The sequence below is a fragment of the Pelobates fuscus genome, chromosome 4 (assembly GCF_036172605.1).
Source record: "Pelobates fuscus isolate aPelFus1 chromosome 4, aPelFus1.pri, whole genome shotgun sequence".
Classification (NCBI taxonomy): Eukaryota; Metazoa; Chordata; class Amphibia; order Anura; family Pelobatidae; genus Pelobates; species Pelobates fuscus.
The window spans coordinates 143,099,888-143,171,976 of record NC_086320.1 but is presented as its reverse complement, the minus strand read 5'-3'; positions in this window follow the sequence as shown (position 1 = coordinate 143,171,976).

Sequence of the window (72,089 nt, the reverse complement as noted above, 5' to 3'; positions counted from 1 at the left end):
ACCCTTAGCTATGTTATGGTGTCTAAGATTATGGAACAAAGTTTATGGTGTCTAACATTCTTTATTCTCCTTGAAAGACTATTTTTTAGGACTATGCTGGACTATGCTGGACTATTGAACTATTTTGTTATTTTTATTTTTGTAGAGTTAGCCGGAGAGAGAGGAAGTGTTAACTTACTCAGGCATGGATGTACTATGTGTGTCATTGATGTATGTTGAGTGTACCAAGGATGGATTCCCATTTATTAAGTGTGGATATGACTGGACCATCGAAATAGGGATGTAATTAGGAGACATAGGATGCAAGGTCATGATTGGGATTATTGTTAGAATTACAAACTGATTATAAGTTATCTCATGATTTAATATGTAAATGGGCCTTTTGAAACTAATCAAGAAATGTTTCCCAATCCCGATACCCAGCTATTTACTTACAAATGCAGGGTTTTATAAGTCACTAATGCTGTCAACGTGAGGGGATGGCCCTCACTCAGAGTTTCCCCAGATGTGCTTTTTTCCTCAAATATGAGTTTTTGCCACTGGGTTTTTTGACCTGGCCCCAGATCACCGGGTGGAATGGTAATCCAGGACCCTGGTCCAAAGAGGGGATGGATCTTATTCCCGTTTTGACTATACGAGCTTACATTTTGAATTGTAATAATAATAATATTCCCGTTGTTGGGAATAACACTTTGCCTTCACAAATACACTTTGCCTATATTGACCCAAGACTCAAGATACAGATAACATGATGTACACTTAAAAGATCAGCAGATAATTGAAAAAGCTGAAATCAACAGCTTGAACTCCTCTTTAAGGGAAAACCTATGGCACAGAGCAAATGGGGGAAATCGAGGTGAAGAAATAATGAAAGTCCCGCAGACGTGATTAGCACGTATGAATATACCTCCTCTTGTTTCTCTGCCGCAGGCCTCCCATGGATATTTACCGTAAGATAGATCATGATATGATCTAAGAGGGGAATTGTAGGTGCAAATATCCATTTTGATATCTATCCTAGCTGTTCATATAAGGGTTAATTTGAACCAAGATTAAGTTTGGCATTTTATCTCATATTCTCGGAAATAGGATTTATATAAAATCCTAGTTACGGGAAAAGTACTGATTTCGAAATGTTCTTGTTAATTGTCCAAGATATCGGTATTTTGTAAATATCTGGTTTTAATCAAATATGTATTGCGTTATATTGCGAAAGATTATAACTAGAAACAGCTGTTTATAATCTGTGAAAAACAAATTATGTCACTAATGCTCATGGCCCCCACCGACATGAGAGTGGGGTATAAATGCATATGACTGTATAATAAACTTTGAATTGGTTATTGAACAAGTCTCTGCTATTCATTTCCAATTTCCAGAGCTCTGAATGAGTTGGCAAATATCCATCATCCACAAAGGGTCCGGGCTGATTTTATCCCCAACACTGTGTGTAACAGCCTCTTTTTATATATTTTGCTTTGATACATTACTATACGGGTTAACCAGGTAAAACAGTTTAGTACGTGTTCATAAGAGTAAACAAGCCTTAAGTAGCATATATGGTAAGCAGTATTTTACCCACTAGATCTATAGAACATTCCACTTAGAGAACAAGGGAGGCAAAGTCATGCTGGGGAAGCTTAAATGCGTCAGTATCTTGTGGTCTGTGCTTGAGTGTATGTTTGCTGTGTTAGTTTTAAGCTACATAAGATGTTAGTCTTCCCTTGGCATTGGGCATAATATGAGAACCAGAGTAAAATTAAACATGTTTAGTCAAACAGCTAGTACCAGTCCGATCTATCCCTGCAAACTGTGGTTATTTAGGTGTCAGGCAGACAAGACATGACTAGATATGTGTTGTATTGGATTTGCGATATCTTTGAGGAGTCCACAGAAAAGGAGGTGGGCAGTATGTCCACACAAGACATAAAGATAAGTCTTTGATGCTTGGCAATGTCCCTTAAACTCAGCCTCTCGGGTTAACGGCTTGCAGGAGGGGACTGACTGTGAGACAGTTTCGGCACCCGCCTATCCCTGCTGGCTTATTAGTGAGCCGTGCCGTAGAAGTGTAGAAATGTAAATATTTTGCTCCTCCTTGCACATGTCTAATGTCCATCATTTTAACATTATTTGCGGTGTGAGTTGTGTTCTACAAAAAAATCCATGATATTTCCTACTATACCCCACATAAATTTACTTATATCTTTTGTCTCTCTACTCGGAATGATAAATGTGTCCAATCTATTTCTCATTTAAGCCAGATATTATAAAATCCTTTGTAAAGAATAGTCCAAGCACCATAACATCTACAGTTTGTTATAGTGGGTATGTTGCCAGGAGTGCCCTTGTGCTCTGAAAGCGTAACCATTTAAGAGTTTGACAACTTACCTGAGGTCCCCAGGTGCCCATATTACATCACGCTTCTCCTGCAGGGGAACCAAATGTCTCCCCTGCGCAACGCATGGCTCAATACAGGGCCATGCTCATTGGGAAAGAGCAGCCCTGCACAACCCTGCTTAACTAAGTACAGATAACTACAGAATCTGGATTCCCTGCTGAATCTGGAAGCAGGGTTTTGGCAGCTGTGTCCAGCAATACCAAGCTGAGTTGACAAACCATTGATAGAGACTCCTGGCATTATGGCTCTTGGAATATTCATTTAACATTTAACATCCCTTACATGGGATCATAGCTTTCACTTGTACATATAGGATATATGTACAATATAAAATCTGCATGAAATACTAATATTGTCTGTGTTGTAATTTCTCTGAAATTCTAACCTGTTCAAGAGATATACTGAGACAAAGTAGGGACTCTGTGTTTATTTTCCACTCCTGACACTTCTACACACTGGACGGAGCTACCACGGTCTAGAAGTGTCAATCCTCAAAGCTGTGGATTACAGTATCCTCCATTGAACTTAATGCTGTACACTTGCTTATGCACAAATGTTCACCAGTGATGTCGGCTCCTGGCACTTGAAAAGGACCCACAAGGTGAAGATTGCATCACCCGTGAAAGACAGGTATGGGTAAGTAAATTTCACCTTTATCTGCCTCCGGCCACCTGACTCCCAGTGGCCATGTCACAATTGGGGTCTTTGCAAATCCCGAAAAGTCCCCAGACGTGACAGTGCTGCTTTAAGGCCAAAGTGGCTGAACTGGAAAAATTCTCCAAGTCAGCTTTATTTTCAGTTGGACTTCTTTTGGGTTCAATTTGAAATTCACTTTGAATTTACTTTGAATTCTATATAATTAGCATTTTAGTGAATAATCCTGTTTGTGGAATAAATTACTAAATAAATAATAAATATTATTCCACAAATTCCTTAAACTTTAAAAAAAAAAATATTTTTACAAGTTTCCAAAGTGTGAAAGTAATGTTTATTTATTTTGCTTTGATAATTATTATTATTATTATTATTATTATTATTATTATTATTATTATTATTATTATTATTATGTTATTATACATATATCGCCAACAAATTCTGCAGTGCTTTACAGTGGGTGGATGAACAAACATATAGTTATAACCAGACAAGTTGGACACACAGGAACAGAGGGGTTGAGGGCCCTGCTCAATGAGCTTACATGCTAGAGGGAGTGGGGTAAAGTGACACAAAAGGTAAGGATAGTATTAGACTAATGACAGTTGCAAGAGAGGAATCAGTCGGGAGCTATTAACTGTTTAAATGATACGCTTTTTTGATGACCTGCAAGATTTCTTTACAAAAGGTAAATACTTAGTCCATGTTCTTGAAGGAATGGAACGACTAAAAAAACATTAAAAATAGTCAGTTACAGTGGAGGACGGGTTGACGGGAATCCCCTCCCATTTGGCAATACGAGAGTGTTGTACTTTGTACAATTGTTAATTTGTTAATCATTTTTCATTATTTATTTTTGGTTTCTTTGTTCTGTTTCTTTCTTTTTCTATCTGTCCACTGCTATGTGGAGTGAGCAGAAAAGGGGCCTAGTTTCCGGGGGGGGGGGGAGGGCTTGTGGTTTAAGCACCAAATACATTTGCTCCCTATTTTGAGGATCCTGTCCCATAAAGTAGTCTCACTAAATGTCCAAGGCTTAAAGAGCCTTGAAAACAGAGTCATTTATTGCAGAAACATAAACCTTATCCAGAAAACCCATGTTCTCAGAGAGTAATGTAAGACTCACAGATCATATTTATACCCAAGTGTATAGCTCTTGCTTGCTTTGTAAGGTTAATGGGTTGGCAATTCACCTTCGAAAGGGTTATCCCCTGCAAATGACTAGACATGTGCAATTCGTTTCGTTCAGAATATACATTCGTATGAATTTCATGCCATTCGGACATTAAATGCTTACGAATGTCAGAAGTGCCTAAGTTCCAAAGTGATGAAGTTCGGTAGTTTGGAAATGCCGAAACTCCAAAGCGTCGAAGCTCCGAAGTGCCGAAGTGATTCCGATTTCTGAAAAGTGTCAAAACAAGAGAGAAGGAGGGAAAATTACGTGAATGATGACAGGAATCTTGACCAATAAACGAATTCCTTTTGTGCAATGTAATGCTTGCTTGCCCAATCTGGTTTCACTATTTCCTGTCCAATGAAATTAGCAATTTGTTTCATTCCGAATGTACATTATTTGTATGAATTTCATGACATTCGGATGCTTACGAATGTCCGAAGTTCTGAAGTTCCAAAGTGCCGACATTCGGCAGTTCCGAAGTGCCGTGCCGAACCAAATTCCATTGGTCTGAATTGCCGAAGTAGACATATTATTTTACTTACCCGAGTTTCCGAATCAAACCGAATTGTTTGCCCATGCACATCCCCACAATTGACTACGGTGACAGTAGATGAGCAAGGTAGATATATTCTCTTACATTCGGACAATGAAAACATTTGGGACAAGTTGTCTGCATTACAGCAGCCTTGTTGGATTAATTTTATCTTCTTGGGGAGTATGTTTAAGCTATACTGTGTCCTGCAGCTAAAAAGATGTGTTAAAAGGAGGTGCTAAACTCACATCACTGCAGGTCCCTAAGTTGTCTGCAGTTCAAGTCTACTCTTTACAGGCAAATATTACACAGGAGAAAATTTATTTGGCCCTTAAAGGAAACAGAGACCCGGAGCTGGATGGAGTTTCTGGTGTTTTTTTTTTTTTACAAACATTTAAGGACATGTTACTACTTACCCTGACTGTACCTTTTCATTCCTTAAATGACTAAAATAAAAGAGAATGATCCAAACCTATATTACTTATTCATTTTGCCAACAGATTGAATCATATCTTGACCCACCTTTTTGTCACCCAGACCAAGTGAAGTGTATGCCCACTAGACAGTTGTATGAAAATATCCATAGGAATGCAGACTTCAACTGGTGAGACACTGTGACTCAAAGTCTTTTCTGGACATTTCCTCAAACTAGAAGAGGCATTTAACAGTGTCTTCTGTGGTGTTCACTTACCCTCTTAATACCATATATTCAGGCCCTTGGACTTAAATAATAATCCCATGTTTGGTTTGTGAAAATGGAACTAAGGAGGGTTGAAACTTTTATCCTCTGCTGTTTGTCTTGTCCCTTGATCTCTTTCAACACTCATTCGGAAGTCTACAGATATAGCTGGTGTGACAATACTAGGATATACATTTCTGGTGTCAACATATGCTGATCCTTTTAACTCTAATGGAATCCATATCCTCTTCATCACTCCTTTGTAAACTCTTATCTTAATTTGGGCCCCCTTTCATCAATTTCACCATTTAATTTTCTGACCACCGACTGTCTTTGATTTTAGATTGGTGGGGCTTGCACCCCTTGTGGTGAATTTTCGTTCTCTTTTCTTTTTATGTTTCTCATTATTTCATGTTAGACAAACATGTTATTATATAAAAGAAGTGCAGTTCTGTATGTTCTACAATTTAGTCAGCAATCTTTATTGCTGATATAGTTTTGCACTCGGCATCTTGGCATTTATTTCTAAAAATGATCAGTTGCATGTCCTGCACTATTGCCTTTGTAATCAGTTACACCTGTTTTTTTTTTTAAATAGTTTAGTCTGACATGGTTTTTAAATAGTTAAATTGTATCCTAATGCATCTTGTGAAACAAATTAAAATTCTGCCCTATTCCTCCAACAGCATCCTGGTTTCAAATATTTTAAAAAATAAAAATTAAGCAGAGCTCTACTTCCCTTAGGTCTTCTTGTTGTGTGTTCTGTAAAGGGCTGGGTTGCTGTATGATTTGCATAGGCACCGACTGGATTGCCCTCTGTTTAGAGTACTTTTTTCATCTATCCTGCCGCTTGCCTGTCAAAAGCAGCAGGAAGAAAGTTAATAATGATTTAACTTGCTCCCTGCTGGCAATTGATTGAACCTGTTTCTCGTTGATGATCATCAGGTAGAAGATTAATGCTGATATATAGCAAGAGCGAGGAGCAAGCTGGTAAATAAATATATGCTGTACAGGAGCTCAGGTCGGCAATTAAGACAATAGACCCCATATGGATTGACACATTTTAGAACTGTAAAACTTCATCTTTCTACAAAATGCTTTTATATTTCTGATAGATTTTAATTTATATCATTGTTTAATTTTATTACGCATGTTGTGCCATTTTTTTAATTAACTTGTTCACTAGTAAATTCTTATCTAAACCACAAATTTAATCTGAATTTACGCTAAACATCAAATACATAGTAAACTCAGAAACATGGTGTTTTTTTAATGGTTTGGTTTATCCTTTGCAGTAATACAAAGATTTTAGAGATCATATTATATTGCACATGGTTCTCACATTTTAGCTAAGGAGCACAATAAGGAAAATGTATTCATACAGTAATACAGTAATTTTCTTTTAATGGCTTTCATCCGTGGCTGCATATACAGATGTGTTTGCTCTACCTTGTGCAGCAGGAGAGGAAGAAGAACAACATTCAATCTGTTTTCGAAAAACTCTTAAAAGTATAAGACTTACTAGATAAAGAGAACTATATAGTGTCATGTATAATAGATAGTAAAATAAAATTACGTAAGAAAACTACTAAGTAAAGACAACTTTGTTTCATTTTTAGTCACCATGGCAGCATATACAAATAGGTTATTGATATCCAAGTTCCAAGCATCATGATAGAACCAGAAAGGAAGATACAGCCACCCAGAGATATCATGAACTAAAGGCATTCAATTAAAGTAACTGGGCTACTGGATTGTAATGGTAATTTTCCAAGATGAAAAGTACAGATCAGAACATTGGTGTGGATGTACTGAAAAAAGCAAGAACATAATGCAAAGTACAAAAACAACTGTATGCTCGAGAGACTTAGTTGACTAAAATGTACTGGAGATTTAGTTGACTAAAACTAGACTAAATCTAACACAATTCAGATGACTGAAATACGACTATAACTCAAATGGCTTTTTAGTCAAAAGACTATGACTAATACGTAATTGAATTTTGCTGCCAAAATTAACATTGATGGGCTGCTTATAGCCTATATATATTGTACACACTTTTATAGAATCCCATCATAGGGCATTTAGCACTTATGTCGATTCTCACTAGCTTAAGGCCAGGGTAGCAAAGCTGAAAGTATAGCTGTCGTGGAAAATTATTCCAATTTGGCTATTTTGACCATACATCTGAAATTCACTTTGAATTTCCACTTTGGTGAATAACCCTGATAGTGTTTATGGACCTCACAGAATGACGGTGCATGTTACTTTACAGCAAACATCTCATACATGACTTGAGTCCTGAAAGTGGAAGAAACAGTTAAACAACAGCATTACAAAGATGACAAACATGAAACTACAAATGAATGTCAGAAAATATGTGTTTACTTGAATAAAGCTGGCACAAATAACTTTGGCCTTGTTCAAACCAAGTGAGGCTAAAATTAGAAACTGTTTTCAATTTGATAGACTCTGAGAAATATTAATATATGACAGTTGCAATGGGATTCATTTGTGATTGGGAATCAAGAAGTAGGTACATCTGCAAAGACTTATAGTACTTAAGAGATGATTGTACAAGACATATGGTTTAATCATGATGTTTTAAGCCTTTTTTATCTGCTTACGATTTCAATGTTTCTTTCTTCAATTTAAGTTTTCCATTACTAAAAAACAAACATCAGTAATATTGCCATCCACATAGATGACAGACTAAAGGAAATTAAGGATAGAAAGAAACCAAAGGCCTTAAACTGTGGTATTGTACTTTCCACTAACATTGTCAAGCTGTTTTCAATGCTAATTGCCACATTTTTTGATATGCATAATTGGGTTTGTAATAAATTTTTTATATTATTCCTTGCTATATTAAAATGAACAAAAAAAAAACATTTATCCAAATCAAGTCAACAATTTAGCTAAAATATCTAATGAATGCATACCAGGATAATGACATATTCAAATGTATATGTAAAATACTTTCACGTTCAGCAATACCGTGCAAGTCAAAAAAGTTTTAGCAAACAAATAAAAATAGAGCTTATCCTACATAACAGGGTTTATTTATTAAACAGTGAGTTGGTGCGATAAGAATGGACCTGCACTATGCAGGCAAAAACAACTTTTTTGGAGTAGGATAGAATCTACATTTAAGTCGGGTAACATTTTTTTTTACATGTCTACTGTTATCAAAGTTTTAGAAGTCCATTCTCAAGTAAGTACAACTTTACTATTTTTAGTGAATGGACCTAAACATAAAATGCAGCAATATGTATGTTTCAACACGTGTGTGTTTTTTTTTTTTTTTTAACAATAATAATAGCATAGTGTTTTCGGAAATAAAAAACATTATTCAATAAGCACATTTTGTAAGATTTTTTATATTTTTTATTTTTTTATTAAAACATTTATGCTTGCAAATGAATATGCATATTTATCTTGTTATAAAGTTGCCATTTCTACCCCCCACCCCTGGACATTGGAAAAAGTGCGTGTATATATATTCCAGCCTGCTAAAATATTCATTCTTTTTTAATGTGATCAATGTTTTTAACAAAAACTCTTTTTTTTTTTAACATCATAACGGCCTGCAAGCTCCCCTTGACTAAATTGTGTTGAGTGCTTTGTGTTCTGAGAAAAGATTGTTTTTACCTTACAACATAAAACACCCCTTTTTATTCACATTTTAACAACTGGCTATGTGCATTAATACCCAATGGTTAATTAGATGTACTATTATACTCTTTTTTCCCACACAGTAGCACAGTAGGCACATGTATATTTTAAGTGAATTTGCTGACAAGAAAATATAAGCTTATTGGTAAAGGAATTTTTAATTTGAAGATATCTGAGTGTTCTATTCATCGAAGACCATAGGTAGCTATTACACATTTGAAAACCACCAAAGTCTGGGTCACAAAATTTTATTTACTGCCGAGCTATTAAGACAAAATGAAGCAGTGATTTCTAAACAGATTTGGACAATTATATGAGAAAGCCAAACAATACATATTTTTAGTATTTGTGATTAAGTAGATATACAGCATATTATATGTATCTTTTCATTAAGTAATGGATACATTTAAAGTATGCTAAATTTCATATATTTAAAATGGTCTCTCATTTCATAGAATTAAAAAAGAAAGACATTTATAGAGAATTGTCAGAAATCATTGCATCTGTTAACGTGGTGATTTGCATTGAATAACCTTGCATGCACTAAATAATACTTTTCATTCCACCTTAACATTTTAAATATATGATTCCAGAATTGCTATGCTGTTTCAAAACAGGGTGTTGACTATTTGCAGTACATTCATTCAAATAGGCTTGCTTTATAGGATATATATTTATAGCAACCAATAAAAGCTCATATGTGTTTATAAAAAAAACATGTTGTTGCAAATCTGGTAAATTTCTTATATTTCTTCTACTATTTTCTTTACATGTACTTGTTCATGTGTGAGAACACACTTGGACTAGCACCAAGAAGTCTCCAACGCCACCTCTACAATCTAAGCTTGTTTGACCAGAGCCCTCAACAGCCTCTGTTCCTGTGCATCCAACTCGTCTTGTTTCAAATACTAATTTGTTAGTCCAACTATTGTTGGACAGCTCTGTGGAATTTGTTGGTGCTTTATAAATAATTATAATTGTAACTAGAAAAGCTACAATTTCTGGGGAAATTGTGTGAAGTGTTCTTGCCTCCACCAGTAGTCTACAACTGGAGTGGGCGGAGTAACTGGGTGGAGTGGCTTGAGTAACTGTTGTGTGGTTGGAGTGGCTGAAGTAACTGTGGAAAGGTTGGACTGGGCAGAGTAACTTTAAGAGCCCATAGGTGTCCACAGTGCTACCTGCAGTCCCCCTGCTGGTTGCAGTCCCCCTGCTGGTTGAAAAGTAAAAGTAAAGTTAATAAAAGTTAAATAAATAAATAAATAAAAGATAATAAATAATATATCTATATATATGTATATATGATATATATATATATATATATATATATATATATACATACATATATATAATGTCACACTGTGTGTATATACTTATATATAATGTCACACTGTGTGTATTTTTTATTAATAGATACATATATTAATAGAAAAATGCACTTAGAGTAAAATTACACACGTATATATAAATAACATATATACTAACTGTATATATATATATATATATATATATATATATATATATATATATATATTATAAAAAATGAATAATAATAATAAAAAATAAATAAACTGTAAATATATATATATTTTTAATTATATATATATATATATATATATATATATATACACTAAATTTTATTCTAACTGTATCAAAATACACTTAGAATGAAATTATATATGTATATATATATATATATATATATATATATATATATATATATATCTACAAGTATGAAACAAAAATAGTAATGCACTCCACCTTCCTTAATGTACTTGCCCAGTGCTCATCAGCAAACAGATACAGCCAAAAGTACAAGATAGCATAAAAATCAACGTTTCAGTCTGTATCACAGACTTTCATCCGGATCCTGATGAAAGTCTGTGTTACAGACTGAAACGCTGATTTTTATTTTGAGCTAACAAGAGTGCTATCTTGTACTTTTGGCTGTATCTACAAGTATGTATATACAACAAAATGGTCATTAAGGACTGCGGAAGAACTTAGTACGACTGCAGCAAATAGGAGCCCTGGCCTTACCTGGTCCGGCAAACCACAGCGATCAAGGTCAGAGGGGACTTCCGGAGACCCCAGCAGTCCCCTGCAGCAGCTCCAGCCACCCCGGCTCTCCAGGGCCATGTGATCACCATGATCACATCGCCGCAATAGGACTCTAGGAGCTGCCAGCAGGGGGACTATCTGAGCTGTCAGACAGTTCCCCCAGGCTGCTAAAAAGTTAAAAAGATATATATATTAGACATATATATGTATAATAAATTATAATATAATATATATAATGCATATATATAATTTCATTATAAGTGTACTTTGAGATATATACACATGTGCTGACGGGGTCAAGAAGGGCAGACTGTTGGTTGGGACATATGAATAGCAGTGAATACCAGTGGGGAGTGTGACAAGGCCAGTGTGGAAATCGTCAGTGAACCTCTTTACCAAGAAGTCGACTAGGTGATAGGAAGGGTGTGCCTGGAGGTAAAACGCCAGCTTGTCAATGCTAACTTCGGTTAGTCATTGTTTTAGGTACAGACGATTAGGACACATAGATTTTGTGTGTGCCTTGAAACAAATTGAGCAGACGTGCAACAATCTGCACAAGCTAAATCCACAGCTGCCAGAATTAAAGTTGTTGCAGATTTGAGCTTTCCCCAGGTATACTATGGGTCTACCCAACTTGTCTTTCAGTCCTCTGTGTTCCGCAGTGGAAGAACTGAAGGAAGCATGACTAGTGGTAGGAAGACTAGGATCAACTGGGCACAAGTTGGTTTAGTGTGAGATGGAGGTACACAAGACACAAGACGGTGGTTTTTGACCAGCAAAATGCCGACAGAAAAGTTCGGTGTCAAGCTTACTCCAGTTGGTATGGGTATTAAACTGGGTGAAAGATGCCGCTGCTTTAGCCGAAAAAGATTTGTGCCCTAGGTCCACCAACTTGTGCATGTACAAATCCAACTCCTCCCTACGGTGAGGGGAAGAGGAACAGATCATGTCACGATAAAAGCAGAAAGCAAGGACAAATTCGGGTATGGTAAGCCTTCAGTTGAGTCTGGGGTCTCTGCCTTATAATACAACCGGAAGATCGCCGTAGCAGTATGCCTTGTTCTAAACCACATCCTGAGAAGCAATCAGCAAAGAGACTAGGTTTATGTCCTTGCCTTCCAGGATGTCTTTACAAATGGTCGGGGATAAGAAGTGGGCGGGCATGATGATGTGAGTGGAAGTGCTTGGGATTGGGTTTATGGTGGTGTCATTACCGTGGGAGGGAGCTGGAGTGGGGGTCAGTATGGATGGGATGACTGACGATGTCTGAGGGGATTCCAGTTTGTCCAGCCTAACGCTGATCATATTGATAGAGGCCAGGAGAGATGGCATCAAACCCTTGATCTCGTATAGTTGTCGGGTTGTAGGACAACTCCTGGCTGGGGAGTACACGTGTTGAAAATAAATATTTTATAGAGTTCCGCCTTGCAAGCTGTAGCTGGGAAAGGGACCCCCATGCAATATAATTCAGCCGCAAGCTTAGGGATAGTCCATGACCGCAGGGAGTACGGGCTGGATGGTTCCAGATTCTCAGTAGGGGTGCTTGAACTGGCCGGGATGGAAGGCCTGGCTGGGGTTTCGGTTATAGCCAGTTCCTCTTCTTCTTCAGGAATTTGAGACATACTAAGAATGAAAACATGGGTAAGGATTTGGCCTTTAGTTGTGAGCAAAGATGGCTCTAGCTAAGCCTAAAGCGAAACATCTACATGAAGATGGAGCCCTACTACTGCCAAGTGGTGAGAGAGGCTCTATCTATGAGAAGGGCTGAGTGGGCGGGGATCACTGAATGATGTGGTGGGATTGTTGGCCTTTCGGTGACTGTAACAAGACATAATATAATTGGATGTGACTGGTGAGGCCCTAACTAGTAACCAACAGTGGTTAATGTAAGGCTCCAGCTATGCGTTGGACCGAGGAGCGTATACCTCCGATAAGGATGGGTGTTGGCCTCACAGGAGTAGTTTAATTACAGTAAGCTAAGGGCGAATGCTATTAATAACTGCCAGTTGACCAACCCTAGTTTGTTGGGACATTGGGAGTAGGATGTAAAATGGAGACATACCTAGTTTTTTGAAATCATAAGGGTTCTCTATGGAGAATGATAAATACTTGAGAACCTGAAAAAAAAATGTGGATGGTTAAGTCTGGGTTGGGCCTAACTTTTTTTTTCGGTGGAAATTATGTCAGTGTTTCTGTCAAGAATTGCTAGTAGTGGTTATCTGAGGATAAAACTAGAGTTATCCTCTGTAAAATATGGTAAGGCATAAAGACAAGAGATGAGGTGAGCTATATTATACCTGTAGATTGCTGGGGTTACAAATCCAATGATTCACCAAAGTTCTAGGGAAGTGTAGTGATGGTAACAAAGGCCTGAAAAATAGAATATGGGCGAGAACGTGAGGGAACATGTGGTCACTCTCCTGCGTGCCAAGTAAATACAAAGGAGGAAATTGGACATTATGGTGAGGGATAAGCTTGAGTATGCTAGAGTTGTTAATCGGTTTACTTCGAAATTGCAAAACATTGGAGGAAAGGGTAAGGGAGTTTGCAATTTACTTAGGATAGTGGCAAATGAATTGGATGCTGTTGACCAGTAGTGGCCATGTTGTTGAACTGAAATTGAAAAACGTATTTAGGGAATATTATGGGACTGATGAGACATGGGGTTTGCATAAAATAATAAAACAAAATTAAAATAATTGCACAAAAATATACATACCGTATGAAAGGAAACAGAAATACATCTTTAATGGGTATATGGTGAACTGAGGCAGTCAAGTGCGACCGCGAGGAGTAATATGGTTCTGGAAAATATCTAGCATGGGGGACAGGCAATTAGAGAGTTTAGTAACTGTGAGACATACATTTTATTTGTATAAGTAACAGAGCAGATGAATACTTTTTTACTAAACATAGTGCAATTACTCTCTTTGTCGGACATGACTACTACTGTATTGGGAAGCTAACTGGTTCCTGATTGCAAAAATAACATGAGTGACATATGTATTAATGAGAACAAGAGAATTGGTACAATACCATTTACATGAAGAGTAGTAATATTTTTTTTTTATGCTGTCATAATGTAATTTTGCCGCTAGGGGTCATAGTGAGCGACACGCGTATAGAGTGTTTGTTTGGAATGACTTGTTCATTTCTCGAATGACTGGCTTGCCGACCAGCGTTCGAAGGTTAGTACCAGAACGATGAGTACACATGCATGGTGTAAGGTCCCGAATGGACACTTTCATGTGGGTGAAATCTGTGTGTTTGGCACAAATGGCGTGTGAATGGGTACCGTTTCTGGCAAATTTACAGTTCGTGTAAACGAACGGGACCCAGAGCTGTGCCCTGGAAGTCGTGGGGAGGTGAGAGATTGGCGGTTTGGATCTGCTTGTCGGGTTACCGGAACTAGTGGAACTGGTGGTCAGGCCATGTCGGAGTCAGGTAAGACGGGTAACTGGACCAGCGTGGAGCGAAGTCGAGGTGAGTGGACCAGAACCAGAAGTCAAAGGTTCTTAATGAACCCAGTGGTGATGGTTCTGATAAGAAGGGGGCCGGAGCTTATATAGCCGGGTAACCGCTCCCACAATTGCAGGCTACGCCTTTTTATATATATGTGTGTGTGTGCATATATATAAATATATATACACACACATACACACGTATTATATGTGTGTGTGTGTGCCTATATAAGTATGTGTATATATATATATATATATATACATATATATACACACACACATTATATATATATATATATATATATATATATATAGAAAAGACCGGTGAATAGCTACTATTTGGCATTTCTCTCTCTCTATATCTATCTATCTCTCTCTCTCTCTCTCTCTCTCTCTCTCTCTCTCTCTCTATATATATATATATATATATATATACATAAAAAATACAAATGTCCCCTGCACTCACGCTTAAAGATAATCCAATGCCGGGCGCACCACCAGAGCTCCAAATAATGTAGAAAAATATGAGGGAAGGCTGCTCTCCGGACTTTAAAACATCAAACTTTTATTGAGAAATAGTTAAAAAACGACCAACGTTTCGGTCCCCGCTCGGGACCTTCCTCAGGGTCAAATAGAACAGCAAAACAATACAGTACTATTGGTGTATATATTCGTCACTGTTACACTGTACTGTATTGTTTTGCTGTTCTATTTGACCCTGAGGAAGGTCCCGAGCGGGGACCGAAACGTTGGTCGTTTTTTAACTATTTCTCAATAAAAGTTTGATGTTTTAAAGTCCGGAGAGCAGCCTTCCCTCATATTTTTCTATATATATACATATATATATATATATATATATATATATACAAATTTAAATTATTTTATTTATAAAAGAAAAATGCTAACTTTGGCCAGTGTTTGTGACTACATGGCTACTACAAAAGACTGGAAATACCCCATTTGGAATGCCCTGGGTTATCTACTTTTGAAAATGGTATGCCATGATGCGGTTATTTCAAATTCCTGGGCTACCATATGGTCTCAAAAGGAAACACATACCCAGCAAACCGATCTGGCTAACTGAATTGGGCAAGCCCTATATTGACCCTGTACCTTTTCAAACCTGTACACAATATGAGTCTGGATGCTGTCAACCACTTCCGTGCTGTACACAAATATGAGTCTGGATGCTGTCAACCACTTCCGCATTCCGATCACGTGACGTGTTTCGCCCCGCCTCTTGGGGCTTCCTCAAACGTGCAACTGGGGCTTCCTCAAACGTGCACGTTTGAGGAAGCCCCAAGAGGCAGGGTGAAACGCATCACGTGATCGGACCAAGGAAGTGGTTGACAGCATCCAGACCGGTGAAACCAGTGAGCTGGAGAGGGAAAGAGGTGATTTATTTTCCGAACACCCTGTATACTCAGAGGACTGGTGAGCGGACTCTGGACGTTTTTACATTTCTGCAAATGTTTTTATGGATTTGGAATAAAGCTCTTTTACTTACCTGCTGTTTGTGCCACAAGAGTGTGATTGGGATCCCACGAGCTCCAGGGGCTGATCCTCCCAGGGCACTTTGGCTTGGAGTGGGGCTCTGACCACTCGTGACTTGTGAGTGTTACATCCAAAAGAATTATTCTTTATTTACTTTTATTTTTTTAGGTCTTAATGATATTGCACTAGCAGTGTGGTGCATGTTTTTTATGTCTCCCTTTTAGAGTCTCTTTATGGACTTGTATTGATTTGCAAGTATCTATCTTTGTAGTATATATTATTATAACATTTCAGTTTGTGGTATTGCCCAATTTGCTTGTTTATACACCCTTTATGCACTGGAGTGATAAGATTTACAATATCACTTTGAGAGATAGTGGTTTTCACACCAAGGGTGATTTTTTAAAGCTTGCGCACCAGCACTTTCCGTAATATATATATATATATATATTCCAATATTGTAATAAGGTGCACTCACAGGACTTTTTCAATAACTTACTTTTATTCTGAGAAGTGAATTACATGTGAAGAAAATATCGTAAATCGACGTTTCGACCCCTATAGGGTCTTTTTCAAGATCAATCTTACAGTGTACAACAATGCATATATATATAGGTAACTGCTAATAGTCACTTACCTAAACGGTGTGTGAGAAAAAAGCTGCCGCTCGAAAATCCGAAACCCGGAAGTGATTCAGTGTAACCACGTGACTATGCGTGATGACGCGTGTACGTGCGTCGTTGCCCAGCAACGAACCTGAAACAAAACATAGCCTCCGATGGAATGTATATTCCGCAAGCTGCGAACAGCTCTAGGGGGGATCATAAGTGATCATAAGTGCCCAGTGACTAGGTGATAAGCGCCAATAATAATTGGCAAAACCAATCCCTATTACCCCATGGAGGAATAAGAAAAAACATAATCTAGACTGTCAGAGAGGAGAAAGAGGACTATAAAAACTGAACCTAGTGATGTCACCCGTGAAAAATTATTAAAGTGAAAGTGCTGATGAAACATTCACAAAATAAGAAAAATAAAAAGTCCTACCGGATCCTCCTCAGACAGTTGTACTAAATCTAACTCTAAGAATACTCTAGTGCCTATTCTGTAATATGTGTTGCTATGTGCATGTATAATGCAACTTTCTTATCCATGTTTTTTCGTTTACTAGTAAATAACTGGAGCATATATTACGTGCCAATATATAATACCAACTTAATACACGTATTTTTACAGATAGTAAATAACTAAAACATATGATATTACCCATACAACTTTATGAAATAAATATCAACCTGTCGTACTGCAGAGTACATAATCATAAACAATATTAAGCCCCAATTCAATTCTATTGTGTGCCTGCTAAATATATGATCATAGACACAATTAAGCCATACTTCAATTCTATAATATACATGATAAATACCTCACTCATTACATAATTTTGTTACTTGAGGTATCGAATCAATTATTAAATCAATTAATAAATTATAGTACTGGGGACTAGGATATTGGACCCACTACGTCCTTGTACTTGTGATCTCTTAGATATATAAATCATAATACTTCATCCCACATAATAATCAAGCAAATCGCTATAGTTACGATACTGTCAAATGTTATTACTGGACTATGTTTTGTTTCAGGTTCGTTGCTGGGCAACGACGCACGTACACGCGTCATCACGCATAGTCACGTGGTTACACTGAATCACTTCCGGGTTTCGGATTTTCGAGCGGCAGCTTTTTTCTCACACACCGTTTAGGTAAGTGACTATTAGCAGTTACCTATTTATATATGCATTGTTGTACACTGTAAGATTGATCTTGAAAAAGACCCTATAGGGGTCGAAACGTCGATTTACGATATTTTCTTCACATGTAATTCACTTCTCAGAATAAAAGTAAGTTATTGAAAAAGTCCTGTGAGTGCACCTTATTACAATATTGGAATATTCATACCTACGCTGAGGTCTGCACCCAGGCAAGAATATTGCTAAGATTTTTTTGAAAAGGGTGAGTGCCAAGTTTATCTCTTTATATATATATATATATATATATATATATATATATACACACACATTATATATGTAGTAAATGCATCATATTTAAGGGGACACTATCGTCACCAGAACAAGTACAGTTTAATGTAGTTGTTCTGGTGAGTATCCTAGCTCCCTTCAGGCATTTTCATGCAAACACTGTCTTTTCAGAGAAAAGGCAGTGTTTACATTTCCCCTAGGGACTGTAGCAGTACTTACCCTTTCCAAGGGCCGGCCGGGGTCCTCTCTTCTTGCCTTCTCGCGCGCGGCTCATCCGACGGCGAAATCAGGAAGGCTGGCAGTGACCGCGAGAAGTGGTCATGTGTCCCGCCTGACTTTAAGAGCGCGCCGCGTGTCTCGGGCGCGCTCTTAAAGGGACAGTGGGAGCCAAAATTTGAAACGGTCTCCCATTGGCCCCTGTCATGCCACATTCCCCATACACTCACGTTTTGGGGGCGTGGATATGACAGGGGCCAATCAAAGTGAACTCTAGGATATTTATACTCACCTGTTCCTTAGTACCTTGCCCTATCGTGGTTTCTGTTCAGTTCCCTTTAGTGCTTGTATCGTTCAGTTGGTTTTTTTGGTGCTTGACCTTGGCTTTGTTCCTGACTCCGCTTTCTCTTTATCCTTGCTTGTCTAATCCGCCGGTTTGCTCTCCTGTGTACCAGTCCTTGGCTTGTTCTACTTTACGCTGTCTCTCTGTTCCCTTGACCTCGGCTTGTTCTGGACGCTGTCTTTTCTTGTACTCGTCTAAGTCCGGCCATTCTAAGGTCCGGTAAGACGTATCTTGTTTTCTTGCCTCTAGTCTATCTGGACTATTCTTGCGTGTTGGGGTATATTACCGTGACAGGGACACCTCCAAGTGGCCACTACTTAGATGGCCACTGGAGGGGCTTCCTGGCTCAGGGCTGCACAGTAAGCAGCCCTGCCGTTCAGCATCCCCATGGTGGATTTCTTAAAAACTGCATTAATTACCTTTGCAGGGCTAAGGGACCTGGGACAGTGCACCATACCACTTCAATGAGCTGAAGTGGTCGGGGTGCCTATAGTGTCCCTTAATTGTGTATATATTTTGCAGTGCACTGACTGACTCATTGCAATGCGCATTTGGTTCATCTGATTCATTTTACTGAATCTTCCTCAGATTTTGGAGAACCAGATTATTTTTATTTTTGGCAGAAGTGATGCAAGAAAAACAACATTTTCCACTGTGCACAAGTCTAGTACATATTGAATAGAAACCACTATGAATGCACATGGTGAATAGGTAGGATTTTCAAGTTGATTGTGAAGTAATTTCATTGTGGCAATCACTATTTAATTTTAATTTATACACCTACACCTGTCATTACTTTCTGCTTTATATACAAATCCAGTAAACTTTGTTATTTTTGTTAGGACTGGAAAAAGAGAAAATGTAACAGAATGTTACCCACTCTTTTTGGGGTACATAAAAAAGGTTAATTATGGAACCATATTAAGAACATCTTGAAAGTGAAAAATATACTTTAGGAATAAAAGAAATTAACAATATCATTATTTTTCATTTTATAATTCACAAAGACTTTGCAGCACAGATAATATCCATTAATTTCCAGACTGCTGCCTTGAATTAAGATCAAGTCGTTTTTTTATAGAGCCACATAGCCAAACATTTCAATTTTCCATGAATCCTATAATTGCTTTGTTTATTATTATTAAATTAAATCTTAATTCAATTTTTTTAAAGCACCTGTGAAGTGGTCCTCTTTTTTTACGCTGATGAGCCTTTAGAATTAAATTGGCAACCAGGGAGCAAAGAAGCAGCATGATCCATTTCTTAAGCTGGGTTTTATAAGCTGCATATTTTCAGACACTTAACAACATTTTACATAATAAAAAAAATCTCCAGAGCCATATTAACAGTAATAGGTTCATACTTCACAGCAGTGTTGCTAACCATGGCCATATGATGCACTTCACTTCGCCTATGAAATTGGCCAATCGCAACACATTTTTAAATTGTAAACTTTATTTTTTTGGTAACTGGTCATCATGTATCTTAAAAGAAAATGTTTCTTTTAATATGACAGAGATGTAGATAGACCCAAACTACACATAAAATGTAATTTAATGCTGCCATTCAGTTTTTGTACACACATTTTCCAATTGACTTATCTTATTTATTTATTTTTTATTTCTTCTTTTCATACTTTTGTTTTCTGCTTATCTAACAATGTTTCATGCAAAATAAAAACTGTGCTTGTGAAAGTGTCAATTAAAAATATAAAACATCAATGAACATGTCTTGTTATGCAATGTGCTATTTTATACAAATGGCATGGCTGTAATATATAATGCATGCTATGTATACAAAATGTGTCATCGGCATGGGATAATATTTTGTTACCAAACTACTCCTAACAATTTAACTGCTAGTTAGGATTTTCTTTTGTAAGTTTATTTTACTTCAGTGCTGTTTACTGCGCTTGTATGTAGGACAAGGTTAAAATGCAGGATCCAAAAGTGAAACCCTATTGTCTGTTCCGATCTCTATTTGTAGCCAAAAAACATGAAAATAGCATTTAGATGAGCACGTAAAGCATATCCGCTTTAGCTCATTCTGCAAACGCATGAAATACACCCACCTATATTTTCCTCTTTTCCAGAAACTGCCAGTTTAGAGCTGACCACATTTATAAATGTACAATGACGGTCATGCTACAAACACAGAAATAAGGAATATGTTTCTAACTTGCTTATGTCACAAGGTGGGACCATTTGCTTCTGTGATTATGCTTGAGCAGACGGTTTGCAGGGTTCCAATAGTGTACATTCTAACCTTTGGTTTTAAAACCAAGGGTTAAATGTGAAGAACTGCATAATCTAGCATTCCGATAAGTGTAAATATTTGTAAATAGCTCCATATGTCATTTTCTTTCTGTCCTTTTTCTGCCTTTCTTCTGTTGGACTCTTGGATGCCTTGGCACTGTTACCAAGAATGCACGCCACATTTCTCTTAATACTTGTATATTAGATAAGTGTCCAAAGCTAAGTTTCAAAGCTAAGTGTCTGAGGGACTTATAGTTGAAAGACAAACCCTGAGGAGCAATCACCAAACCCAGAACATCTTCAGTTACTTGTGTGATGCTCATATGAAGGCCGAGCAGCAGTGGGTAGCAGTGATAGGCTGACAGCACCATATGAATATCCTCAGCTTGAAACAGCAGTTTATCCCTTATATGGATTAGTATAACTAATCCACAGTTACATTCTGCCTTAGGAATTCTTCCAGCTTGGGGCAGAACCACAGGTGCTTGGGGACCTTCATTCAGTGTTAAACTGATGAATTTTTTTTAATAACAGTAAAAAAGATATATATGTATATATATTAAAGGACCAATATAGGCACCCAGACCACTTCAGCTCAATGAAGTGGTCTGGGTGCCAGTTCCCCCTAGTTTTAACCCTGCAGCTGTAAACATAGCAGTTTCAGAGAAACTGCTATGTTTACATTGAGGGTTAATCCAGCCTACAGTGGCTGTCTCCCTGACAGCCACTAGAGGCCGCTTCTGCGATCATCAATGCGAAAATCGCATTGGGGACACTCTGACGTCAATAGGAAAGCATTGAGTAATGCTTTCCTATGGGCGGTTTGAATGCGCGCGGTTATTGCCACGCATGTGCATTCTGAGCTGACATCGGCATGGGGAGGAGAGGTCAACAGAACCAAGGGAGCCCGGTGCTGGATTAAGGTAAGTGGCTGAAGGGGTTTTAACCCCTTCAGCCCAGCTAGAGTGGGGTCCTGAGGGAGGAGGGGGGGGCGGACCTAATAACCTTATAGTGCCAGGAAAATTAGTTTGTTTTCCTGGCACTATAGTGCTCCTTTAAATATTTAATATAAAAATATTTTATTGTTTTACTGCTTCTTATTTTCTCCCTCTATTGGTGACTCCCACTTGATCTGTGAATAAAATGAACATATTATGACCATCCAATAACTATCACTAATCTTTTTTTACATCAGTCAACTTTTTTTTTTGGTGCCACAGACAGAAGTACAAATTATGAATCAAACAAAATGGTTTGTGCATTGTGTGTTTTGTTTGTTGCGTGATTCGTGATTCGAACGTTGGGATTTCAGACGAACCAGCAATTTCAGACGAACCAACAAAAATTTAGACTTATTGCGATTTGGGAGAAAGCAAATGCACAAGTCTAATATCTAATACACTCAATTCTGTACTTTATATCCTACTGAAATGAAATTGATATTGTATAACACACTGAATTTTATATATAAATACCTAAATTAATGACAGATATATTATATTATGGTAGTAATTGCAGAACAAAAGTGGCTTAGTGATGTACATATTTATTTCAATTTAAACATGACAATATTTTTTTTCAGGTTTCTAAGATATGGGATAAACAAAATCCATAACATTGTTACTGACGCTTAACTACAACAGCTTTCAATCATGAACTGTCAGTTTACAATAAATTGCAGGCTTCAAAAATAATATGTAATAGGAAAAACATACAAATAACAACTGTCAAACATGTATGTCATGACAATTTCCATGGTTTTGTCAGTATAACTGATATAACTATTAGGAGAATGTCTGCTGCAAACCTATTGAAGCATTGCAACCTCAAGTGAGACAAGAATGACAGGCAGACAACATGACAACATGACAATATGCAAAATTGTGTGTGTGTGTGTGTGTGTGTGTATATCATCCTCTATAGTATAGATAACATGTATATGCAGGTAATAGGAGACAAAAAAGGCAATTTTCCAATTGTCCTAATCTAAGTATAACAGTAATCATTTGGGTCCCAACTTCACTTGTTCCACATTTCAAAGAAAAACAAATGGAAAGATATTGCGAAGACAAATATATTTGGCCATTGTATGTATATTATTATCCTTGCAATGCCTACTACAGCAGGGTCCTGAAGCCTCGGGAGTCAATCAGTTAAAGGAACACTGTGGGCACCATGACAACCAAAATCTCAATAAAATTGTTATGGTGCCAGGAGATCCTGGGCATCATCTTACCTTAAGCGGTTTAAACATTTATGAACAGTTTAATCCTAGTGAAGGGAAGACTGAGCTCGTTCTTTCTGCCCAGCTCTTTCTAGCAATGGTCCAAGGCTTCATTCAGGAAACATACGACAGGCTCTTAGCCTATATTTAGATCCCCATTCATTAGCTTATATTTAGATCCCCATTCATGAACTGTGCGAAAAAAAGGAACATTCCTTACTGAAATTTGTTAACCCCTTAAGGTAAGACACCTCCATGCACCATAGCAACTTTATTTAAAAAAAGTTATTAATGCGGCCCCCAATGTTTTGAGACAAAGGAGCCAAGGTTCATACTTGTGAAGGATTCTGATCCTAGTAATGAACCACAGGGTAAGTCATATCATAATGCACTGTGTATAATTAATACAGCTCTTATATGGCAAGGCTGATATTGCAGCACATATAATATTTAATAGTAGTGCGCTTAATGCAGTGTGACCTTGTTGTGTGACTAAATTGTCATCTGTTTTACTTGATATGTGTAATTTTAAAGTTGTCTTCAAAGATAAGATACACCATATTTTTTGTTGTGATGTATCTTTATGCATTTTGGATGTACGTTGAGGTCACTGCAGCTGCACCATTATTACATCATTCACGGTCAGTGTTTTTTTAGCTCACACCAAGTCTTGAACACAGGTGGTAAGAAATTCCCAGGTAATCATAAACATTTTAAGTAAGTTGTTTGAAGCATATAAAGCATCAATGTAAGTAAGTTATGTAGCCAAAGATTGAGTTATCTTCCATGGTAAAATTAGTTGGACCCACAGATTTTGAAGTACTTAGACATAGTGGTGGGCTTTACTTGTTATAGTGATATAGAGTGACTTTATCCCTACATTTTGTACTAGAGATATGCAATCATATGACACACGATATAAAGTGTATGTGTTGAGCTTCTTTTGTGCACTTTTCCCTTAACGCTGTTACGGTGTTCTATGTGGTTCCCATTATAATGGGCTTCAAAGCCGTTGCGGCAGCATAGAACGCCGTAAGGGCTTAAGCCCCCAGGAGGTCCGCGGTACTTACTTCCACCGCGATCCTCTTCGGGAGGACTGCCTGACAGCCCAGGCAGCCCTCCCCAGCAAATCAGGCCCCCGGGGGCCATGAGAATGCTCTCATAGAGTGATCACCTGACCCCCTAGAGCTGGCTCTGGATCTGCCAGCAGGGAGACGGTCTGTGCTGTCAGACAGTCCCCCTGCTGGTGGGTAGTGTAAAAAAAAATAATATTATTAAACATGTAAAATAAATTAAATGTACATAATATATATACATCATATATATGTAATGTCATACATAGTGTATTTTAATATTAATATAAGTACATATATTAGCATTAAAATACACTTAGAATGAAGTTACATATATGTAACAAAATACACTTAGAATGACATTCTATATATATATATCTATATTTATATAAAATACAAATAACTGCAAATATATGTATATAGATGAATATATATATAATTATATTAATGATTACATAAGTATATATTTAGATTTTAAATACATACATATGAATATTTATATTAAAATTCTACGTGTATATTTAAGTAATCTTTTAGCATAATTATGTGATTTTATTAATTAAAATTTGATTGACATGCATGACAACCCAGGCAAAAAATGCAGAGAATTTAATTCGCAAGCACTATATTTAACCTTGTAACTTTCCAAGACACCATAAAACATGAACATGGGGGTTACTGTTTTACTCAGGAGACTTCGCTGAACACAAATATTAGTGTATCAAAATGGTAATTTCTATTACAACGATATTTTTAGTAAAATTTACGTTTTTTGCATTTTTCACACATGAACAGTACTTTTACAGACGATATTATTGCTGTAAGTCGTTTTACTCTTTTGAAACACTAATGTTTGTGTTCAGTGAAGTCCACCATGTATAACAGTACCCCCCATGTACAGGTTTTATGGTGTTTTGGAAACTTAGAGAGTTTGAGTTTTAATTTTTTTCACATTGAAATTTGCCAGTTTGGTAATGTTGCCTTTGAGAGCGTATGGTAGCCCAGGAATGAGAATTATCCCCATGATGGCATACCATTTGCAAAAGTAGGGAACCCAGGGTATTGCAAATGGGATATGTTCAGTCTTTTTTTTAGTAGCCACTTAGTCACAAACACTGGCCAAATATTTGTTTTTTGCTTTTTTCACACAAAAACAAATATGAACACTAACTTTGGCCAGTGTTTGTGACTAAGTGGCTACTAAAAACGACTGGACATACCCCACTTGCAATACCTTGGGTTGTCTACTTATACAAATGGTATGCCATCATAGGGGCAATTCTCATTCCTGGGCTACCACACTGTCTCAAAAGTAACATTACTAATCTGGCAAATTGCCTCTTTTTTTCTTATAATATTTTAAGACCCTCATTTTTTGGGATATGGGGGCTATTGAATAATATTTGTTTATGCTATTCAAATATCTGGATTGTGAAACCTCCTTGATGGATGAACCTCAACCCTAGCGAAATGTTTATGTGATGCCTCCATTTACATTCATGGAATGTTGCTAACTCCCTAGTAAAACATAAATTAGCTCTAACATATCTTCCTAGATGATAACCCATTGTAACCTTCCCATAAGACAGCCTTTGGAAAAGCAAACAATCTTTCACTTCAAAGGCCATATTGATTTCAAATTTTATATTGGACCCATATAAATGTATGCTACATGTGTATTGTATTGATAAAGATAGCAGATAGATCATTCTTTATATTACCTTAGGACATGAATGTTGCATCCTGGGTAACTTACATGCCCCTAACCATGTCCAAACTATCTTTTTCACTCATATTTACAAACATATTGCCTCCTTTTTAGCTTCTCATAAATTTTAGGTGGGAATTGGAATGATGTTTTGGACAGTTCCATCGATAGAGATAACCCCCCCTCCAGCACCCCCCTGGGTAGGAGATCAACTGCTATAAAAGGTTAATATCAGAGCCATATCACAAAAAGACTTTGGAACCCTTCTTGACTCTCCTATTCTATTAGGTGATTATACAGTTGTTTTGAATTAGCTCATTCTATGTTAACTGTGTTCACATACCATCAATGATATTATCACTGTGACAAACAAGCTATTTCAGCTTCTTCCAGTACCTTTATACTAAGAAATATATTAATTGACTGCATTTAGATTCTGACTCCCAAACTTACTAAACCTGATGGGTTCCTCTAAATGCTTGAAATGTGAGGAATATTAGGCCAACTTGTTTGGATTGTCCTAAAATAAGGGGATTTTTGAAATAAATACAATTGTATAGTGAATCTCTCTTGTATTTCTCAGTGCCCTTTGACCATTCTAATATGTTTTCTGGCATTACTCCTACAAATTCTAGACTTATTCAAAGGGTTCTGCTGCCAGAAAAGCTATCTTTTGGGTTTGGGTTTCACCTTTTTATTATGCCAATCCAAACTATCTTACATGTTTAAATTGGACTGGACTCCCAATATGGGGAGCATTGAGTCTCCCTGCTTTTTAAATATCTGGAACCTTAATTTCAGGCACTCAACCTCCAACAATCTATCTCCTGGACTATTAAACCTTGTTTATTTGTTAATTGTGTTTTACCTTCTGAACTTTAAAGCTAACTGAGGTGGTCAGAATTGCAACCCTATCATCCTTTGTATCTATCTGCTGTGCTTTAAAAAAAAAAAAGTGAAACAAATAGATAATTTAGAGCCCCCTGGGCTACAGAAAATAGGCTTTCTTGAAATGTATGTGTTGTGCATCTATTTGGGCTTTCCTCAGTATATTCCTCAGAAATGCAAAGTGTATGATTTTGCAGACTCAAATGCTATGTTTGGTTATAGTGCTTTTAGTGTTGCTTGGGTCCTACTGCTAACTTGGATGGCCAAGAGAGAGTGTAATTTACCACCAGCTCATTGTGCATTAATTTTGCTGGAGAGAGTGCTTGTCGGCATTTTCTATTGTCTCTTTAGTCATGAAAGAAACACTGTAGGCACTGTAAATGCTTTTTCTCATTGAAGTGGGTATAGTGCCTAGTATCCCTTGGCATTGTCCTCATATTAGTGTTAAACCATTTGTGAATGATTTAACACTAAACAAAATATCTCAGCAGGTTCTCCCCTTTGTGCTGTACGAGCGAATATCTCAAGTAGCAAAGGATGGCAGTGACCACTTTCAGCCTCTCACAGCTGCCCATTGCTGGTATGATTTGACATGGCTATAGAAAACTGAAATCACTAGACTTGTGCTCAAATGTGTTTCATATGGTAATAATGAATCAAAAGACTTTTAAAAAATAATGTAACTACATTTTTCATACATTTTCTAAAATAATGTTAAAAAGGTTATTTAATTGAGCTACATATGAGAGTATTTTAAATGTTATTGCCACTTTGCATGAACACCATGGAAACACAAACAGAATTCTAAAATTGTTAAATATCTTTACTTATGTGGGCACCTTTATTACAGACATCAAACTGTCATATTTTGTAGACCAGTGTTTCTCAGCCTTTCATGGAGAAGTACCCCTGCATGTCTAAATAAAATCCTGCCTCAAGAAAGAAATTTCTATTTATTTAAATTCCAAATGAACTGTGGAGACACTGATATTTAAGTTAATCCCATATTGGAGAAAAGGCCTGATTGAAGGTAATAAATATGACAAACTCCCCTGTCCTTGTGAGTTTGACATGAGCTCCTTGAGGAGCCTGCTTGCCACCAACTATGCCAGGTCAGCGACTCTAAAGACCCACATTTTATTCCCCCTGCTTCCCCTGGTTCGGCACTTTTGCATTAGTGCGCATAGAACTGAACACTAGCTCCCTGGCGGCCGTTCGCATGGACCAAAACCGAGAATAAACTTCAGGGAGACTTAGCCGTGAAAGCCCTGCAACTATTTTCGGCATGAAGACTTCGCGGTTCCCAGTTGGTCCCCAGTGGTACTTAGCCGCGATTCTATGGAACTATTTTTGGTTAGGGGACCATGCGTGTGGTCGGTCAAATGATGTCTTCCAGGAAGTTCCTGAACCGATCTGGGTGATTTTTGGATATGTTGGTCACCCTGATCGGGCTAACAGGGGATGTCATTTTTGTGGGGTTTTATGTATTTTTAAGGTACTTTTGGGGTGTTTGGGAAATGTGTGTTTTTTGTGCTTGGAGATAATAGAGTTTAATACAGTGCTTGACTCAATTATCTCCCAGGCACAAGGGAGGGATTATCTTGTTTTGTATGGGAGTGTCCTGAACCTGAGAACCAATGTAATCGTGTGTATGTTTTTACTGTAGTCTTTTCTCAGGTCCAGGGATATAAGGCCAGTTGTGGCTGCCAATAAACGTATTCCAGCTTGTACTCCCAGAACTATGGGTCGTCTGGTTACTGGGAGGGGAAAAGGCTATTCTTTAATCACTGTTTCAGTGTGGAGGATTCAAGAGGACTTGTAAGGACTAGAGCTCCCAGGACTGAGTGTTGTCCAGTGCCTGGGGGTGTCTAGAGCGAATTCCCCCTTTGGCTCAAGGAGGGAGCGGTTCCAGGACTAGAGCTCTCAGGAATGAGTGTCGTTCAGTGCCCGGGGGTTGCTAGAGTGAGTTCCGAATTCGACTCCAGGAGGGAGCGGTACCAGGGCCCCAGTCAAGTCACGGCGACTGAGGGCAAGAGTGCTGAGGTTTGTGCCCTGTTCCAGCTAGGAAGCAGTCCTTTGGCGGAGGTACCCAGTTGGGGTACAGGGAGCTCTGTTACAGTAAATAATATTTTTTTAAATAAATATGACATAATGTGAATATTGCATATGTACGAATGACTGTATGAACTAATAATCTGAAGTATAAAAGTCACAAAATAAAAATATAATACACGCATAATACTTACGCATAAAGGATACTGACACATACACATATACACACAGAGGACACTGACACACAGTTACACACGGAGAATACTGACACATACAGATTTCCACACAGAGGACACTGACACCTTTGGAAGAGCTGGAGTGGATATTTTCACTTGGTCTAGTGTGGCTGCTGTCATCTTCATCTCTTCCCCCTGGGCACTGTATTTGGGTAGCGTACCCACTGCTTTCGGTGCACATATCCCTGGGAAACACATACCATAGGTTGAGAAGCCAAGTTCTAGACTAAACATTGTATTAATATTAGATTACATGTATTTGTGTACCATAGTATATTTAAAATCTTCAACTAATAAACTTTAAATATAGTAATATTTGCTACACTCTAAAATTATATGAGAGGGCACTTTTTGGCATAATGATGATGATCATAATAATATTAATAATAATAATAATGCAAAAATGGATATAATGGATTGTATACAATTATTTTTATAAAGTAAGTTACTGAGAATGACACTTTATACATGGTAGATAGCATTAATAACTTTGTTTTGTTTATTTTCAGAAGTGACTTTGACTCAAAGTCTATAAATTTAGAACTATGGGATTTGATGCTCCAACAGCTAAAGGGCATATGTATATGCAATAAATAGTGATATGATAATTAGTGTATTTATGATAAATAGTTAATGATTCCCTTGTTGAAGAACATATGTTCTATGATTGCTGGAACAGACATGCTTGAACTATCTCTTCAGCAAAAAATCCTCTCTAATAATGCCAGCATCACATGCTCCCTTGCACTTAAACACAGCTGTTAACACTTGTACTCTCTTTAGCAGTGGAGGGTAAGCAAGATTTGAAATGAATGGGTATTTGCACATTGTACCATGTAGTGCTAAATCATCATTCAGTGATAGGCTGGTGGCAGATCTGGAAAAATCAAGCACATACTTTATTTCTCTGAAAAGACTTGGAAGCTCACAATATTTGTAAAAAGAGAGATAACCAACAATCTAACAGACGCTGAGTTGAAGAAATGGAAACAGACCCTTGCCAAGTCTCAGTAGGGATATATGCTGCTTTCGTTTCAGATTAGATTGGGTTAATTTATCTCCCTTTTATTGATAATAAATTATAATAAATATATAAGTGAATTTGATGTTACCAAATAAATAGATCTCACTCTGTATAGAACATACAACAGTAAAATATGTATTATAGATAAATCATTCTTTAAAAAGTTCTGGAGAGTTCATAAATCCAAATGTCAAATTTACTGATATCTCAAGGATACTATTATATTTACTTAAGGCACTTTTTAATGTCATGCATGTGTTATTTTATATGACTTTTCAATTTTTGTATACTTTTATTTAAGCTTTGCTCCTCAGCTGTAGTAAATTTTTTGATGATCCATTTATCTATTACCCGTGAACTATTAAATCTTGAAACTGACCTACCTGAACATTATGTGAATTTTGTGATGGAAATACTTGAATTCATTTTGACTCGTAATATCTTTCTGTTCAATGGCAAAATCTTCCACCAGACCACTGGTACAGCTATGGGGACGTCTTGTGCGCCCACATATGCCAATCTCCATCTAGGCTGGTGGGAGAGGTGTATTAGGGCAGATCCCAAGCTGAAATCATATACTAATCAGATCTTCTATTGGAAAAGATACATCGATGATGTGTTTTTGATTTGGCTTGATACATCAAAGAGATTCAAAGAATTTGTATGTCTGCTGAACAGCAACCATTTTAACTTACGATTCACTAGTGAAGTAGGGGGTCAAAACATTTGCTTTCTAGATCTAGCACTACAGGTATCTAAAGAAGGCAAAATGGAAACAACCTTGTACAGAAAGAAGACAGCCTCAAATAACCTGCTATGCTGGTCTAGTCATCACCCCATATCACTCAAATCCGGTATCCCAATAGGCCAATATTTGAGACTTCGACGAAACTGCTCTACGATGGAGGAGTTCAAATTAAAAGCAAATGAGCTGCGTCACATGTTTAAGGCCAAAGGTTACCCAAATAGGGTTCTGAAAAGAGCCTATCTGAGGGCAATCCACTCACTCCCTTCAATTACAGCACGGAGGGGCAAAAACTTGAGAGATATCCTAGCACCTAGTCACCTCTCAACTACGTCCCCGTCAGGTTATTTTTAAAAATACCTACCAATGGGTTCTTTCCAATGTGGTCACTGCAGTGCATGCCCGTTTATTACCAAGAGGGCCTCTGACAGCAAGGGCTTAATGAATTTCAAACCACGTTCCTTCTTTAATTGTAACACAACAGGAGTAGTTTACCTACTGTCTTGCTCCTGTGGCCTAAAATATGTAGGCAAGACTTTTCGCCACTTTAGGCTAAGGATACGTGAACATGTAAATTCTGTCAAGAGACGTTTGGAAACACCCGTCTCAAGGCATTTACATCTACATCACAATAACTCCTCGGCAGGCATCCGGTTCATGGGTCTTGAACATGTACCACAGCCTCCTAGGAAAGGAAACTGGGACCTAAGACTAAGACAAAGAGAGGCGTTTTGGATTTACCATCTCAAAACGCTATCTCCCCTGGGGTTAAATGAAGGGTTTTCATATTCCCCGTTTATTTAAAGTACTGCAATAATTCTGATAATAAATGGTATCTTAAGTTATGCCTGTATATATGTATATATTCTTTATTTATTTCTATATTTGGTGTTCATATGTCCATTCACTTTACTTGTATTATAGGTCTAAGAGTTTAGGGGTCTGTTTTGTGTTTGCAAAACTAATGGATTACTATTTACAGTGGCAATAAAATAATTGTCGGCTTCTGTGTATGATTGCCCATATAGCCATTGTACTTATCCCTTACTGGTTTACAACGGTTATACGTTGTTTCTTTAATTGTACTAAAGCTACACAATACAGCCATAAGAATCAATCCACATACTTGACCTATATGACACAATTTGGACATTCCAAGGGTTAACTGTTAAGCTATGGATACTGCCCTTTAGACATAGTAAGTATCCATTTATATCTGTTCCGGGCGGGGCACTCAAAGGGTTAATTCCCTTCCACCTGATTATGTTCAGCTTTCTGTTCTGGCCACCTCTGACATAGAAATGTGGGCTGACACTATGGTGTGTTACACCACACCCCCACAGCCCCATTCGCAGGAGGACCAGAGCAGCTTAGACACAATCACAGGTGATTACAATAAAGCTTATGAGCTTAAGGTATAAATTTACCACCCGGACAGTTTCTGCTCACTGCTGATACCCCTGAGGACGGCGTGTGGTCACGCCGAAACGTACGTCGGGTTCTTCTGTATTTTTAATACTCTTTGAGCACTTTGCTCTGAGCACCTTTTTCATTTATGTTTTTCTAGCATGTGTGTGTAACCTGGGGCTTCAGATATTATGACAGCATTTAGATTAGAACACCCACGAAGGTGTTTTATAGGAGATAGGGTATTAGCATAGCACTACTGTTTGGTTGGGAGTGTGTGTTTCTCCCTTTCCCTGTTCTCTCCTACTGCTTTGTTACCTGAGTTATGTATTGGGGTACATATTGCCTTCTACCCCCTCTCCGTTTTTTGTGAGGGTTCCTTTTGGCTATTAGGCTCTTGACTAGCCCTGTTCCTACCATACATATTTCTCCCTATATTATTCTGTCCATCACTGATAACCCAGGTTTTTAATAGATTTCAATAAAGGCTTTTTTATTTTTTGGCAACTACACTACTGTTGAGATTGGACTGGGTATTTACCCTCTGGGCGGTCTTTATATAAGACATCCCTTTTTGGGTTTTTTTCTTCCTTTTTTCTATTTCACAAAATAATTTACTGTATCACAGCATTCTTATTAAACATTGGACTCTAGAATGTCGAAATCCAAGGACGTCTGCCATTTCTGAAAGATGCTGAAACCAACACATCAATCACCAAAAAAAACACATCATATTCAAATTGAATTAGAGGGTACATCTACCCTGTTAATAATATTTATTTGGAAATGTAAACGTATTGACTATGTCAAAATGCTCTAAACACTAAATTGCCAACCCAAGTAGTTTTCTCATTCATGATTAATTAATAAATATTGTACCTAGTATAGTGATAACTATAGAGAGGGATTGAGAGGTAAAATATAGTCATTTATTGGTTAAACCGTTTCTTTTTTTTTATGACATTAAAGATTCATGTTGTTTTTGACAATTCTGAATACAAATATGTATTTAAAGGGATACTGTAGGCACCCATACCACTTCAGCTCATTGAAATGATCTAGATGCCATGTCCCTTAACCCTACAATAGTAATTATTTTTTTTCCCATAGGAAAGCCATAGAATAATGCTTTCCTATGGGAAAATCCTAACGTGAGTGTGGCCATTGCCGTGCATGCGAATAAGGTCTCCCCTGTCAGCTGACGTCAGCATGGGAGGAGCGTGGGCAGAACCTGACGCAGCACGAGGGACATTGTTGCTGGATTCAGGTAAGTGACTGGATGGGTTTTAACCCCTTCGACCCCGCGGGAGGGGGACGCAAGTGAGAGTGGCACTGTAGGATTCTATAGTGCCAGGAAAACGGCTTTGTTTTCCAGGTACTATAGAATCCCTTTAATTTCAAAAAGGGAACACAACATAAACTAGAGAGTGCTTGAATGGATGTGTAATTTATAATATGGATTTTACTCAAATTATGTTGATATAAGCAAATATCTAATAATATAGATTTAACATTACATTATACCAGTGGTGTGTTTTGAATTTGTGCTGCCCTTGGCATGACGGAACTCGGGCACCTCTTAATTTAAATTTGCCACACCGTTTCCTGTCAAGGCCACTGCTCTTAATGTTAAAGACTAACACACACTTTGACTGACATACACACAGACACACCCACTTGCTGACCGACACACACTCTCAGATACAGTGACTTACACTCACTGGCAGACACACATACTCATACACTCACTGATTTGACACAATCTGACAGACACACACAATTACTGACACACACTGAAAGAAAAGATCACACTCACTGATAGACACACATTCACTGATAAACACACATTGACAGACATACACACACTCACAGGCACACACTGATACACATAAATACACATTCACTGACAGACACACATTGACCGACGTACACATACATTTACTGACAGACACACACACACACATACTCACTCACTCATTCACTCACAGAAACACACATTCACTGACAAATTCACTGTCAGACACACAGTGTCTGTCAGACACACAGAGAGTATGTTATATAAAAAAAACAATTTATTGGGAAAGTAAGGTGTCAGATTCTTCATAATATATTTTGCTGGAGATTTGCATTAAATTGCAATGTGTACATAGTGTACTGAAAGGAAAGAATTTTTTTTCTTAATCAATTTTATAATTGTTTAATAATGGATAGGAAAGCACATCTAGCTGTCTATAATTTAAGAATTAATCAGCACATGCTGAATATTGCCTAAGGGTAATATACTTCCTATAAGATGTTTATTCAGATGATAAATAAATATTTTTATTAAAATAATTATTTTGATAAATGATTCATATATTTGTTGTGTGTTTATAATAAATTGTAATTAATCTATTTAATTTACCAAGCAAAAAAATATTTTACCTAAAAAACAATGTGCACCATTTTACATGCTTTATACAGGGTTTGTTTAAATAAATATTTTTTTTGCATCCCCATTACTTTTTTATGACATAGGGCTAAAAATACAAGCACCACTAGCGTCGCAACATATGCCTACGACTTATACCTGAGAAGGTGGACAGAGAAGATTCATTGACATTTATTCAGAGGTTAACTACCTTTATGTGTCCTACAAATTATGTGAATATCCCCTCATACTGCAAGCTTTCATCTTCCTGTCGGCCCACACTTCCCACGCCTCACCCCTCTGGAAGTTCCTGCATTGGCTTCCCATAAGATATAGGGCTCAATTTAAAATTCTGGTTCTTGCTTTCAAATCCTTCCTAATACACAAGTATGCCCCGTCTAGGCCTCTATGCTCTGCCGAAGAGCTACGCCTAGCCTCTGTTCGTACTCCCACTTCTGATGCTCCCCTTCAAGACTTCTCTAGGGCTGAACCATTCCTATGGAACTCCCTTCCCTCTCCCTTAGACGCTCACAGACTCTTCCAAAAGATCATTAAAAACTTACTTCTTCACAAAAGATTATCAGTAAATGGCTCCCAACTGATTTCTCTCCTGCAACAGTCATTTAAAAACACACACACTAAGTCTTCAGTGAATACTATTCTACCAATCGACTTCTCTAATACTATCCTTACCTTTTGTGTCATTTTATCCCACACCCTCTAGCATGTAAGCTCATTGAGCAGGGTCCTCAACCCCTCTGTTCCTGTGCGTCCAACTTGTCTGCTTACAATTACATGTTTGTTAGTCCACCCATTGTATAGCACTGCAGAATTTGTTGGCGCTATATAAAAATAATAATATAGATAATTAAACCCTAAGTTCAGTTAAAGGGTCATCTTAATACTACAGGATAGAAAACCATTTTAGACAATTGAGTGCTTCCAACATTGGGGCAACAATTCACTATCCTGTTCCAGTACCCTATGCAAAAAGTGAGGTGTGGATGAGTGGTCTGCAGCTCATTGAACACCCTTTGGATGAATTGAAATGTTATTGCAAACCAGATCTTTTTGTCCGATATTAGTGCCTAACCTCACAAATGCTCTTTTAACTGAATGGGAAAAGAAAATCTCACAAGCACAATGAATACTCGTATGGATATCCTTTGCTGAAGAGTGGTGGCTTTCACAGTCACAAGAGAGAGTGAGGCATTTCCATATTAATGTATACTATGTTTGAATGGGATATCCAATAGATAGACAGACAGACAGACAGATTTTGCCATCACAGTTAGGATACAAAAATATAAATTAAAAAAATGAAATGGAATAAAAAACTGTTTTGTTTTATTCACAATGCATGCTTGTATCAGTACATTCTTGCATGTGCACCCTGCTGTGATTTTGAACTCAAGACTTTGGTTTTCATTTCTTGTAGTTTGAACTACATTACACCTCCACACATGACCAAACAACCAGAACATTTATGAAATATTTAAAAGGGATATAAACATCAAGATGCCTACGGACTGAGAACTCAATTGAAAAACCTATAAGAACCAAAATATCTTATTAATTCATTAAGTCAAACTGCTTGTATCTACACTTGTATGACTAGAATTATGGTTCATTAACTTCATTTCTTTATATGAGTTAATTAGCTCAGAGGAGGCCACAAATTAATTACTAGCTTATATAGTTTGTGCAGAAAGGCGCTCTGTTTATTTAGTTTCTCCTATTAACGTTTAATCTCTTCAAACAATAAAAGAAGTAATTAGTATTTAATAAACAAAAATGAATGCAACGATGGCAAATTATTGGCCAAAATGTGTAAAAGTTAGAGGTTTTTTTTTTCCATTATACTTCACTAGAGTAAAAAAAAAAAGTCCCTTGTCTCTAACTTTTCAGCAAATTTCTCAGTTAGGATAAGTTATCTATAGAAATGCTACCTAATAACCAAAATAATAACAGCTTTGTCACAGATGTCTAAGCAGATGCATTTATTTGTAGAACAACTCAATTCATACATAGCTTTAATTATGGGGAAAACATGATAAGGTACTATGTAGTCTGACAGATGTTAATTATACATTATATTTATAAATGCTTTGCGTTATTATTTTAAACTATCTTGGGAATAAATACCAAGAAGCCACAATTCCTCCTTTTTTTCAACTATTGGATATATATATATATATATATATATATATTTTTTTTTTTTTAAACAGTGTAGTGCTACAATACAGGATCCCAACTGCAGATTTAATTCAGAAGAATGTTTTCAGATTTATATAGTTAAATCATTATATATATAATTAGTAGGTATACTTATCTAAACCACATCTAAATATCTATTAAATAGAATGTAAAAATGTAAATAATATAATTTAAAATATTGTTAATATTTATTTTTTTATTTGAACTATATATTTTTCAGCTTGTTCATTATAGTTACAGTATATTTCCACCAGACATTAAAAAATAAATTTGTATATACGATTTATAGCTCTCGGATGTTTTAAAGTAAACATCGCTAACTGTTGGATATATCATTCTCATTATTTAATGAATTGTAAATTTAAAGAACCAAAAGACAATGCAAAACAAAGACATTTAACTGGTCAATAAGGCTACAATATACTGTAAATTCATATTTACAAATAAAAGTTATATGACTAGGCTGAACTTGATGGACGCAAGTCTCTTTTCAGATATGTAACTATGTAATGACTTGCCTTTAATGTTAGTACCTGGAGAAGCAGGTACTAAGAATGACAAGTAGGGATAGAAAGGAAAATAATAATGGATTATTCAGAAATGCAAAAATGTATGTGGGATTAACGGGGGAGTTAGAAGCAAACATTATCATGGCTAGTTCTGAACAATTCCCTTTTTAGTAAATAATCCCATTTCCAAAGCATTTTTACATCACAAATGTAATTTAATTGAAGGCTTAGTATATTCAGTCTAGATTTATCTAGAATTCTAATACAATAAAATTGTTCTATAACATCTCAAACTGATTTTTCATATATTTTAACATTTATATAGCACCGACATATTCTGAATATTCTGCATTACAGTATTAGAAGGGGTGTTCTATTTGCAAGGATTTGAGATATATATTGGATAGTTAATACACAAATACAAATACACACCAGTCAGGCCATAAGACTTGCTTTTCCCACTGAAATTTCACTTTAACAGCTCTCACAACTACAAGGGATTCTGGATAGATGTATGCAAAAAAAAAAAAAAAAAAAAAAAAAAAAAGCTCAACAAAGAACAACATTTTTGCCTCATAATTCCACTTTATACATTTATACATGGATTCCTTGGAGTATGTGTCTGCTGTATGCAACAACTTTGAAACACAACTCAGGAAGAGGAGCAAATCCAGTGAACCACTCATGGACAACTGTTTCGTTGTTAATGCAACTCATCAGCATGAGGTTGGTTACTGGCTTGCTATGGAGGCTAATCAATCTTAGACTTCACCAATCCAGCGTGTTGTGCACCTTTAAACCCCTAAATGTTTTAAGCATGACCATATAATTATATATGCAGTCCAGCAACTGATTGTGCTCCCACCGCTCAGCGACCTATGTCGCCTCATATATTGACCACTAGTTGCTCTTAACATTATAAGCACATCTGACATTTTATTGTTCTGTTGTCCCATGTTTTGCATAATTTCATATAAAAAATGGTTGCACTTACATCTTATTGCATAATGTAATGTTTATCTTTTCCTCTATACATTTTTACATACTTGAACTTGATGCACCGCAAAAATAAAGAATTAAAAAAAACAATAAAACAAATGATATATAGAGAGAGATAGAGAATGGAAAATTATTACTATGTTTTAATGTAAATACATGAGTGACAGCAAAAAGAGCTGACCACCATATTGATACAAGGGAGGTTAAATCCTCCTGCATGCCCCTACTTGCGGCATGTCGCCTAAACAAATGTAAAACTACTAGCCAATGCTGCCTAGTCACTAAACAAGCATATGATGTTTTAATGCTTGCTGTGTCATGACAAAACTCATTACAAGCTTAGGGATCATAATTTGTAAATCATTCTATATTGTTTTGTTATGTGATAAATGGCTTTTAGTTATTGAGCAGATTTAGGAATCTTTGTTGCAATATAAATATGTTAGAATTGCTTATTATGGTAATTTCTCATCCACTCTTGATCATCTCCCAAAAGCATTTTAAATGGTTTCCATGAAACACTTGATCAATATATCTCAGACCACATATTAGTTTGTATCATTATAGGATGTTTTATTGCCATACTTTGTTTACATTAATTTATTGAGATAGATATACATTTTGTAGTAATTGATTAGATCTAATAAGTAAATGATGGTATGTTTGATAGTGACTGAGTGTGTCTGGGAGAGTTTGACACCACAAACAGTTTTATGAATAAATAAGACATAGAATTTGTTGACGCTATATAAATAATAATAATAATAATATAATAATAATAATAATAATAATAATAATAATAATAATAATAATAATCCATAAATTTAAGCACTCAAGGTAGAAAAATAATGATTAGTGGGTGAGCACACTCATAGACACAATAAAACATTCACACACAGACTTTATTTTTAATGCTTTCATACATTCACCTTGACATTCTTACAAACAGTCTCATCAGCACTCACCTCACAACAGAGGGTGAAGGGATAGTAAGTATGTCTGAGGATGTGTGTGCCTTATAGAAAGTCTATGAGTACCTGTGACAGTGTCGATAACTGTGTCTGAGTGTACATTTATCAGAACATAGTAAACAAGCAGAGTCAAACCGTAATCAAACACACAATGCATGGAGTAAAATAGTATTCAATTCCACACTGCCTACAAACTTCGGGTTCTGTTTTTGAAATATCTTTTAAATAATTTTTGTCTTAAAAAAGCCTCTGACAACCATGCACTAATAATGGCCCCTGGTGTAGCACATATGGAAAGCTTGTGCTCCCCAATAGTTTATTGCTAAATGCAGGTCCAGTGCAAGGATTTTTGGCAACGTAGGCAAAGATGCATTTTGCTGCCCCCTTTCAAATTTATCTATACCTGTGTGTTAATGAACTCCCTTTTAGTGTTTCTTATCCCCTCTTTTCAATGCCTTACCCCCTTTAGTTTATCTTATCCCCCTTTTGTGACTAACACCCCCTTTAGTGTATCTTATCCTCCATTTTTCATCTTTGTTTGTCTGACTCCTGCCTTGTGTGTCTCTTACAACCCATCCTCTTGAGAATCTATTATCCCCCACTTTGTGTCTCTCTTACTCCTCCTGATTCTTTTTGTGTGCCTCTTTCTACCCCCAGCCTTTCTGTGTGTCTTTCTCCCCATCTCATTTGCATCTAATTTCTCCCTTTACCTAGCCCCTTTGTGTGTCTTTCTCCTTCAGCCCCTTTTATGTGTCACTTTCTCCCCAAGCCCATTTTGCGTGTCTCTTTCTCATCTTTCCCATCCTCTCTGTGTTTCTCTTTTTCCACTTTTCCCACCTCTCTGTGTGTATCTTTCTCCCCTTCCCCAACTCCTCTGTATGTTTCTTTCTCCCCCAGCGCCTTCTGTGTGTCTTTTTCTCCCCAGCCCATTTTGCATCTCATTCTTCATTTCCCCAGTCCCTCTGTATGTCTCTTTCTCATCTTCCCCAGCCCCTCTGTGTTTATTTTTCCCCTTTTCCCAGCCCCTCTGCGTGTCTCTCTCCCCAAGCACCTTTTGTGTGTCTCTTCCCCAGTCCTTCTATTTTGCTCTTTCTTCCTTAGCCCCTCTGATTGCTTCTCTCTCCCCAGCACCACTGCATGTCTCTTCTCCTTCCCAGTCCTTCTATGTACCCTCCCAGCAGCTATCTGTGTCTCTTCCACTCCATATTTTCTGTGTCTCTTATTCTCCCCCAGCAATCCTCTGTGTGTCTCTTCCCCCTCCACAGCCAATCTGTGTGTGTATGCCTATGCTTTCCCCAGCCCCACTGTGTGCCTCTTTCCCCAGCCTCTTTTGCAATAAGGGGGGAGCTGGCATAGGTAAAATCCTGTCACCCCTACCTGTGCCAGGTCCCACCCGTGTTATAGGGGCATGTCGCCTAAAAAGTGCTGTCATTACAACTGGATGTAAATAAATCAGTATTTTACATAGAAGTGTTAGAGAGCTATGGTAAGAGTACATGTAAGCAAAAAATAATAAATAGTTACTTTTTACACGTACTCTTACCGTACTCTTTACACTTCTATATTAGACACATTTATATCCAGTTTTAAATGACAGTGGCTGCTCGCTGTCATAAAACTAAATAAAAATCAGTATGGGGGACACTATGATCCCCATATTGATCATAGTGTCCTCCCGCATGCCCCTACTTTCGGTATGCCGCGATTAGGGGCATGTTGCCTAAATAGTAAGCAGCAAGTTGCTGTTCGCTGTCATTTTAAAACTACTAGTGAAAACTACACACATAGCTAAAATGGGGGGGGGGGGGGGCAAACCCCTACCCGTGACCCGCATGTGGGGGCTATTAATATAAACAGGGGACCTAATGTCCCCCCTGGTTCCCACCCATGAGCGGCGGTTGGGGTCCCTAACTGATTAAAGGGGGACCTAATGCCCCCCTATGGGTGAGGTCCAGGGGACCTAATGTCTCCCCCATGTCCCCACCCATGAGCTGCGGGTGGGGACCCTAATAAATTAAAGGAGGGGCCTAATGTCCCCCGTGGTCCCCATTCATAAGCGGCAGGTGGAGACCCAAATGAAATAAATAATGGGGGGGACCTAATGTCCCCCACAGGTCCCCACCCATGAGCGGCAGGTTGGGGCCATAATATAAATATTGGGGGGGATCTAATGTCCCCCCAGGTCCCCACCCATGAGCAGTGGGTGGGGACTCTAATAAATTAAAGGGGGACCCCAGGTCCCCACCCATGACTAGTGGATGGGGGCCACAAATAATAAAGTGACTAGGGGTCCCCAAGCCCCTAGTCACTCCTCCCCTCCAATAAAAATACCCTACCTACCACCCTCACCCTAATAATAGTGGGGGGGGGGGCAATAAACTAAACCAGTAAAATAAAATGTCATACTTACCATTTGATGTCTTCTTTCTTCTTTTCTTTCTTCAGCCCCAAACAAGGTCAAATAAAAATCCATTATACGCGTTGCAACTGTAAAAAAATAATCCACCTTCACCCATAGAGGGCATGCCACAGAATGAGCTCCGCAGGATGGGGAAAGGCTTATAAAACTTTTCCCACACCCTGCAATTAGGCTCAGAGCACTCTAAGTCTCTACATTTGCCTGTGACAGCACTCTGATTGGTTGGCTTGAAATCCATTTCACACACAGTGTGGAAAAGTTATTTGGAATTTTCCCATGCTGTGTAATTGACTCATAACACTGTGATTGGTTTCTATCTTTTTTTAAAGCAACCAATCATAGTGCTATGAGTCAAATTACACAGCATGGGAAAATTCCAAAGAACTTTCATATGCTGTGTAAAATGACACAGAACACTCTGATTGGTTGGATAAGCTATAAACTGTAGTTGTTCTGGTGGCTAGTGTCCCTTTAAAGAATGAATAGCTGGCTATTATAAATGTAACACATTGACTGTTCATCAAGCTCTAACGTTTAACCACTTGTGGAACCGAACAGACCTCATTGTGCACGAATTTAATTTGGGTATTCCACATGTCTCAATAAACAATTGTATATATTCCACAGGCAACACTTAACACCATATAAGTACTTAAAACAAATCTTCAGTAAGAAATTCAGCTACTTTTGAATAATATTTTTTACCTGTTTATCATAAAATAGAGTGTTCTTTTATCTACTGCTTAGTGTACTTTATTAAGAATTCAATATATAAGCACTTTTTCTTTGTGTTACAATCCCAGCGTCATTGAATTCTTATTAAAACAGGATGGAATTTCTCCTTTCTTGGACTGAGAGGTAGTGAGAGAGTAGTAAAACACATACTTAGAAAGTGGTCTGCTGCTCAGGGTTCCTGTAAACTGTTACATGCAGAGTAGGTCAGTTGAGATTGCAGTTGCACAATAGAAAAAAGATAGTTATGAAGGTTTTAAAGGTTCAAACATTTCTGATGTGTCACCTTGGTAGCTCATGGGGAGTACATGCCCTGGTGCCACCCCATTCCCCCCGGATCCACCTGTGATTCAATGGTAAACCATTAAACCATTTTAAACAGTTTAACACTGAATGAGGGTTCCTGGCTACCTGTGACGGACCACCTGGTACCCCGACTGGATATTTCTGCCAAACACGCTCCCTAGCAATCACTTTGACACCAGCAGTGATCCAGTCCTTAGCCTCCACAGCTTGTCTGGGGTCTCGCTATGGCTTCCCACCCTAGGACAGGGTCCTGGATACAGCTTCAAGGCATTAAGCTCACCTGCAGAGAGTATAGCTGTATAGCTGGTCCACCCAAACACTAGTCGAGACCGAGTGAAGGCGAAAAGTAACTGGTTTATTTAGGCCAAGTTGCCTGCTTATGAACCCAGTCCCCAGCATGGGGTCTCCATTATATACCATACAAGCCTCTCCCAGAGATATAAATATATATTATTGGTATATTTATTTTTCTAATTTAAAATATTAGTCCTTTCAGGGTAAGTAAATTAAACAGTAAAGCATACTCACATGCAGACACAGACAATATTACTGACCCAAGCTCATTGATACACAGGCTCACAGACAATCTCATTGATATACATAAACTCATTGACAAAAGAAAAAAAGCTCACTGATGCATACAAATAGACTCACTGACAATCTGCGCTTGGTAGATAATTGAGTTAGAGACCAGTAAGCTAATTATCTCCCAGGAGAGCCAAACACAAAACATAAAAGTACCCCAAAACAAAAACTAATTGAAACCCCACAAGTCCTACATCCCCAAATAGCCCTGATCTGAGCACCCAAGCTATCCAAATAGTGCTCAGATTCATGCAATGCAGGGGAAACTTCACTGTGTCAAGATTCTGACCGGCTGCACATGTGGTCCTATGCCCAAAATAGTTCCAGAGCAATGAGTGCTTTGGCCAGTCAACTTTCGGGAGCTCTTGCAGCCGCAATATGAGGTTCTCCTCCTGGCTCTCAGGGAGCATTTGTTCCACTAAGTCTTAGGCAACTTCCCTCTAAAATGCTCTCTCCTGGCAGGTCTCAAAGTGGTTCAAAACCCCGGACCAAGTTGTCCAGGAACCGCAAGGTCACCTAATGCTGAAAACAGCTCCATAACATTTGCGGCTAAGTACCGCTGAAGTGACCGGGAACCACAAAGTCTTCATGCTGAAATTAGTTCCATAGCAGTCACGCTAAGGTACCGCTGAGGACCATTCATGGGTTTCTTCATGCAAATGGCTGCGTTTGGTTCAATTCCAGAGAAGGGAAAGTGCTGAACTAGGGGCATCGAGACAAAGCTGCTTGGGGATGCTGGGCAGGTTAACTCCCAAACGTGGTCTTTGGATACAGCCCATAGTCCTTGGGCAGGAGGCTGGCTAGCAGGCTCCTCCAGGAGCTCATGATATAGGTACATTTGCCACACTACCCACAGAACAGCTCCTATTGCAAGTATGGCTAAAACAGAGATTACAATTACTTTCTTAGCCATACCAATTCATATCACCAGCACTGGGCAGCTGACACTCTCAGCCAATCACCGCTGCCCATTGCTGCTTAGGCTTATGTGTCCTAATTAAAAGACTTTAAACTGTTTTCCAATACTTCATATTAGTATTCCTTTAAATCGGCAGAGACAGAGACCGGTTTCCTTGCATTTCTTCTCTTGGCAAAAACACATTTGGGGACATGAGGAAGATATTAATTGAAGAACTTCCATGCGAATTAAGGAAAAAACTTCAACATTCCATTAATTTAGTAGATTTCCATTCATAGTTAAATATATGGAATTTCTACATAATACAAGAACGTTTATTTCACTGGAGTGAACTCTAACCGATTTCTTATGCGTAAACATGTCGTCGATTTAATATTGTTGGATAAGCTTTCCATATGATTTAATATTTTTGGATAAACTCAAATATCTACAATATACCATATATATAAAAAATATATAAATATATCCAAGAAATATCAAACTACTACAAAATTATTATTTGTTTTCATGATATTTATTAATTATAAATGTTTATCCAAAAATATAAAATCCATTGGAAAGCTTATCTAGTAATATTATACAGAGGCCATACTAATATACCATAAAAAGAAATATCTAAAGCAAATTACAAAAAAACCTGTGACCTTGTCTTTTAATTCATGTGTATTTTTAATGCGATAAACTTAATCTATAATAAAGATGAACAAATTGTCAACTCTTACTACCATCTATACAGCATGATGTAATAATATATGCCTAGCATTTATATATAGTGTAGCCAAATAAAACTAAAGAAAGCCACAGATACTTATTTAAATCTTTGTGTACAAATTGTAGAATTTTGCAGGAAACTCGTCAATTCTCTTTAATATTCTGCACATGTCTTTCTAATGCGCAAATTTTATTGAACAAACCAGGTACAATGAATTAAAGCAAATAATGACATTGCTACATAGACATGGATAATCTGCATATTCTATTGAGCAAATTGAGCCTCGTGTTCAACTCATCCATTATGTAAGGTAGATTGTGAAAATTTGAGACATACAGATTTTATAATGATTCAAATGTCTATACTAATATGTAAGGCACATTTCTTGTTTAAATGGTGAGAATTATGCTCTGCTAAGGGGGCTTTGCTTAATATAGATATACAGTATGGATTCTGTCAAGTGTTTGCCATCAATAAATATGTAAAAAGGCAAATACAAAGCTGCTTCTATCTGCCTGCCAAATAGCCTTCATGTCAAACTGGACAGGCACATCTAATACTTGGATTTTATGCAGCTGTATACTATGAATATTGGCCTGCACACTGGAGATTAAAGCACAGCAGATGTTTCTCTGCAGGCTAACAAATATATCACCCCTGATAACGAATGACAAATGTTGTTCCATATTGTGTCAGACAAAAACAGTGCTCTTGTAAAACAAGTGTTACAGCTGGAATAGGATATTTTAACACAGTCACCTAAGGAGCAGACCTGCAGACAAGCGCTTGTTCGAAAGGTAGCCTAATCCCAGATTGTATTAATATTGGCAAAGGAAGATGAAAAAATGTGATGAATGAGTGTTTAGGCGGCAAACATCCAATGTATTTACATTGTAAAAAACACTTGAGCGATGTTGTGCACATCATTTCATCAGGAATAAGAAACATTAGCTGTGAACATTTTTGTGTTGGTAAATAAAATGTACGGTTTCCTTGCAAAATAACAACTAAAGTAGACAGAATGCCCAAATGTGAGCCTTGTCTTAAATGACTTTGAAAGAAAATAGCCTGTCTTTCAAAGAGTTAGTATGTAGAAGGTAAGACACAAAATGTCTTAGTAAAATTATTTTCAGGACCTCGGATAGCAGAAAACTACAGCTTTTGAAGGTGTGATGTTTTTTTTTATTTATTCAAACTATAGCCTTTTGTAGTGGTTATGGTGCAAAGATCCTATGGGTGCAGTGCTTTTGTCAGTTTTTTCACACATTTTGATGAAAAGAAACTATGGGATTTTCCTGCACCCTGAGTCCACTCCCTATTCTGGAGACATGAGACATTATTATGAAGCACGTTGCTCTCATGTTATCCATTGAGAATAGAACACAGTGTTCACAGTACTTACATACTTACACCATGCAAATATTTTGACAAATTGTATAGCAGTTTATTTCTTTATATTGATATCTCCAGCAGAGGGGTGGACTAAAGGTGTCAGGGAATCACCTGCATGTTGTCAAATAGCTTTTACACATTTCTACAATAATCACAGAGTCTGCAGCTATAGCCTCCTAGTACCATAAACATACAAAATACTGATCAGTTATGGTGCCGGGAGTGTCCCTTTAATTTGGTTTGGACTGATACTGATTGGACTTGTTTAACTGGTTATTGTTTTCCCATGAATGGTTTGCAAAGGAATTTTCTGTGTACTTTTAATGTATGCTTTTGTTTAAAAATATACTATAATAAGTATATAATATACATATAATATAGTGTAGCTGCAATTTAGCATAATGGCAACTTTCAATATATATTGACCTAAATGTAAATAAACAAAAAGGACAACTCTAATAATCATCATATAACACACTGATCAACAAGAGCCAATAGAGGCAATATGTACATGACCAATGAGGTCACAAGAGCTTCATGGAACACTATAGGATCAGGAACACCCTACAGCTTTAAAAAACAGTATTTAGCTCACCTGGATCCCCCCCACCCCCCCTTACCTCCCTAAGTACAGTAACATCTTATCTTTATTCCAGTCTGCTGCTGCTGGCTCTGCCGCTGATCTGACTGCTTGACTTACATCATCAGAAGTAGTGATCTCAGCCAGTCACAATGATTTCCCATGAGGAATCATTGGATTGGCTGAGATTGCCAAGGAGGCAGATCAGGGACAGAGCCAGCACAAGCCAAACAAAGCCCTGTCCAATCAGCATCTCCTCAAAGAGATACATTGAATCAATGCAACTCTATGAGGAAAGTTCATATATGGTAGACACAGTTATGTGTAAGGATTGTGTGTATTGTTTGTTTTGTTTTTATATGTTTTGTATGTGCATATTGAAAGAAAATTAATAAAGAAATTATAAACAAAAAAATAAAAAAAATAATGTCCCTTTAATTTTGTTAATAAGAAAATGGAGCACCGGTCCAAAGTACCTTTGACAAAGTCTGCCATTCAGAGATTCAGAATTCGGACAAATGGATAAAAGAGCCTACCGAAAATGAATGCCTAAGTCTAGTAGCCAATAAGACCTCTAAAACAACTGCTATATCAGACTTCAACATAGCTTGGATGTCTTGCAAAAAAAATGTTAATGTCCTTCTTTTTGGTAGAAGATGAGAATTTTTATTTGTAGATGTAGAAATAATTCAGGGTATTGTTCCCTGTTCCTTGATGAGGATTGGTCTTCTTCACTCATGACCATATTGTAGTCAAGTAAATGCTCATTTAATGGGTTCTCTTTTAGGCATTGCCAGCTTTCAGTTGTTTTTCTCAGGGCTCAAGGCTTAAGTTTGTGTATTTTAATTTAATTTAATTATTGCTTTAATTATTTAATGCTGACTAAAAATCTAAAAAGCTATAGAAGTAGGAATAGTCAGGAATAGTCAGCATTGCTAGGCTGTTAACACATCCCCCTTTACCGCATAAGGTCCTGGACATCATTAATTCCTCTTTAAGACACTGCTCTATGGTAAGATATAGAAAGATAATTGAGGAATTAATAGTATGGGAGGTTTCTTTTCTATCCACTTTTCAGGGGTTAGACACCATTACATTGGCTTTAGAATTTCTTACCATTAAGTTCTATTCTTGTTTAGTGGTCAGTAACATCAAAACCTATGGATATGCTTTACATTTTCTTATCCCTAACCTTACTCAGGATGCCCTATATTTTAGATTACTAAAAGGATTAGCAATCTGCTGCCCATGTACTCCACGTTACACATCTACTTGGGATGTAGACCTCTTATTAAATTTTCTTAATTTTTTTGCATGACGTGGATCAATCAAATTAAAAGTAAAAGTATGCTAAGTTTCCTTGCCCTAGATTCTGTGCCCTATTGTGGTTTCTGTTCCCAGTACCCTTTAGTGCATTCCTAGTGTTTTGTATTGTATTCTGGTATTGACCTTGGGTTTGTTTCCTGACTCAGAGATTCTCTTTAACCCTTGCCTGTTTTGTTTGCCCTTCTGACTCTGGCTAGTTCTCGTTTTTACTGTCTCTCCGTTACCTTGACCTCAGCTCATATTTCGACTACGCTTTATTCTGTCTATGTTAAGTCCCGCCACTCTAAGGCCTGGTAAGACGTTTATATTTCATTAGTCCGTTCCTTGCTATCCTTAACTCTGCATGTTAGGGTTAATACTCTGTGACATTACAATAGGGCCATGGACCCTGCAGGTTTAAGACAGCAAATGTTTTCCTACGAGGTGAGGTTTGGAGAGCAAGACCATTGCATGGAACAAATATCTCAGGTGTTGCAGACTCTTATGGCCAGACTGCATATTTAACCCCTGAGACACAGGTCTCTGTACCGCCTTAACCTCTCTCAGGTATGGAGGTGATGCCATGACATATAGAGGGTTTATTAATCAAGTAGAGTTCCATTTTTGGATGTCCCCCAGATCTTTTCCTAATGATAGAGCTAAAGTGGGATTCCTCATGCACCAGCTCACAGATAAAGCACTTGAGTGGGCAAATCCTATATACAGTTGCAAGAAAAAGTATGTGAACCCTTTGGAATGATATGGATTTCTGCACAAATTGGTCATAAAATGTGATCTGATCATCATCTAAGTCACAACAATAGACACTCACAGTCTGCTTAAACTAATAACACACAAAGAATGAAATGTTGCCATGTTTTTATTGAACACACCATGTAAACATTCACAGTGCAGGTGGAAAAAGTATGTGAACCCCTAGACTAATGACATCTCCAAGAGCTAACTGGAGTGAGATGATAGCCAACTGGAGTCCAATCAATGAGATGAGATTGGGGGTGTTGGTTACAGCTGCCCTGCCCTATAAAAAACACACACCAGTTCTGGGTTTGCTTTTCACAAGAAGCATTGCCTGATATGAATGATGCCTCACACAAAAGAGCTCTCAGAAGACCTACTATTAAGAATTGTTGACTTGCATAAAGCTGGAAAGGCTTATAAAAGTATCTCCAAAAGCCTTGCTGTTCATCAGTCCACGGTAAGACAAATTGTCTATTAATGGAGAAAGTTCAGCACTGCTGCTACTCTCCCTAGGAGTGGCTGTCCTGTAAAGATGACTGCAAGATCACAGCCAGACTGCTCAATGAGGTGAAAAAGAATCCTAGAGTGCCAGCTAAAGACTTACAAAAGTCACTGGCAAATGCTAACTTCCCTGTTAGCGAATCTACAATACATAAAACACTAAACAAGAATGGATTTCATTGGAGGATACCACAGAGGAAGCCACTGCTGTCCAAACAAAACATTGCTGCGCGTTTACAGTTTGCACAAGAGCACCTGGATGTTCCACAGCAGTACTGGTAAAATATTCTGTGGACAGATGAAACCAAAGTTGAGTTGTTTGGAAGAAACACACAACACTATGTGTGGCGAAAAAGAGGCACAGCACGCCAACATCAAAACCTCATTCCAACTGTGAAGTATGGTGGTGGGGGCATCATGGTTTGGGGCTGCTTTGCTGCATCAGGGCCTGGACGGATTGCTATCATCAAAGGAAAAATGAATTCCCAAGTTTATCAAGACATTTTGCAGGAGAACTTAAGGCCATCTGTCTACCAGCTGAAGCTCAACAGAAGATGGGTGTTGCAACAGGACAATGACCCAAAGCATAGAAGTAAATCAACAACAGAATGTCTTAAACAGAAGAAAATACGCCTTCTGAAGTGGCCCAGTCAGAGTCCTGACCTCAACCCGATTGAGATGCTGTGGCATGACCTCAAGAAAGCGATTCACACCAGACATCCCAAGAATATTGCTGAACTGAAACAGTTCTGTAAAGAGGAATGGTCAAGAATTACTCCTGACGATTGTGCATGTCTGATCTGCAACTACAGGAAACGTTTGGTTGAAGTTCTTGCTGCCAAAGGAGGTTCAACCAGTTATTAAATCCAAGGGTTCACATACTTTTTCCACCTGCACTGTGAATGTTTACATGGTGTGTTCAATAATAACATGGCAACATTTCATTCTTTGTGTGTTATTAGTTTAATGAGACTGTGATTGTCTATTGTTGTGACTTAGATCACATTTTATGACCAATTTGTGCAGAAATCCTATCATTCCAACGGGTTCACATACTTTTTCTTGCAACTGTATGGGTGACTAACGGTCCTTGGGTGACAATTATCAGGCTTTCCTGACGGTGTTTTGCAGGACCTTTGATACTACCAATAAGACCAAAAACACAGCTAAAGCCTTAATGAGAATTAAATAAGGATCCAGCTCTATCGCTGAATACACTATTAAGTTCCGTACTTTGGCTTCTCAAATAGATTGGACCAATAGTGGCCTTTTCTCTGCTTTTATGGAGGGATTGTCTAATGTTATATTAGATGAGGTAGCAGCTAGAGAACTCCCTGTTGCTTTGGAAGGGAATACGGGAGAGACAGTATACCAGAACAAGAAATAGATGCATTGATATTTCCAATTAACCGGCGGTCCTCAGTCCTGAGACAGCTACCCTTCCAGGGGCAGAACCCATGCAGTTAGGGGTTACAAAGCTTTGTGAAGCAGAAAACCTATTTAGAAGGAAGGAGTGACTCCGTATTTGCTGTAGTAAGAAAGGACATATGAGAAGAGTGTCCTGTTCATCCGGGAGAGCGCTTAGGGGACCAGCCTTGGGTGTGACATCAGAGTCACCTCACTTGCCTCTTAATAGATTGCTTCTCCCCTTTTCCCTGCTTTCAATGACACTTCTGATATAGGGAACATTCAAGCCTTGGTAGACTTAGGAGCGGCTGAGAATTTCATAGATACCACCTTTGTTAGGAGATACAAAATACCTTTAGGGGATAAAGAAACACCCCTGGCCGTTGAGGCCATAGATGGTAGACCTTTACGTTCTCCGGTGATTACTCACGAAACGGTTCCTTTTCTTATGTCTACAGGGGTGTTACATACTGAAAAAATTAAGTTCCAAGTTATCTCTTCTCCCTCTTTTGAAATCGTACCGGGTTATCCTTGGCTGTCCAAAAACAACCCTACTATAAATTGGAAAACAGGAGTACCATATGTCAAGACTCCTGTATAACTAATGTTACTCCTTTAAATTCTATTAATGTTCCTATAGCTCCTCCTATATCTACTGCTGTACCCCCACAGTACATATCATTGAAAACTGACATTGATAAAAGAGAAGCAGATTAATTACTACCCCATCCACCATATGACAGTACGATTGATTTACTACCTGGCACTATCCCTCCCAAGGGTAGGGTGTATCATTTGTCACCACAAGAAGACCTTGTTATGGAGGAATATATCAGGGAATCATTACAGAAGGGGTTTATCAGGAGATCTTCCTCTCCAGCTGGGGCTGGCTTGTTTTTTTTATCAAAGAAAGAAGGTGATTTGAGGCCTTGTATCGATTATAGGGGTTTAAATAAAATCACCATAAAGATACGCCTACCCTATCCCTTTAATCACAGAATTTTTTGACAGATTGAAAGAGGCTATGGTTTTTATTGTTAGATCTCAGGGGTGTGTATAATCTAGTGCGTATCAAAGAGGGTCATGAGTTTAAAACTGCCTTTAACACTACAAGTGGCCACTATGAGTACACTGTGATGCCCTTTGGTCTCTGTAATGCTCCAGCAGTGTTTCAGGATTTTATCAACAATGTGTTAAGGGAGTTTATACATTCTTTTGTTATTGTTTACATGGATGACATTCTGATCTATCCCCCTGACCTGCATGCACACCTTATTCATGTCAAACAAGTACTACAGGCACTTTTAGCCAATGGTCTTTATTGTAAGCTTGAGAAGTGTTTGTTTGATCAGACTGAGGTGCAATTCCTGGGTTATCTAGTCTCTTCTGCTGGTTTTCGTATGGATCTCTATAACTCTCTGCTGTCATTGACTTGCCCCTGCCACACAGACTAAAAGCCATCCAGCGCTTTGTTGGATTTGCTAATTATTATAGAAGGTTCATTAAGAACTTTTCTTCTATCATTGCACTTATCACCCATTTAACACAAAAGGCCGCCAATTTTTATAATCTGCATTTTCCTCAGCTCCCATCTTGAAACACCCAAACCCATTCTTGCCATTTATATTGGAAGTTAATTCCTCTGAGCTGGGTGTGGGAACTTTCCTATCCTAAAGAAAATCCCCTGACAAGTAATCCAAACAAAATGATGCTCCCATAGGTGCACCTACTGATAAATTGTTTGCAGCCTCTCCTGAAAGGCATGAGTTAATGTGTCTTTTTCATGATACTAAGACAGCAGGACACCCTGGTATATTCAAAACATTTTCTGCTTCGACTCAAAACTTCTGGAGGCCCAGTATGTGCAGGGACATTAAAGAGTATGTGCAAGCTTGTGTCACTTGTGCTAGTGTAAAGTATTCTCATGGAGTTCTTTGTGGGTTATTACATTCTTTACCTATACCTGATAGATAGTGATGTCGCGAACGCGAATTTCCGCAAATGTTCGCGAACCGGGCGAACCGCCATAGACTTCAATAGGCAGGCAAATTTTAAAACCCACAGGGACTCTTTCTGGCCACAATAGTGATTGAAGGGGGGGGAGACCTACTCTCCTTTGCCCCCCGGCCCCCTCCCCTGGGTGGCGGGTGGGGGCCATAAAGATAATGAGGGGGGGACCTACTGTCCTCCCCCCAGACCCCCACCCCTGTGTGGCGGGTGGGGGCCATAATGATAATGGGGGGGACCTACTGTCCTCCCCCCAGCCCCCACCCCTGGGCAGCAAGTGGGGGCCATAAAGATAATGGGCGGCGGGTGGGGGCCATAATGATAATGAGGGGGGGACCTACTGTCCTCCCCCCCCTGGGCGGCGGGTGGTGGCCATAAAGATAATGAGGGGGGACCTCATGTCCTACCCCTCTCCGGCCCCCACCCCTGTGTGGCGGGTGGGGGCCCTAAAAAAAACAATAAGGGGGGACCTACTGTCCCCCCCGGCCCCCACCCCTGAGCGGTGGGTGGGGGCCCTAAAAAAACAATAAGGGGGGACCTACTTCCCCCCCCCAGCCCCCACCCCTGAGCTGTGGGTGGGGGCCCTAAAAAAACAATAAGGGGGGACCTACTCCCCCCCAGCCCCCACCCCTGAGCGGTGGGTGGGGACCCTAAAAAAAACAATAAGGGGGGGACCTACTGTCCCCCCCTGGCCCTCACCCCTGAGCAGTGGGTGGGGACCCTAAATACTAATAAGGGGGGGACCTAATAAGGGGGGACCCTGAGCAGCGGGTGGGGGCCATAAATACAAATGGTGGAGGACCCTAGTCACCCCCTCCCCCCCAAATATATATCCCCCTACCTACCCCACTCACCCTAAAAATAATGAGGGGGGGACCTTTAACTAAGAACCTGTAAAAACTTACCATTCGATGTTTTCTTTTTTCTAAAATCTTATTTTTTCCGCCCCAAAAAAGGGCAAATAAAAAAACATAATAACCGACGCAATAAAAAAAAAAACGAGCGCAAAAAAAAAAAATCCATCTTCACCCATGGAGGGCTCCGCGCAGACTGAGCTCTGCAGGGCGGGGGAAGGCTTATAAAGCTTAGCTCCTGACGACAGCGTGTATTCACGCTGAAATGCGCGTCAAGCATTTCTTAGTTCTTATTTATTTATTTTCTCACAAGGTAGCACTTAGTTATTTATAGTTTGATTTTAGGTAGTTTCACCAGTCTATTTTGGCATCTCTAGTCAGGCTGTTGTACTCCTTTGGGCAGTCAGTCAAGTAGGACCTCTACCAGTTCACCTTATGAATTTACCTGACGAGTGGGAAATTGGGCAATTATTCTTTTTGGGCTATTAGCTTTTTTGAGTACTTTCATAAGAGATTTAGGAGCTTTTAGGAGCTTTTGTTCTTTATTTTGAGCGGAGTATTTGTAGCCCTCTCTCCCCCTTCCTTTGTTTCTCTTTATATTACTCATTTCTGTGTACTCAGGGGAAGGATTAGTCTCCCCCCCCCCAGTTAGCTAGCTGGGGTTTTAAGGTGTAGATAGGGTTTCTTTTGTCTATTCCCCTCTACCTTTACCATTATCCATTCCATATGCTCCTATCCTTTCCACTACTATGTGGTTACTACATATGTGTGTTTTTCTGTGTGTTCAGAGCTACCACTAGGACCCCCTTGTTTCAAAGGTCTCCTTTATTTTAAATCAGATTCTCATTGCTGTGCTAGTTTTGAAGCAAACGGCACATGGTGTGATATTAACCTGTAACCCGTGGAGATTGGTTTACAAGCTGTAGGAATTGACCCAGCGATACATATTTTTTCCCCACACAGTGGGCGTAGTAGATGGGATGGGAGGTACGTCATTTTTGTGGTAACGTCTGGCCAAATTTTTTTTTATAAAACCAAGTATGGATAGTGAGAAAACTGAGTATAAAAGTTGTGCCGGCAAGCCACCATATATGGGAAAGCACTCCTTGTGTCCCTTTAAAAACCAAACGTGCAGAAAGAAACTGTATGTAGAATACAGAAATAGGGTGCCACTTATCATAATAATTAATAGTGAGTATATTTACCCTCCAATAGATGGGCAAGGAGTATTCACATAAAAGGAGATAAAACAGAGAACATCATAGTGTAACCTTTAATAAAAAGTGGTAAAACAAATAAATTCAAAACACTCACAAATGGTGTGGCCCAATTGAAAGACATTCAATATGTGCTAAAAAGCTGGTGCCTCAAATAGGCCACAGGTCTAGCAGTCCATAGTGATGGTCTATGTAGAAATGCAGATGGATGGAAATGAACCAAAGTATTCACCACCAGACGCTTAGTTCACCTTTCTGGGTAAGGATCTGCTCAACGCGTTTTGTCTTTTGTAAATTCAGACTTCATCAGGAGTTTGCTTGTCTTCTTAATTCGGCATTTAAATATGCCGGGTGGCGTCCCATTCTTGTGTCTGCGCACGCGCGGCCTTACACCAACGTGATGACATACCATCTGTCGGCATCGACCGCGTGCGTGCGTTCCATCATGGAAACAAACTTTATTGATATAAGCATCTAGGACAGCATACGGACTCCCTTGAGATTCCGCCAATATGTGACCCTATGCTATAGTATGCTGGGTGCACATATTGGCAGCATGTAAGAAAAGTAAAATATAAAAAAGATTACAAAAAAGGAGAACTCATAAAATGGAATGTATGTGAAAAGAATATATATGGATCCAACATACTGTCACAAACAACAAAATCATTGAATGTACATAGATCACAGAGAAACAGCAATCAAGGGATAAACATAAAAAATATTATATATAATGTAAAATACATTAGGTATATTAAAATAACACCTTCTTCTAGTGACAACAGCATAGTTCTTAAAACAACATAAAAGAGGACATGTATCAAGGAGACCTTTTGGCAGATAGATATATATAGCCACAAAAATTGCTAAAAACAATGTTCATATAAATATAAACAACTAAAAAATATAAAACAAGGACATATTTAAAGGGGGAAAAAAAGAGAAAAGGATATTAGCAGCATATATTAAAATCAAATAAATAAAAAATGTCAGTCACAATGCCTCATAAACGTGCAAAGATGTGCATAAAAAGTACAAAAAGAATGTGCAAGAGTGGGCATTATAAAGGACTTATATTACACAGCTATTTGTTAGTGGAATTAGTCCATAAATACCAAGATATCTAAATCTGTATTGAGACCATCCGGAATGGAAGATTTTAATTTATAAATCCATTCCATCTCTTTCATAGCCAAACATTTTTCAATGGCGCCCCCTCTCCAGTGAGGGCTAACAGATCAATACCAATGCAGCTGAAATTTTCAAATTAAAATTCTTTACAGCTGCTACAGTATCTTGGTACACTGTGTTCTATGCTTTTCTTCCTAATTCCACTATAATGTTCCAATAACCGTGTATGTAATTTCCTTATAGTGCGTCCTATATATTGTATGCCGCATTTACACTGTAACAAATAAACTACATATTTACTTTGACAATTTATAAAATGTTTTATTTTAAAAGACTCGCCCGTAATATTACTTTTAAAATCTAATGTTTTATATGATTGGTATTTACAAGTGCTACACCTGCCGCACATAAAAAAACCTTTCGGTTTTTCTCTTTAAAAACGATCAGCAAAATTTTGCGGATCTTTTATGTTTTTTAGTTCAGGTAAAACACTGGGAGCTAAAATAGATTTTAAACGGTCAGTTTTTTTTTTTAATTATCCGAGGTTTATTAGATAAAAATGTTTTTTTAAATTCATCTTGATTTAAAATTGGCCAATATTTCTTAATTATCTTCTCTATACAGTGGGCCTTATTGTTATATTTCGTTATAAAAGCTGTATTAAAATCTTTATTCCCTAGTTTCCCCTCTTTTCTCTTAAAAAGGTCTTTTCTATTGCGCATTACTACTTGTTTCTGAGATTTTTCAATAAGGTCCATAGGATAATGCCTATTATTAAATCTTCTATTTAAAGTCTCTACCTGATTCCTAAAATTGTCTCTCTCAGTACAATTTCTATATAGTCTCATTTGTTGTCCTTTGGGGATATTTTTAAGCCAGTTCGGGTGATGACAGCTGGAAAACTCAATGAAACTGTTGCCATCTGTGGGTTTAAAAAAGGTCTTATTATGTACCCGTCCATTTTTTACAAAAAAATTTAAATCTAAAAAGTTAATTTTAAATGGGTGAATCTCTGCAGGTAAAACTAAATTGTAGGTGTTCGAGTTTATGTATAATAAAAAATCATCTAAAACAGACCTCGGACCTTTTCAAATGATCAAAACATCATCTATATAGCATTTCCATAGCACCAGGATTGCGCCGGAAGGGTTATCGTTCCAGATCTTCTTGGTTTCCCAGTTAGCAACAAAAATGTTAGCATAACTCGGTGCAAACCTGGTGCCCGTGGCAGTACTGCCGGTTTGTAGATAATATTTATCATTAAACCAAAATAAATTGTGGTAGAGAATGAATTGAATGCCTGCAGATGATTCATATTCTGATCTTCATATAATATCTCTCTAACGGCTTGTATGCCCTTTGTATGGTCTATGACCATATATAAAGAGGTAACATCCACTGTTGCCCATAAATAATCATTTTGCCAATCTAAACCCTCAAGTTCTAGAATAATTTGGGTCGAGTCTTTAATAAATGAAGGCATGTCAAATTGTTGCAAAAATAAATCAACATATTGTGAAACATTACTAGATAAAGATCCTATCCCACTAATAATCGGTCTTCCCGGTGGGGAATTAAACAATTTTAATTGGATGCAAATGTACTGGGATGCCCTGGGCAAGGAGTTCACCTTTCCAATACATCATAGCTCAGTAGGGTACCCCGACCATAAAGGTGCTCCAAGTGGGTGGCTCCCCTGGAGTGCCACGGGATGGCATTAAATGTGGGGATACAATAAGTGAGAGACATGAGGGGTGTGGCCAGTGTGGCCATATTTGTGTGTTTATCTGACGTTTAATCTGAGCCAGATACTCGCCAATCAATATTACTCCGCATATCCTTGAGTGGGGATTATTCCACTTCACGTGTGTTATATCAGAGCTAGGTTCTAGCTCTGAAAAGTGTGAGTAAGACTACTTTTATTTTATTTTATTTACCATTTTATCCATCTATATACTGTGCCATTGGAGTTCCTTTTGTCTTTTTCTCCACATATTACTTCACTGGATTTCAAGGACACCTTTGTGAAGACACACCCCAGTTTACGCCTCAGGATCCCTGTTCTTATACATGGCATCTACCATTATGGACTTATGATAAGTGTTTTGGACTATTGCCAATTATACATTTATATTTCATTTAATATTTAATATTAAATTGTATTATTTTATATTATTTATTATATACACTCTTATATGTTTTACTGTATATTTTAGGCGCAACCTTTTTTTGTTCTATTTTGCATCATTTCTTACCATTAGGGGATTATAGGGGACTCCCTTTTAAGGATTGCAGCCTTACTATTATTTTCCTGTGTGGCAATCTAGCGCTGATTTTTTCTCTTTCCATTGACCATGCAAATGAGCCTATATTCCAGTCAGCCAATTGGGCCAGAGATGTGCTATCTAATAGGAATGCTGGAATAGGTATTATGCACTGCAGAGTGGAATGTGTAATCCCTCTCCGCAGGGTGTGTGACCCTCCAGCAGTCTTAGAGGCCATGTTTAGAGAGGAGGGCTGTAAAGTGTTTGCAGGTGTTAGACAATCGTTTACATCTCTTAACAGAGGGCCTTGCAGATGTGTCTAATTGTGGTGATTGGATGAAGTTAAAATCTCCACCTAGTATAAGGCCTCCCTGATGGTAGTCTTCCACCTTTTGGAGGAGTGTGTTTAAAAAATTAGAATTCGGAAAATAGGTTGTGGCTATTGTGTATTGAGTTGAGGACCACAAGTATGATATAATCCCCGTGCAGATCTATGTATTGTCTCTGGATGTTGAGAGTCTGAGCCCACTTACATTATACGGGATTACTTTCATATAGGGATAAGTTTTTACCGTTGTTGACAGGGCATACTCAGTGAAAGAAAATACACCTTACCATGGAGTACAAAGGTGTTGAACACAGCGGTACACAACCATTGAGGACCTGGTATAAAGTAAGGCTCATTGGGATATGTGACTGAAATTAAACCTGGTGTCGGGGGGAGGAGGGGGAGGAAGAAAGGGAGAGTAAAACAAAGTAAATTACAAAATCTAACAGGATGGAGCTCAGACACCGTGAGCTATATTGTACCTAGGTACATTAGGCACAGTGGAGGGGGTCGTGGTCCCCAGTCTGTCTGTTGTTCTGACGACTCTGATGGGGAGGGGTTGGTATAACGCAAGAGAGTTAGTGAAGTGACATATGCATTGGTAATGTGTCTGTTAGGAACCTTTGCCACACAGAGCCAAACCGGTTCAATTGGATAACTTATCCTGTAATGTATTTGACCAAGGGGTAATGGTACAATGCTGTGCAACTTCTAATGGGCATTATCTTTTCTAGCCATCAACTAGTTAAGTGTAGGTATTATGTATTGGCATACATGGTACATAAGTAAAATCGCCCCAACAATGTCCGTAGGACTAATCTATACAATTAGTAAAGTAAAACCTCATATGCATGTGTTGTATGGTTTAGCAGTTATGCAGCGATATACTCAGCCTCAGTAATAGGCCGTGGACCAGTCCGCCGACAATCTGGGGATCTGAGCCACAGATTCCAGCTGTATATCCGGTCTGGGTAGTCCCCAATCAGCCAGTTTCTTCACACCTCCTTCCACGGATGCGATGGGGTGGTTAGAGTTGTGATGGTGGACAATTAGTTTGGCCGGAAAGCCCCAGTGGTATGGGACTTCATGTGCTCTCGTGGTGGTGATCGGAACCAAGGATTTGCGAAATTGGAGGATTTGAGCAGACAGGTTGGTGAAAATCTTTAGTCCCGCATATGGTGCATGTAGGTCTCCATTCCTAGCCGCCTTAACAATCCACTCCTTCACATGAAAGAAATGCACCCTGGTAATGACATCTCGGGCTGTCGAGGCCGAGGGGTATTGAGGCCTCCTGAGTCTGTGCATTCTGTCCAGTACTACTTGATCTGGGTGCACTTCAGGTATGAGTCCCTGGAAGGTCAGGAGGTAGTTATGTATGGCATCATTCATGATAGTTTCAAGGATACCTCTAATGTGGAGGTTGTTTCTCCTGGATCTATCGTCCGATTTTAAGGTTATGTTCTTTTATTGCATGGTTGCTTGGAGAAAAAAGGGTCAACAAGGCAAAGGAAGGGTCTGCAAGGAGCAGGAAGTGTCTGCAAGGAGCAGGAAGTGTCAACAAGGAGCAGGAAGGGTCTGCAAGGAGCAGGAAAGTAAAGCAAGGAAGGCAAAGCAGCACAAAGGAAAGTAAAGCAAGGAAGGCAAAGCAGCACAAAGGTAAAGTAGAAGGAGCAGAAAGGGTCAGCAAGGAGCTGAAAATGGCAGCAAGGAGCAGGAAGGGACAGAAGGAGCACAAAGGTGAAGAAGGAGAAGGAACATAAATGAGAAGGAAGGGTCTGCAAAGAGCAGGAAGGGTCTGCAAGGGTCAGGAAGGAGTAGGAAGGGTCTGCAAGGAGAAGGAAGGGTCTGCAAGAGCAGAAAGGGACAGAAGGAGCACAAATGTAAAGTAGGAGAAAGAGCAGAAAATGGTAGCAAGGAGCACAAAGGTAAAGTAAGAAGGAGAAGAAAGGGTCTGCAAGGAGCAGAAAGGGATCAGAAAGAGAAAGGAGCAGAAGGGGGAGCAAAATAAGCAGAAAGTAACAGAAAGGTAAAGGAGCAGAAGGAGCCAAGGGGGAGAGAAGACAGTGTCAGAAGAAAAAGAAGACTGTGTCAAATGAAGGAGAAGAAAAGCAGATTGGAGCAGGAACCCTCCACTTTATTCTGGTCACCACATCATAAGGCTTTGGTACCTGGGCCTGCAAAATATCAGTGTTAATGTGTTCACTTTTATTTACTGAGTTTCAGGAAGCACAGAGTGCCGCTGGGGATGGGTGTCGCTGATTGGCTAGAGCGGTCAGCTGGCACTCCAAGTCAATCAGTAGCTCCCCATTCATAAAAAAGTTAAACATTTTTATGAACCGGGAACTAGCGATTGGCTTAGAGCATCAACTGACCACTCTAGTCAATCTGTAGCACCCATGCCTGATGTCATTCTGCACTTCCTGACACTCCATTTCAGAAGCCGAATACCACTGAGCGGCCTGGAAATCTGGAGTTGGAGAAAGCTTTTGGGGTTAAACCATTTGAGAGCTGTTTAACCCCCTAAAGGAAAGAGAGCACCCAGGGGCTTCCTGGCATTATTGCATTTAGATGAAGTTGTTATGGTGACCAGAATGTTCCTTTAATTTTCTTAAAGGAACACTATAGTGTCAGGAATACAAACATGTATTCCTGACATCATAGTTGTGAAAACGCTATTCACCCTGGCTTTATGTGATAATGACTATGCTCCTCCCCTTCATGACCCTGTCAAAAAGGGACAAAGCATGGATGTCATTACAATTATGCCCACCCCCTCCCCCCCCTGGAAAAATTCCTTTGGACGCCCATGCACTGAGTGTAGTATTCAGTGTGAGACAGGCTCAGGCACCGAGTTTAGTAGTATTGTGGAGACATTCTCATCACTGAGGGTATTGGTATTATGGAGACAGGCTTGGAGACTATGGTGAGGCATAATAGAAAGCAGTTGGTGTTGGGGGTTTTTATCAAAAGAGGTGTGGAGCTGGAAAATATTGGTCTTGTGAGATGTCTTCCTGGAGCTACTGCTCACAGAGACAGGAGACATATTTGTAATATTGTTAAGCGAGCAAAGCAGGAAGGGGAATTGGATGTACTTGTCCATCTAGGAACAAATGACTTGGCTTGCAATGAGGTTTCAGAGGTAAAGGAAGTTTTTTGTGTTTTTGCCAATGATATACGGCTTCCACACTGTCATTCTCTGAAGTTCTACCTGTGCAAAACACTCAGAACAACAGGCGGATGCGCATTAGGGACTTTAACTTGTGGCTTGGTGAATGGTGTCGGGAGCAAGGATTGTGCTTCATCTCTCATGGTAGCTCTGTTTGGAATGGAAATAAACTGTACAGATGTGGTTTGCATCTTTCTCAAAAGGGATCAAATGTGCTCAGTGCGCAGTACAGAGGTTTTGCTATGATGTATTTAAAATAGAAGGGGGGCTGCAAAAGGGTGATAAAACATCAATCCAATTGCCCCCCAACACAAGTACAGAAGGTGCCTGTAGCAAATGTGTTAAAAAATTATAAGATTAGAGACATGTCTATAAATGCTCGCAGTTTACGGAATCCATGAACTTGTGGCAATAATGGCAACTGATAATGTAGATTTAGTCGCTGTTACTGAGACATGGTAAAATGAGAAAAAAAAACTGTGACATAGCAATACCAGGGTTTTTCAGCTCTGGCATTTGACTCCAGCTTTGCTAGGTGATTATGCCTACAAATAGTATATAATAGACATGTGCATTCATTTTCGTACGAATATGATTTTGTCAGAAAATTCAGTTTTTTTTCTAAAATGTAAACGAAAGCCCTACATACGGAATATAAATGAAACGAAAATGTAAAACTAAACATAAATCAGTATGGGGGTCACTATGACACCCATATTGATAAAAGGGAGGTTAAATCCTCCCGCATTTCCCTACTCATTTGCACCCCCCGTGAGTAGGGGCATTTCGCCTAAACAAATTTAAAAGTACTCGTGACTGGGCAGCTGTTGCTGCCCAGTCGCAAGTGCAATAAGGGGGGACCTGGCACAGGTCGCATCGTTACCCCATCGTGGGGAACAGAATATAACTAAAATGGAGGGGACTTGCGTGGGGCTATTAATAAAAAAAGAATGCAACCAATCAGAGGGTTATGAGTCAAATTACACAGCATGGGAAAATTCCAAAGAACTTTCCCACGCTGTGAAAAATGACACAGAGCACTCTGATTTGCTGAATTTCAAAGTGCTGTGACAGGTAAATGTAGAGACTTACCTGTCAGTCTCTTCATTTACCTGTCAGAGCACTCTGATTGGCAGGCTTAAACCAACCAATCAGAGTGCTCTGAGCATAATTGCATTGAGTGGGAAGGCTTTATAAGCCTTTCTCCACCCTGCAGAGCTCATTCTGGGCCATGCCCTAGCTGGGCGAAGAAGGGTTATTTTTTTATTGTCGGGGTGGGGGGTGAGAGGGTGGTTTGCCGTATATTTTTTTAATGCTCAGGGTTTTTTATTTTTTTATTTTAACAGTTGCAATGGGTATTATGAATTTTTATATGGTCTTTTTTGGGATTGAAGAAAGAAAAGAAGAAATCTAATGGTAAGTATGACATTTTATTTTACAAGGTTAGTTTATTGGCCCCTTCACTATTATTAGGGTGAGGGGGGTAGGTAGGGTATTTCTATTATTTCTATTGGTTGGGAGGAGTGACTAGGGGACCCCATCTGCCGCTCATGGGTGGGGACCAGGGGGGACATTAGGTCTCCCCGTTTATGTTAATAGCCCCCACCTGTGGTTCACGGGTAGAGGCGCGGGGGGCACTATGTCCCCTCGATTTTAGTTATCTGTGTTGCCCACAATGGTGGGTGCTAGGTCCCCCCTTATTACACTAGCGACTAGTAGTTTTAAATGACAGCGAGCAGCCACTGGTTGCTTGTTGTTTAGGCAACATGCCCCTACTCACAGCATGCCACGAATAGGGGCATGTGGGAGGATTTAACCTCCCTTTTATCAATATGGGGGTCAAAGTATGGGGGTCATAGTGACCCCCATCATTTTAATTGGGGGGTAGGAATAGTTTCACAAGGAGGGAGCTGGTTGCACTGCAAGCTCCCTCCTTGCTTTTTTTTCATTTGCGAATGCGCAGTGCTGTTTTCGTCCCAATGGACAAAAACAAATTCTTTTTTTAGCAAATTTTGTTAGTAAACGAATGGTTTGCAGATGGAATTCAGGATTGACGAATGACATTTTTATTTAGTACGAAACAAAAAAAATCCCTGGTGCACATGTCTAGTATATAATTAGTAAAGATTCAGTTACAAAAGGTTATTCATTCATTCATTCCTCAATGCACACATAATCTCACCTAACATTCGCACTGCTAACTTGTATGCCATTCTTCCACTTTTACATAATCTCTGCAAAGATTATTTTATACCCAGCACATCTATACTTTATTTTTATCTTTTTGTGACTTGTCACTTGCAACTAAACAAAAATATCACAAAATTGATTTATTAATTAGTACTGATTATTAAAATTATAATAATAATAATTCCATATTTTCAATTCATTTTTGTAAGTTATAGAACAAATATTGTAAGGTGTGACTTGCTGTTTGAAAACTAAACCATTGCAAAATGTCTCATGCTGATATTCAGACTTTAATAGTAGTCACACAATCCAAAACGGCTACACAAAAGTATATATTGGTAGTTTAGTAAATTCCCTGATTATTTAACTAAGAGCATTTTGAAACTTTTTCCTTTAACCATTTATAAGGTCAAATCTGCTAGTTATAGTTAACTTAATTGTGTTTTTCACATGTATTTTATTTTCATAGGGAGATTCACAAATCACACATGCCCCACTAGTGTGAAGACATATTCAGCTACTGTTTTTCAGTACAATGGTACCACACATACAGTGTAAACCTTTACCAGATTCATGAGTGATTTGATTGGTCACATTACAGACATGCCCTAACTTTGACATGCCTATTTCCAAGAGATGCTATTTGGTAAAATCTTTTTTACCATAATGAAAAGCATCAAACTTTGGAGCTATTTCTAAAATTAACTCCACCCCTAACCTTACCTTTAACACCAATTCTAACCTTATCCCAAACACAAACCCTATACTTACTTCTAACATAACAGCAAACCTAACTTTAACACTAACCCCACTGTCAGCAGGGAGCCATACAGGGAGACCAGAACTAGGTCTTTTCTGACCACTGAAGAATCAGAATCCACCAGGACTCCAAGATAATCACCGCAGCATAACACGATCATTCAACGGTGCTAATTTAAATGGAGCTAAAAGGCTGGTACAGTGCTTACTTTAAGCACTGCACATAGCTTATCTGTCAGTCTGGGGCCACTATTTGTTGTCCCAACTGACAGGGGGGAACTTAGGTATTAAATGATGATCTATGCCATCACTGGGCATTAAAACCATGCCTGCCATGCAGTCCTTAAGGGCTTAAACAAATAGCTTTCTTGACATATAGCTTACTAGAATAGTATAGAGAACCATGTTTAGAATTTGGAGTTTCTCAGAATGGTTATCTAGTATCTAGCATTGTCTAGTATTCTTATATAAACTAAAACAGATTTGCAAACACCAAAAAAAGCCTATGTTCATTGGGTACTTGCATACAGATTTATTATTACACAAGTCCTATGTGTTCTCATCCCAATAGTTTTCTTTTTTTGTTTTAGATATGAATTAAATTGAAGTAAATACCTGAATCAACTTTGCTGTGGAAGTCAAAAGGCTAACAGTAAATACATTCAAGATTTCTTCGTATTTGCCTTTGAATATTTTTTGGACCTATTAGTTCTCATCTGTCATCATGTTTTTGTTTAGATGATCTGACCTTAGCTGTCTAACTCAAACTACACCTACACAAACACACACATACATGCGCATGGAAATCATGCATATACTATTTCAAATTTTCTAACTTCAGTTAGTTTACTAACAATGTATGACCCATATAGAAAGTAATTTTTGTTTCTTTGTCTAAATAAAAATAAGATGATTAAGGCACATCTAGCCGTTAATACAGCCAATGATTTGCTTGCTTTCTAACATAGACTTTTTCTGATTCTGCATTTTCCCCAAGCAATTTTACACAATCAGATGGTAACAGTTGTTTGTCTGATAAAGCACGTACTATTTAGAACACAGATGTTTGATAATTATTTATTTCTCTCACAAGTCCACTAATTCACTCCCAGAGGGTTTTTCCCCCTCAAATTAAATTTGGAATGTATGTTGTTGGTAAGTGACAGATATTTTCATTATTAATGGGATCCTGCAATGCACAGCGCCATGGTTAGAAATCCTTCTGAGTCCAAACCATACAATCATTCGTTCAGCTTGTGGGATTATTAGATGTAATGCAAAGGTAATTACAAAACTGGTTACTAATTTTCATTTACAGTGAACTTTCTCTAAAACCCCTTGCTTATTATTCAGTCTGCAAAGCTGAAGTGTTAACCAAATAAAAAGGCATGAAATAGGCCTATACAGAACAATTCAACTCAATACACTAAATAATCATAGTACTCCTTAATATAGCTAAAATATAACAGTAAATTAGTGATTTGATAGCTAGGACACTACACTAACCATAACTACCAGTTTCCCTCTAGAATGATTATAGATGGTTATCTAACACTCATAGTTTGTTTGAGTGGTACTGTGGTAGTAGCTAGGCGAGATTTTTATTTTCTTTATTTTAATTAACACTCTCCAGAAAATAATCTTCTTTCTCCAAACACCTAACCAAGAAAAAAAGAAATCTCAAACTGTAAATTGGGGATTCCAAGTTGGTATTAAGTGGTAGTGGCAAGCACTAGGACACTGCACTAATTTTAACCACAAGTTTCACAATAGGTTGAATGAAGCATTTCATTTACCACTATAAATTTGTGTGAATACCACTGAGAAGTAGCTAGGAGAGATCAATTGTTTTCCCTTTTTTTCAATGTTTACTGAAACAACACATTAACAACACACTTTAAAAAAAACTGTTTTCTTTCTCCAAACACTTAACCAAAAAACAAACAAACAAACAACAAATCTCTCAAACGACAGTGTCACACTAGGAAAAATGACGTAGGTTACCACTTTGTTTGTGTGACTACCAATATGCTGTAGCTAGGAAAGAGGAACTTTATTTTACTAAGTAACACACTCCACAACATTTTTTTTTTTATTTCTACAGATAGTTAGCAAAGAATAACCTTAAAAGCTGAAAAATGAAAGAGTTTGCTACTTACTACTCTAAACAGTATAACTTAGTTGACAACGCCCAAACACACAATCCGTTTCCTCAAGATACGCAGAATCTTCAAGATATTGCAGAATATTTTGATGGAGTTACTTTTCCCAACTTAGACCCTGACCAAATTCACGCATTATTACAACCTTTTACACTAACAGAGATTCTGGAAGCTATTAAGAAACTTCCCATGAGCAAATCTTGAGGGGCGAATATGCTTTCCAATGCATATTAAAAATGCTTCGAAGACACTCTTACACTTCAGCTCCTCAAAGTTTACCATACAGCAACCAAAAAGGACTCACTGCCACCTGAAATGCTTATAGCAACTATTATCACAATCCCTAAACCTGGCAAATCTCCAGACAATTGTAAAAACTACCGTCCCATTTCCCTCTTAAATACAGATGCTAAACTATATGCTAAGATATTAGCTAACAGGATTGGCCCGCTTCTCCCACTTTTGATATACTCAGACTAAACAGGTTTCTTACAGGGAAGACAAGGTCTAGACCATACCCGTAAAATGTAATTAACCATGGACCAAATCAGAAGGACCGACCAAGAATGTATTTTGCTAGTGCTCGAAACTGAAAAAGTGTTTGACCGACTCAGTTGGCCCTTCCTATCAAAGGTGAATGGCATATATGGATTTCCTCCACAAGTCATACAACAAGTCTTAGCTCTATACTCCAACCCAACAGCTCTAGTCTAACAAGCAGGTTTTCAATCTACACATTCACAGGCACTAATGACACAAGACAAGCGTGTCCACTGTCTCCACTCCTGTATGTATTGGCCCTAGAACCCCCTCATCCTTTCTATCAGAGAAGACCCCAACATAAGATGTGTCAAATTACATGGTAGTAAAACCAAGATCAATGCCTTTGCAGGTGACATGCTGTTATATATAACGCATCCCCAACAGTCCTTACCATGATTAATGTTGCTTATCCAAAAATATGGTAAAGTTTCCTATTACTCCCTTTAACACAACCAAGACACAAGCATTAAATATAGGAATCCCTGCATCGATAGTGCAAACCCTCCAACTGTCATTCCCCTTTGAGTGGCGTGTAGAGACAATAAAGTACCAATGCTTAATGGTGACTTTAAAGCCTACAAATTATATTAAAACATTTTTTATAAGGACTTATTTTTATGTGGCAGTGTATATTGTTATATGTTATTTTTATTTACACACTGCTACTTATAGTCTTTTTGTTTTCTTTATATTTTTTTTACATTTCTGTGATTTTTAACAATAAAACATTGATGAAGAAATCCCTCAATCTATTGGCTGATAAATATTCAAAGCCAGTAGTGGCACCTTGAAGCATGACATTTAGACCCTGGCAATGCTCCATCCTTGTGAGTGCTATCTATATCATTAAGCAGTTTTTCTATATGTGAAATTACACTTTGTGTGCTTGTATTATTTTCTCTACAGATTCCTGTTTTTATTAACCTTTGAATCTCTTTTTGGAAAATGCTATGTTCAATTTTAGAGAAGAATAATTGTGTATCCACTGGGTGGTGTGTGTATTTAATTGTTTACAATTATTATCCTTTTATGAGTGTAACAGAATTTTGTCTGAGTATATCTCGCTTGCTGAATCCACCCCAGCACTTGGAAAACAGGAGCTTGGCTGTAATATAACCTCCCCCCTCCATCCCCCACAAATGGAAAACCATTGTTAATGCAACACATGGGTTGGTCAAGTTCTCTGCACACTTGGAGCAGCATCATAAGATACTGTACTGATGGTACATGGTGCCAACAAAACTACTCAAGCTCTAGAATACTTTCTATCCAATGTGCTGGCAATGGAACCTTGCGAAAGGTATCATGCTACATAGATGGTGGCAGTGTGACCTTATTACAAAATATTGGAGAGCCATAAGACATTTGAAATGGTTACATGCCCACTGCCTTTCACAATCTTGTATTACCTACTATTATAGCTGCCATCTAGCATTCCGGAATATCAAAAGAAATTAATTATGCAGATTCTCCTATCCGCACTTCAACTAATTGCTAAAGCGTTGAAATCTTCAACACCCCTTCAATTGTCTACACTGATATCTGTAGTGGACACTCAACGCATTTATGAGAATACATGTTTGTCCCTCTTCCCATCTTCTAGGGTCATACAGAGAGACTGGAAGGGGTGGGGGAGATGGAGGGTGACTTGACTATACTTCAATTGTAACTGCTTATAGCAGTTTGGAGCTCAGGTTTGCATATTCTATGTGTGTGTTACCAATCACACCCCAGAGATAATTAGAAGACCCTATTAAATAAACAATAAGGTTGGTACCATACTCTTTAAGAAATGCATTAGCTCACATTCAGATTAAGGCAATGGTTTTTGATCAAGGCAAACAACCTAGCGTTCCCCTGGAAAGGAGGAATTGGATAGAGAAGAAAGAGAAGAGGGAAAAAAAGTTGGGGTTAAGCAACTTTAGAGATTGTTAAATCAATGACTTTATGTTGGCTCACACATAACTAATGTAAGGTGTGCCAAAGACAAAGGTTGAATATGTGGAACTGTTATGTAAAGGATGGCGGCTGTGCATTGTACTGTATTGATTAAAGTGAACTACCTGTACTACCTGTATTGTCTAAAATGGAATACCGTGTTTTTCATTCCACTCCTCCTATTTTCTTTTTTCTGTACCCTATTTCTTATCATTTAAAGTTAATAACATGTTCAAATAGAACAAAAACCAAAGCAAAATTGTAAATTGGTCTCACAATAGGATCAATGACACAATGACAATTTCCTATATCCAATTCAAAATAGTTTTAAGTGCTGCCATTTGTTACTTAGGTAGGTAGATAGAGCAGTACCTTAACCCTGGTCTCACACTATATCCCAAAAGTTGTTTTAAGTACCACTGACTGCTGGCTAGTAGATAGATACACCAGTATCTTAAACCTAATCTCACTCTAGAATCCATGGCACAATGACAATTTCCTATCTCATTCTCACAGTTGTTTTAAGTGTCCATGGCAGTAGCTAACTAGCTGAATACAAAAGTAAGCTAAGTCTAATCTCACACTAGAATCAATGATTCATACTATCTCCCAGTCCCACCCAAGCACAGCAAGATTAAACATAAAGTACCACTGTTGGTCTGCCTCCTTTGGGAATAGCACCGCGAATCACAAATCAGAACAAACATGTTTGAGCTTGCACAGTTGGTTTCCCTGAGATTCTAGCAGGTGACATTTCAGAAACCAAAATTTTGTCCGATCAACTGAATTTGCTGAGTTCCTGTTTGGCCTGAAATTAATCTCCAACTAGTAACAAATATGCATTTCTTAAGGTGTGAAACATAAAATTAAATGTAAATAGCATCACCTCTTCAGTCAGCATAGAGTAGAGGAGAAGTAGAACAATGTGTCTATTTCACTTGCAATGTTTGCCCTGACTTTGCCTTGTCTATATTTGTTTATTATATAATTTTCTTAATCTTCAATATTAATTTAAAAGAAAAAACACAAATTACGCCATGTGTGATTTTCAAAGTTTTATTCAATAGTGCAATTTCCTGAGACATGTCTATTCCTATTACTATAAGATTATACTAGAGAGCAAACGTGACCAGTTCGGGACAGAGAAGTCAAAAAACGTAGCAGACTCTAAGTAGCAAGATAGCTAGTAAAAATCAATATAGGCTAAGTTAGCCTGCACACGAAAAGCTAGCCTGCAACAGAAAGCAAATGGGGAAATTCTGGTTTAATTGACTACTGAATGACCGGATAAAACATTTGAACTGTAAGCACTGAAAAGCAGCCACTTTACTGTACTCTGGAGCAGTCACACAATCTGCAGTAACTTAATCTCTTCAGAGACATCTTCTTTGTCATGTTTCTAATTTTAAGTTGATCATTAGAGTTTTAGAGATGTCGCGAACATAACATTTTCTGTTCGCGAATGGCGAACACGAATTTCCGCAAATGTTCGCGAACGGGCGAACCGGGCGAACCGCCATAGACTTCAATAGGCAGGCGAATTTTAAAACCCACAGGGACTCTTTCTGGCCACAATAGTGATGGAAAAGTTGTTTCAAGGGGACTAACACCTGGACTGTGGCATGCCGGAGGGGGATCCCTGGCAAAACTCCCATGGAAAATTACATAGTTGATGCAGAGTCTGGTTTTAATCCATAAAGGGCATAAATCACCTAACATTACTAAATTGTTTGGAATAACGTGCTTTAGAACATCAGGTATGATGTTGTATCGATCAGGTAGTATAAGGGTTTACGCCCGCTTCACAATGACAGACCAAACTCCCCGTTTAACGCACCGCAAACAACCGCAAACAGTCCATTTGCACAACCGCAAACTCCCCATTTGCACAAGGTTGGATACCAAGCTAGCCATGTCCTGTTCCTTGTCCTCACTGATGTCATTAAAGGTCTCTTCCTCCACCCAGCCACGTACAACACCAAGGGTCCCCGAAAGGTGACAACAAGCCCCCTGGGATGCCTGTTGTGGTTGGTCTTCCTCCTCCTCCTCAAAGCCACATTCCTCCTCTGACTCCTCTTCCTCACAATCCTCTTCCAGCGTTGCCGCAGGTCCAGCAAGCGATGCTGGTAAGGCTGTTTCTGGTGGTGATGGTGACCACAACTCTTCCTCTTCATGCTCATATACGGCCTGATCCAGCACTCTTCGCAGGGCACGCTCCAGGAAGAAAACAAATGGTATGATGTCGCTGATGGTGCTTTCGGTGCGACTGACTAGGTTTGTCACCTCCTCAAAAGGACGAATGAGCCTACAGGCATTGCGCATGAGCGTCCAGTAACGTGGCAAAAAAAATCCCAGCTCCGCAGAGGCTGTCCTAGCACCCCGGTCATACAAATAGTCGTTAACAGCTTTTTCTTGTTGGAGCAGGCGGTCGAACATTAGGAGTGTTGAATTCCAACGTGTCGGGCTGTCG